The sequence below is a fragment of the Phyllobates terribilis genome, unplaced genomic scaffold (genome assembly GCF_046119375.1).
Source record: "Phyllobates terribilis strain yellow unplaced genomic scaffold, ASM4611937v1 Scaffold_175__1_contigs__length_3988992, whole genome shotgun sequence".
In the NCBI taxonomy this organism is placed as follows: domain Eukaryota; kingdom Metazoa; phylum Chordata; class Amphibia; order Anura; family Dendrobatidae; genus Phyllobates; species Phyllobates terribilis.
Genome location: NW_027362935.1, coordinates 2,763,662 through 2,835,750, shown reverse-complemented (window position 1 = coordinate 2,835,750; position 72,089 = coordinate 2,763,662).

Genomic DNA, 72,089 nt, shown 5'->3' with positions numbered 1-72,089 from the left:
CATTTAGTATTAAAATAAAGGATTTATTATTAAAAAAATTGGCGTGGGGTTCCCCTTAATTTTAGGCTCTATCGGAGGTTAAGCTGACGGCTGGGGCAGATGTTTGAAGCCTGGGAAGGGGGTAATACCCACGGAGCTTCCCAGGCTACTAATATCAGCCCACAGCTGAATACATAGCCTTTACTAGCTATTAAAATGGGGGACCCCCCAAAAAAATGACGTGGGGTCCCCCCTAATTTAATAGCTAGCAAAGGCTAGGCAGACAGCTGGGGGCTGATATTAATAGCCCAGGAAGGGTGCCATGAATATTGGCCCCCTCCCAGGCTACAAACACCAGCCGTCAGCCGCCCCAGAAATGGCGCATTCATAGGATGCGCCAATTCTGGCACTTAGCCTCGCTCTTCCACGCTGCCCTGGTGCGGTGGCAGGGGGTAATAGGGCTGGGGTTGATGTCAGCTTATAATGCCAGCTGACATCAAGCCCAGGTTAGTAATGGAGAGGCGTCTATAAGACACCCCCATTACTAACCCCATAGTCAAAGTTAAAAAAAACACAAACACCCAGAATAAAGTCCTTTAATTGAAATAAAGACACAATTCTTTATTGTTCTAAATTAAACCATACTTACCGTCACGCCCATTCCAGCTGAAGCCAACGATCTCCTGTAATAAAAATAAAATAATAAAGCAACCTCATCCTTACCTTTCCATGGTTCCCACGACAGCTTCAGCTCTGCTACATCGAGATGACAGGCTGGACCGCAGCAGAACGCTGCCATCCAGCCTGTCATCCCGCAGACACTGAGAAGAGCAGGCTTGCTTGCGCTCCACATTGTCTCTCTGTGACGGCATCCAGATGAGCCGAGTTAATGTCCAATGAACTCGGCTCACCTCATGCACGTCACTTACAGCGTGGGAGAATTCTCACGCTGAAGCGCTGAGTGCAGGAGAATTTTCCCACGCTGTCAGTGAGGTGCATGAGGTGAGCTGAGTTCATTGGACATGAGCTCACCTCATGCACGTCACTGACAGCGTGGGAGAATTCTCCTGCACTCAGCACTTCAGCGTGAGAATTTTCCCACGCTGTCAGTGACGTGCATGAGGTGAGCCGAGTTCATTGGACATGACCTTGGCTCATCTGGATGCCGTCACAGCCAGACACTGAGGAGCGCAAGCATGCCTGCGCTTCTCAGTGTCTGCGGGATGACAGGCTGGATGGCGGCGTTCTGCTGCGGTCCAGCCTGTCATCTCGATGTAGCAGAGCTGAAGCTGTCGTGGGAACCATGGAAAGGTAAGGATCAGGTTGGTTTATTATTTTTCTTTTATTGCAGGAGATCGTTGGCTTCAGCTGGAATGGGTGTGATGGTAAGTATGGTTTAATTTAGAACAATAAAGAATTGTATGTTTATTTCAATTAAAGGACTTTATTCTGGGTGTTGTGTTTTTTTTAAATACTTTACTAGAAATTCATGGCGGTCATGTCTAATACTGGCGTGACCCCATGAATTTTGGGCTTGGGGCCAGCTGATAATACCAAGCTAGCCCTAACCCCTTTATTACCCAGTGAGCCACCGCACCAGGGCCCTGGATGAGTTGGGTACAGCGCCAGAAGATGGCGCTTCTATGAACGCGCCATTTTCCGGGGTGGCTGCGGACTGCAATTTGCAGCGGGGGGGGGCCCAGAAAGCTGGGGTCTCCCTGCGCTGCAGATTCCAGCCCCCAGCTGCCTAGTTGTACCTGGCTGGACACAAAAATAGGGCGAAGCCCCACGTATTTTTTTTTTAATTATTTCATGAAATTCATGAAATAATTAAGAAAAAAAGGCCTTCCCTATATTGTTGTGTCCGGCCAGGTACAAATAGTCAGCTGGTGGTTGGGGGCAGCCCGTTCCTGCCTGCTGTACCTGGCTGGACACAAATATAGTGCGAAGCCCCACTTCAATTTTTTTAAATTATTTCAGGAAATTCATGAAATAATTAAAAAAAAATTGACGTGGGGCTTCGCACTATATTTGTGTCCAGCCAGGTACAGCAGGCAGGAACGGGCTGCCCCCAACCACCAGCTGACTATTTGTACCTGGCCGGACACAACAATATAGGGAAGGCCTTTTTTTCTTAATTATTTCATGAAATAATTTAAAGAAAATTGACGTGGGACTTCGCCCTGTTTTTGTGTCCAGCCAGGTACAACTAGGCAGCTGGGGGCTGGAATCTGCAGCGCAGGGAGGCCCAAGCTTTCTGGGCCACCCCCGCTGCAAATTGCAGTCTGCAGCCACCCCGGAAAATGGCGCGTTCATAGAAGCGCCATCTTCTGGCGCTGTACCCAACTCATCCAGGGCCCTGATGCGGTGGCTCACTGGGTAATAAAGGGGTTAGGGCCAGCTTGGCATTATCAGCTGGCCCTAAGCCCAAAATTCATGGGGTCACGCCAATATTAGACATGACCACCATGAATTTCTTGTAAAGTATTTAAAAAAAACACAACACCCAGAAAAAAGTCCTTTAATTGAAATAAACACACAATTCTTTATTGTTCTAAATTAAACCATACTTACCATCACGCCCATTCCAGCTGAAGCCAACGATCTCCTGAAATAAAAGAAAAATAATAAAGCAACATCATCCTTACCTTTCCATGGTTCCCATGACAGCTTCAGCTCTGCTACATCGAGATGACAGGCTGGACCGCAGCAGAACGCTGCCATCCAGCCTGTCATCCCGCAGACACTGAGAAGCGCAGGCTTGCTTGCGCTCCACAGTGTCTCTCTGTGAGGGCATCCAGATGAGCCGAGTTAATGTCCAATGAACTCGGCTCACCTCATGCACGTCACTGACAGCGTGGGAAAATTCTCCTGCACTCAGCGCTTCAGCGTGGGAGAATTCTCACACTGAAGCGCTGAGTGCAGGAGAATTCTCCCACGCTGTCAGTGACGTGCAGGAGGTGAGCTGAGTTCATTGGACATGAGCTCACCTTATGCACATCACTGACAGCGTGGGAAAATTCTCCTGCACTCAGCGCTTCAGCGTGGGAGAATTCTCACGCTGAAGCGCTGAGTGCAGGAGAATTCTCCCACGCTGTCAGTGACGTGCAGGAGGTGAGCTGAGTTCATTGGACATGAGCTCACCTTATGCACGTCACTGACAGCGTGGGAGAATTCTCCTGCACTCAGCGCTTCAGCGTGAGAATTTTCCCACGCTGTCAGTGACGTGCATGAGGTGCGCCGAGTTCATTGGACATGAACTCGTCTCATCTTTATGCCGTCACAGAGAGACAATGTGGAGCGCAAGCATGCCTGCGCTTCTGTGTCTGCGGGATGACAGGCTGGATGGCAGCGTTCTGCTGCGGTCCAGCCTGTCATCTCGATGTAGCAGAGCTGAAGCTGTCGTGGGGACCATGGAAAGGTAAGGATGATGTTGCTTTATTATTTTTCTTTTATTGCAGGAGATCGTTGGCTTCAGCTGGAATGGGCGTGATGGTAAGTATGGTTTAATTTAGAACAATAAAGGATTGTGTCTTTATTTCAATTAAAGGACTTTATTCTGGGTGTTTGTGTTTTCTTTTAACTTTGACTATGGGGTTAGTAATGGGGGTGTCTTATAGACGCCTCTCCATTACTAACCTGGGCTTGATGTCAGCTGGCATTATAAGCTGACATCAACCCCAGCCCTATTACCCTCTGCCACCGCTACAGGGCAGCGTGGAAGAGCGAGGCTAAGTGCCAGAATTGGCGCATCCTATGAATGCGCCATTTCTGGGGCGGCTGACGGCTGCTGTTTCTAGCCTGGGAGGGGGCCAATATTCATGGCTCCCTTCCTGGGCTATTAATATCAGCCCCCAGCTGTCTGCCCAGCCTTTGCTAGCTATTAAATTAGGGGGGACCCCACGTCATTTTTTTGGGAGGGTCCCCCATTTTAATAGCTAGTAAAGGCTATGTATTCAGCTGGGGGCTCATATTAGTAGCCTGGGAAGCTCCGTGGGTATTACCCCCTTCCCAGGCTTCAAACATCTGCCCCAGCTGTCTGCTTAACCTCCGCTAGAGACTAAAATTAAGGGGAACCCCTCGCCAAATTTTTTTAATAATAAATCCTTTATTTTAATACTAAATGACAAGTACAGTAACCAACACTATCACTGTACTTCATATATATGTGACTGACATGTTTCTATCTATCTAATCGATGTGTGAAGCTCTATTCTGTCTGTTATAAATTGTCGGGTACAGATGCTGAATTGCCGGCCGGCTTTTTTAAAGAGACGGTGCATGAAAACACTATTATTTTTTTAAATAAATCCTTTACACTAAATGACAAGTACAGTAAGCAACATTGTCACTGTACTTCATATATATGTGACTGACATGTTTCTATCTATCTAATCTATGTGTGAGGCTCTATTCCTTCTTGTCTAAATTGTCGGGTACCGGTGTATGCCGCTGCTGAATTGCCGGCCGGCTTTTTTAAAGAAAGCGTCTTCTAAGCAGTTTGTCAGCTTTTGGACACCTTTGAAGGTGTTTTCTATGTGTTTCTATGTGTTTTTGTTTGCCTGCCATTGGTTTTAACGGTGTTCGACGGTGTTCTAAGGTGTTCGACGAACCGAACCGAACCCGAACACTACGGGGGTGGCTCAACACTAGTGCAGACACTGATCTAGTGCAGGTTGCAATAGAGGTCTCTACTGGCTCTGACTGCAATGCCTGCTCTTTCAAGAAGTAGCAAAATCACTTCAGTCTGTGATTGTTAGGCTGTGTGCCCACGATGCGTTTTTTAAGAGTTTCCGCACCGGCAAAAATGCTGCAGAAACGCTTAAAAAACGCATGGTAGAAGGCCTGCCATGTTCCCCAATGATAATCCGCATTATTTTGCGGAAGCGCTGCGTTTTCGCCGCCATTGACTTGCATTGGAACGCATGGAATCCGCATCACTGCATCTGTACATGCAGAATCCATGCGTTCCAATGCGCGGATGGTACCCGGGTGTGGAGGACAGGAGACTCTCCTCCGGACCCGGGTACCATAGAACCTGTGAAAAAAAGAATAAAATAAAAAAAAAATGTTATATTTACCTTCTGATGGCCCCCGCTGCGCTCGTCCTCCCATGCCGGCAGATCGCGGTGGACTGAAAGACCTGCGCTGACGTCATAGTCATGTGACGGGTCACGCGATGCTGACGTCGGCAGGTCCTTCAGTGTACCATGATCTGCCGGCAGCCAGGACGGAGCGAAGCAAGACTGCGGGGGCCATCGGAAGTTAAGTATTGATTTATTTTTTTATTTTTAATCATTCTTTGGGGTCACAGTATATAAATCCATGCCGTTTGCATGGATTTATATAGTGTGACCAAGTTGACAAGCACTTTCCAAGTGATGCTAAAATCGCTTGGAAAACGCTTGTCAACCCACATGCGGAAATGCAAGTGAAGACCGCTTTACATCCGCATGTCCCTGGCAGGAAAAACGCATGTACAATCCGCATGTACAATCCGCATGTACAATCCGCATGTACAATCCGCATGTACAATCCGCATGTACAATCTGCATGTACAATCCGCATGTACAATCCGCATGTACAATCCGCATGTACAATCCGCATGCACAATCCGCATGCACAATCCGCATGCACAATCCGCATGCACAATCCGCATGCACAATCTGCATGTACAATCCGCATGAACAATCCACATGTACAATCCGCATGTACAATCCGCATGTACAATCCGCATGCACAATCCGCATGCACAATCCGCATGTACAATCTGCATGTACAATCCGCATGCGTTTTTTCTGCCAGGGAGATGCAGAAACGCTCAGGAAAAATCCGGAGCATTTCTGCATCGTGGGCACACAGCCTTAGCAGCAGGCAAGTGACTAGCAGAGCCCATCATTAGTGAAACATATGATGACGTGCTCTTCTCATCACCTGACCACTGTGGCCAATCACAGGTTGTAGCAGTCCTTCTACTTACGAATGGCGCAAGCATCGTTTTCAGAGCCGGTGCAGACCTCCATAGTGATCTGCACTGGATCTACAGGAACGCTAGAAGCTGAGTATATCACCATCCAAGCCTTTTTCTATATTGGAGAATCAATGCTGCCCTACTGGCTAATTTATAAAACACCTGCAGGCAGCCTAACAATAAGATGGTCAGCAGCAGGGCCATATTTGGCATTCATGCTGCCCTAAGCATGTTAAGTGGTCACGCCCCCTACTAATCAGTCAGACTAAGGCCGGTTTCACACGTCCGGATATTTCTGGTACTGGGAAAACCCATACAGGAGATATCCATGTCCATGTGTGGCACACATGTAGCAGCTGTGTGCCGCATCAGGAGCAAACGTACCGGCGCTTGGAAATCAGTGGTACAGTTAGCGCTGTTACCAAGCGCTGGGTTCTAAACGCTGCCCTCATTATGGTTCCCTGCCGGCGCTGCGATCAGCACCAGCAGGGACCATGATGAGAGTAGTAGTGTCTGCTCCCGCAGTGTCCGACTGTAAGAATAGAATAAAAAATCCTTATTCTCACCTGTCTTAAGTGTCCACCGCTGTAATCCATACGACCGCTCAGGCAGAGGAGCCGGGGAGAATGACTACTGCAGCAAGCTGGCCCCAGAGCTGTGCTCAGTAAGCGGTGTCCTGGCACTCACTGAGTGCAGCGCAGCTCCGCAGCCCACTCACTGCAGCGGCTCATTCTCACCAGCTCCTCTGCTGAGCGGTCACATGGATTACAGCGGTGGACACTTACAGTAGAACAGGTGAGTATAAGGAGTTTTTATTTTATTCTTATTCTGACAGTCGGACACTGGAGGAGCAGACACTACTACTCTCATCATGGTCCCCTACTGGTGCTGATCGCAGCGTTGCCAGGGAATCGTGATGAGGGCAGCATTCAGAACCCGGTGCTTGGAAACAGCGCTAACTGTACTGCTGATTCCCAGGCGCCGGTACGTGTCACACGGATGGCATCTGTGTGCGGTATGTGTTTACACGGACCCATTGACTTGAATGGGTACTTGTGATCCGTGCTGCTGTCATCCAAAAACGGACATGTCAGCATGTTTTGCCCATGGACACACGGTCTGTGGAAACACATTGACATGTGCGCAGACCCATTAATTTGAATGGGTCTATGTGTGTCAGTGTCTCCGGTACGTGTGAAAGAGACTTAAAGGGGTTTTCTCACTAATGAAAGTTGATTTTAATCAATAGATCTTGGAATAATAATAAGTTCCACAATTGGATGTGTTTTAATAAAATGTTCCTGTGCGGAGATAATCTTATAAATGTTCCCCTGTGTAATGGCCGTGTCTGACCGTGTATGGAACATGGTCTGATCATTCCACAGCTCCTGGGCAGGGGAAGAAGGAAAAGAGTATACAGACATTACAGCAGGGAACGCAGCTGATTCATTTTCTGAGGTAAAACATTTCCCTGCCTGTTTTTAAACCATGTTTTACTTCTAAGAAAGAATCAGCTGTGATCCCGTCCTGTAATGTCTGTATACTCTTTTGCTTCCTCCCCTGTCCAGGAGCTGTGGTATGATCAGACCATGTTCCTGCACGGTCAGAAACAGTCATTACACAATACAGAGCAGAGGCACATTTATAAGATTATCTCAGCACAGGAACATTTTATTTAAATACATTCAATTGTGGAAATAATTATTATTACAAGATTCATTGATTAAAATTAACTTTTGCTTGTGGGAAAATCACTTTAAGACACGTCACACTCTACTATATTTGGCCAGCGACGCTGGGGACTATGTGGGGCCCATTACACTGTATGGAGGACTATGTGGGGCCATTTTACTATATAGAGGACTAAGTGGGGCCCATTATACTGTATGGAGGACTAAGTGGGTCCCATTATACTGTATGAAGAACTATGTGGGGCCCATTATACTGTATGAACGACTATGTGAAGCCCACTATACTTTACGGAAGACTATGAGTTGGCCCATTATTCTGTATGGAGGACTATGTGGGCCTATTATTCTGTATGGAGGACTATGTGAGGCCCATTATTCTGTATGGAGGACTATGTGGGCCTATTATTCTGCATGGAGGGCTATGTGGGCCTATTATTCTGTATGGAGGGCTATGTGAGGCCCATTATTCTGTATGGAGGACTATGTGGGCCTATTATTCTGTATGGAGGACTATGTGAGGCCCATTATTCTGTATGGAGGGCTATGTGAGGCCCATTATACTGTATGGAGGGCTTTGTGGGGATCACAGTTGCGGCATCATATTGTGTTGGGGTCACAGAAGGGTCATCATATTGTGTGTGTGGAGGGTTACCATGGAGGAAATCACTGTGATGGTATCATACTGTGTTTGGGAGGCACTTTTTTTGCATCATACTTTATTATCTGTATTATTTATTAAGTCAAAGTTTTTTATCCTTTGTTATTACATATTTAAATTAGGCCATTGGGCCATTTGCTTTTTACTGCTCTTACATAACATTATATTATTCCAGTATGCCCTTTTTGTGATTGTCTTTTATTTTATTCTAAGATCTATTAATTAAAATGTACTTTGTTCGTGGCACAACCCCTTTAAGAAAAGTTTCATCATTATATTTGATAAGGAAAAACGTCTGCAATTCTAGACATTTTTTTAAATATGAACATTAGCCTGCGACTTTGTCTAAGTTTTTAATTTTGGCCATCTGTGTATTTGAGTTTGCCATCCCTGCCATAAATCGTCTGATCGCTGTGTTGTGCGGGTCGTTATAGGTACAGGAACACATATGTCCATGGTATTTGCTGATTTGTGATGTTTATTATCTAAAAAAGCTCAATGAAAATGCCATTATTGTAATTGTTTTTCATTATTTTTTAGTAATGTTATAGGAAAAAAATCTTTTAATTTCCCTCTATAATACAGGGACAAAAAAACACACTGCTATGTATAGATGTATCTCTATGTATCAGTAGCATTTGCCTGTGGGTTCAGATTGTGCAATTATCGAAAATCCTCTGTGATATCAGCAGAGGCTGTTGCTCATAGCTTTAGTTGTTACCGGCAATGATAGCGGTTGTGGGTTTGATTCCCATGGAGACCAGAAAATGGTTTATTTAATTCATGTAAGAACAAAGCAGAGATGCAGACCCCACCCAAAGGAGCATGTGCTGACACCCATTGGACAAAAAGTGTAGTGGGTTTTATTTTAACCCCACCTAGAAGTGAGAATTTCTGATGAGCCCAAAAGGGGGCAGGGTTAGGGATGGAACATAAAAGTCCCCATAAGAAAAAGTGATCCCCAATGATAAGAAGACTGAAAAGCCCTGATCTAAGTGATCAGGAGATTGGATCTTCAAATCCCCTATAGATTAGGAAAAAAAAACATTTTTCTTCGGTCTTGGTGTTGGAGCCATAGCTGTTGCTAGAGACTATAAAGATATCTATCCTTCCCACTTAAAAAAATAAAAATACTTAAAAAATGTATCAATCATTTGTATATATTATAGGTGCTGTTTATGCTGCCAATCAATGGGATATAAGGTCCTGATCCCAGCACCTATTGGTCAAAAGACCACTCTGAAGTGCGCAGCGCCTGCATAAGCTGTGTGGGGGCTCAATGGTAAGTCCTTGTGTCCGTACACCGCTCTCAGAAAAAAATCACATCATGCAGAAATCAATGGGGTCGCTCTGCTCCCATCTGCATCAGTTATTAGACAACCCCTTTCTATTAGGACAGAGCAGATATCCATCACTGCTTACTGTTGGGAAAGAGAGCCTGATGAAGGCATTAACACTGCCCCCTGCTGGATGATGTCTGGGGCGTTTCCTAAAGCAGAGCACATCCATCATAAATAACAAGTTTTACAATAACTGTCGCACTATAAACCGTGTGTCTGCAGCCCGGGCCTATGGCGGCAGGATGAAGACTACAATGAAGCTCTGTGTGGGCAGGGCTGCACTAACTACTGAGCTACTGTGTCAGCCAATCACTGAGCTCCATCAGTGACATATGCAAATGAGCTTCTGGGAAAAGGGACAGAGGCAACGTGTATTCAGGGTAAATCTCCTAAATTTTCGCCTTAGTTGAGCTTTCTATAGCAGGAGGGTGTTCAGCAGGGGCGGCTCATTATATTAGCAGAAAAAAAAGTTTCTCTCCCTAAAGTCAAAGTTTCTCATTTTACGGACTATAAATACAGTATAGGTTGCAGGAGTATATTGGAGGTGAGGGGTAGTCTGCACTAAAGAAAAAAATAAAAAATAAAAAAATAATAAAAAAAAAAATACTAAAAAAAAAAAAAAAAAAAAAAAGATATACATATCGTATATAAAAAAGTGATGTGACGCCTCAGTGATCCACCACGTGCATCTGAATGAAGGTTAATGGACTTGTGCCAATTATCCGTCATGAATCAGATATTTTTTTAGAATTTTTGATTCTAATTTATAGAGATACTACCATTAATACTACACAATATATCAACAGGCCATAACCGCATATCACCAGCACTACAGTAGTGACTATATACTGATCATTGACAAAACTGCTGTACAAAAACCAATATTCCCACCATACGGTGAGCATAAAGTAGTAGATACCAGTCCTACAGGGGCGCTATGTAGAGCACACGTGTCACATTCTGGCCCACGGGCCAAGTCTGGCTCTCAGGGTGATTGAGTTTGGCCTGCGACGCTGGGGACTATATGGGGCCACTATACTGTCTGGAGGACTATGTGGGGCCTATTATCCTGTACGGAGGACTATGTGGGGCCATTATACTGTATGGAGGACTATGTGGGGCCATTATACTGTATGGAGAACTATGTGGGGCCCATTATGCTGTATGGATGACTATGTGAGGCCCATTATACTGTATGGGTGACTATGTGAGGCCCATTTTACTGTAGGGAGGATTGTGAGGGGCCCATTATACTGTATGGAGCACTATGTGGGCCTATTATTCAGAATGGAGGAGTATGTGGGGCCTATTATTCTGTATGGAGGACTATGTGAGGCCCATTATACTGTATGGAGGGCTATGAGGTGGCACATTATATTGTATGGAGGACTATGTGGGGCCATTTTTCTGTATGGAGGACTATGTGGGACCCATTATTCTGTATGGAGGATTATGTGGGGCCAATAATTCTGTATGGAGGACTATGAGGTGGCACATTATTCAATATGGAGGACTATGTGGGGCCTATTTTATTGTAAGAAGGACAATGAGTTGGCCCATTATTCTGTATGGAGGACTATGTGGGGACAATTATACTGTATGGAGGACTATGTGGGGCCCATGATTCTGTATGAATGACTGTGTGAGGCCCATTATACTGTATGGAGGACTATGAGGTGGTACATTATATTGTATGGAGGACTATTTGGGGCCATTATTCTGTATGGAGGACTATGAGGGGCCTATTATTCTGGGTGGATGACTATGTGGGGCCCATTATACTGTAAGAAGGACAAAAAGTTGGCCCATTATTCTGTATGGTGGACTATGTGGTGCTCATTATTCTGAACGGAGGACTATGTGGGGCCCATTATTCTGTATGGAAGAAGATGTGGGGCCCATTATTCTGTATGGAGGACTATGTGGGCCCATTATACTGTATGGATGACTATGTGAGGCCCATTATACTGTGTGGAGGACTATGTGTGGCCCATTATACTGTATGGGTGACTATGTGAGGCCCATTATACTGTATGGAGAATTATGAGGGGCCCATTATACTGTATGGAGGATTATGAGGGGCTCATAATACTGTATGGAGCACTATGTGGGACCATTATTCAGTATGGAGGACTATGTGGGGCTTATTATTCTGTATGGAGGACTATGTGGGGCACATTATACTGTATCGAGGAAGATGTGGGACCCATTATTCTGTATGGAGGACTATGTGGGGCCCATTATTCTGTATGGGGAGGACTATGTGGGGCCCATTATTCTACATGGAGGACTATGTGAGGCCCATTATACTGTATGGAGGACTATGAGGTGGCACATTATACTGTATCGAGGAAGATGTGGGACCCATTATTCTGTATGGAGGACTATGTGGGGCCCATTATTCTGTATGGAGGACTATGTGGGGCCCATTATTCTACATGGAGGACTATGTGAGGCCCATTATACTGTATGGAGGACTATGAGGTGGCACATTATATTGTATGGAGGACTATGTGGGGCCATTATTCTGTATGGAGGACTATGTGGGGCCCATTATATTGTATCGAGGACTATTTGGGGCCATAATTCTGTATGGAGGACTATGAGGGGCCCATTATTCTGGGTGGATGACTATGTGGGGCCCATTATACTGTAAGAAGGACAAAAAGTTGGCCCATTATTCTGTATGGTGGACTATGTGGTGCTCATTATTCTGTACGGAGGACTATGTGGGGCCCATTATTGTGTATGGAAGAAGATGTGGGGCCCATTATTCTGTATGGAGGACTATGTGGGCCCATTATACTGTATGGATGACTATGTGAGGCCCATTATACTGTGTGGAGGACTATGTGTGGCCCATTATACTGTATGGGTGACTATGTGAGGCCCATTATACTGTATGGAGGATTATGAGGGGCCCATTATACTGTATGGAGGATTATGAGGGGCTCATTATACTGTATGGAGCACTATGTGGGACCATTATTCAGTATGGAGGACTATGTGGGGCCTATTATTCTGTATGGAGGACTATGTGGGGCACCTTATACTGTATCGAGGAAGATGTGGGACCCATTATTCTGTATGGAGGACTATGTGGGGCCCATTATTCTGTATGGAGGACTATGTGGGGCCCATTATTCTACATGGAGGACTATGTGAGGCCCATTATACTGTATGGAGGACTATGAGGTGGCACATTATACTGTATCGAGGAAGATGTGGGACCCATTATTCTGTATGGAGGACTATGTGGGGCCCATTATTCTGTATGGAGGACTATGTGGGGCCCATTATTCTACATGGAGGACTATGTGAGGCCCATTATGCTGTATGGAGGACTATGAGGTGGCACATTATATTGTATGGAGGACTATGTGGGGCCATTATTCTGTATGGAGGACTATGTGGGGCCCATTATATTGAATCGAGGACTATTTGGGGCCATTATTCTGTATGGAGGACTATGAGGGGCCCATTATTCTGGGTGGATGACTATGTGGGGCCCATTATACCGTATGAAGGACAATAAGTTGGCCCATTATTCTGTATGGTGGACTGCGTGGTGCCCATTATTCTGTACGGAGGACTATGTGAGGCCCATTATACTGTATGGAGGACTATGTGGGGCACATTATTCTGTATGGATGACTATGTGAGGCCCATTGTACTGTATGGAGGACTATGAGGTGGCACATTATATTGTATGGAGGATTATGAGGGGCCCATTATACTGTATGGAGCACTATGTGGGCCCATTGTTCAGTATGGAGGACTATATGGAGCCTATTATTCTGTATCTAGGACTATGTGGGGCCAATTTTACTGTATGGAGGACTATGAGGTGGCACATTATACTGTATGGAACACTACGTGGGCCCATTATTCCGTATGGAGGACTATGTGGTGCCCATTATTCTGTATGGAGGACTATGTGGGGCCCATTATTCTGTATGGATGACTATGAGGCCCATTGTACTGTATGGAGGACTATGAGTTGGCACATTACATTGTACGGATAACTATGTGGGGCCATTATTCTGTATGGAATACGATGTGGGGACATTATTCTGTATTGAGGACTATGTCGGACACATTATTCTGTATGGAGGAGTATGTGGGACCCATTATTCTGTATGGAGGACTATGTGGGGCCATTATTCTGTATGGAGGACTATTTAGGGCCCATTATTTTGTATGGAGGAATATGTGGGGGCCATTATTCTGTATGGAGGACTATCTAGGGCCCATTATTTTGTATGGAGGAATATGTGGGGGCCATTATTCTGTATGGAGGACAATTAGTTGGCCTATTTTTCTGTATGGAGGACTATGTGGGGCACATTATACTGTATGGAGCAGTATGTGGGCCCATTATTGAATATGGAGGACTATGTGGGGCCTATTATTCTGTATGGAGAAGTATGTGGAGCCCATTATACTGTATGGATGACTATGTGAGGCCCATTATGCTGTGTGGAGTACTATGTGGGGCCCATTATACTGTATGGGTGACTATGTGAGACCCCTTATACTGTATGGAGGATTATGAGGGGCCCATTATACTGTATGGAGGATTATGAGGGGCTCATTATACTGTATGGATCACTATGTGGGGCCATTATTCTGTATGGAGGACTATGTGGGGCCTATTATTCTGTATGGAGGACTATGTGGGGCCCATTATACTGTATGGAGGACTATGAGGTGACACATTAAACTGTATGGAGCACTATGTGGGCCCATTATTCAGTATTGAGGACTATGTGGGGCCTATTATTCTGTATGGAGGGCTATGTGGGGCCCATTATACTGTATGGAGAGCTTTGTGGGGATCACAGTTGCGGCATCATATTGTGTTGGGGTCACAGTAGGGTCATCATACCGTGTGTGTGGAGGGTTACCATGGAGGAAATCACTGTGATGGTATCATACTGTGTTTGGGAGGCACTTTTTTTGCATCATACTTTATTATCTGTATTATTTATTAAGTCAAAGTTTTTTATCTTTTGTTATTACATATTTAAATTAGGCCATTGGGCCATTTGCTTTTTACTGCTCTTACATAACATTATATTATTCCAGTATGCCCTTTTTGTGATTGTCTTTTATTTTATTCTAAGATCTATTAATTAAAATGTACTTTGTTCGTGGCACAACCCCTTTAAGAAAAGTTTCATCATCATTTTTGATAGGGAAAAACGTCTGCAATTCTAGACATTTTTTTAAATATGAACATTAGCCTGCGACTTTGTCTAAGTTTTTAATTTTGGCCATCTGTGTATTTGAGTTTGACATCCCTGCCATAAATCATCTGATCACTGTGTTGTGCGGGTCGTTATAGGTACAGGAACACATATGTCCATGGTATTTGCTGATTTGTGATGTTTATTATCTTAAAAAGCTCAATGAAAATGCCATTATTGTAATTGTTTTTCATTATTTTTTAGTAATGTTATAGGAAAAAAATCTTTTAATTTCCCTCTATAATACAGGGACAAAAAAATACACTGCTATGTATAGATGTATCTCTATGTATCAGTAGCATTTGCCTGTGGGTTCAGATTGTGCAAATATCGAAAATCCTCCGTGATATCAGCAGAGGCTGTTGCTCATAGCTTTAGTTGTTACCGGCAATGATAGCGGTTGTGGGTTTGATTCCCATGGAGACCAGAAAATGGTTTATTTAATTCATGTAAGAACAAAGCAGAGATGCAGACCCCACCCAAAGGAGCATGTGCTGACACCCATTGGACAAAAAGTGTAGTGGGTTTTATTTTAACCCCACCTAGAAGTGAGAATTTCTGATGAGCCCAAAAGGGGGCAGGGTTAGGGATGGAACATAAAAGTCCCCATAAGAAAAAGTGAGCCCCAATGATAAGAAGACTGAAAAGCCCTGATCTAAGTGATCAGGAGATTGGATCTTCAAATCCCCTATAGATTAGGAAAAAAAAACATTTTTCTTCGGTCTTGGTGTTGGAGCCATAGCTGTTGCTAGAGACTATAAAGATATCTATCCTTCCCACTTAAAAAAATAAAAATACTTAAAAAATGTATCAATCATTTGTATATATTATAGGTGCTGTTTATGCTGCCAATCAATGGGATATAAGGTCCTGATCCCAGCACCTATTGGTCAAAAGACCACTCTGAAGTGCGCAGCGCCTGCATAAGCTGTGTGGGGGCTCAATGGTAAGTCCTTGTGTCCGTACACCGCTCTCAGAAAAAAATCACATCATGCAGAAATCAATGGGGTCGCTCTGCTCCCATCTGCATCAGTTATTAGACAACCCCTTTCTATTAGGACAGAGCAGATATCCATCACTGCTTACTGTTGGGAAAGAGAGCCTGATGAAGGCATTAACACTGCCCCCTGCTGGATGATGTCTGGGGCGTTTCCTAGAGCAGAGCACATCCATCATGAATAACAAGTTTTACAATAACTGTCGCACTATAAGCCGTTTGTCTGCAGCCCGGGCCTATGGCGGCAGGATGAAGACTACAATGAAGCTCTGTGTGGGCAGGGCTGCACTAACTACTGAGCTACTGTGTCAGCCAATCACTGAGCTCCATCAGTGACATATGCAAATGAGCTTCTGGGAAAAGGGACAGAGGCAACGTGTATTCAGGGTAAATCTCCTAAATTTTCGCCGTAGTTGAGCTTTCTATAGCAGGAGGGTGTTCAGCAGGGGCGGCTCATTATATTAGCAGAAAAAAAAGTTTCTCTCCCTAAAGTCAAAGTTTCTCATTTTACGGACTATAAATACAGTATAGGTCGCAGGAGTATATTGGAGGTGAGGGGTAGTCTGCACTAAAAAAAAAAAAAAAAAAAAAAAAAAAAAAAAAGAGATATACATATCGTATATAAAAAAGTGATGTGACGCCTCAGTGATCCACCACGTGCATCTGAATGAAGGTTAATGGACTTGTGCCAATTATCCGTCATGAATCAGATATTTTTTTAGAATTTTTAATTTTAATTTATAGAGATACTACCATTAATACTACACAATATATCAACAGGCCATAACCGCATATCACCAGCACTACAGTAGTGACTATATACTGATCATTGACAAAACTGCTGTACAAAAACCAATATTCCCACCATACGGTGAGCATAAAGTAGTAGATACCAGTCCTACAGGGGCGCTATGTAGAGCACACGTGTCACATTCTGGCCCACGGGCCAAGTCTGGCTCTCAGGGTGATTGTGTTTGGCCTGCGACGCTGGGGACTATATGGGGCCACTATACTGTCTGGAGGACTATGTGGGGCCATTATACTGTCTGGAGGACTATGTGGGGCCTATTATCCTGTAAGGAGGACTATGTGAGGCCATTATACTGTATGGAGGACTATGTGGGGCCATTATACTGTATGGAGGACTATGTGAGGCCATTATACTATATGAAGGACTATGTGGGGCCAATATTATGTATGGAGGACTATGTGGGGCACATTATTCTGTATGGAGGACTATCTAGGGCCCATTATTCTGTATAGAGGAATATGTGGGGCCCATTATTCTGTATGAAGGACAATAAGATGGCCCATTATTCTGTATGGAGGACTATCTGGGGCACATTATAATGTATGGAGCCTTATGTGGGCCCATTATTCAGAATGGAGGACTATGTGGGGCCTATTATTCTGCATGGAGGAAGATATGGGGCCCAGTATACTGTATGGATGACTATGTGAGGCCCATTATACTGTGTGGAGGACTATGTGGGGCCCAATATACTGTATGGGTGACTATGTGAGGCCCATTATACTGTAAGGAGGATTATGAGGGGCCCATTATACTGTATGGAGGATTATGAGGGGCCCATTATACTGTATTAAGCACTATGTGGGCCAATTATTCAGTATGGAGGACTATGTGGGGCCTATTATTCTGTATGGAGGACTATTTTGGGCCCATTATACTGTATGGAGGACTATGAGGTGGCACATTATACTGTATGGAGCACTATGTGGGCCCATTATTCAGTATAGGCGACTATGTGGGGCCTATTATTCGGTATGGATGACTATGTGGGCCCATTATTCTTTATGGAGGACTATGTTGGGCCCATTATTCTTTATGGAGGACTATGTGGGGCCCATTATTCTGTTTGTAGGACTATCTAGGGCCCATTATTCTGTATGGAGGAATATGTGGGGCCCATTATTCTTTATGGATTACAATGAGTTGGCCCATTATTCTGTATGGAGGACTATGTGGGGCACATTTTACTGTATGGTGCACTATGTGGGCCCATTATTCAGTATGGAGGACTATGTGGGGCCTATTATTCTGTATGGAGGAAGATGTGTGGCCCATTATTCTATATGGAGGACTATGTGGGGCCCATTATAATGTATGAAGGACTATGTGGGGCCCATTATTCTGTATGGATGACTATGTGAGGCCCATTATACTGTATGGAGGACTATGAGGTGGCACATTATATTGTATGGAGGATTATGAGGGGCCCATTATACTGTATGGAGCACTATGTGGGGCCATTATTCAGTATGGAGGACTATGTGGGGCCTATTATTCTGTATCTAAGACTATGCTGGGCCCATTATACTGTATGGAGGACTATGTGGTGGCACATTATATTGTATGGATAACTATGTGCTGCCATTTTTCTGTATGGAGGACGATGTGGGGCCATTATTCTGTCTGGAGGAATATGTGGGGCCCATTATTCTGTATGGAGGACTATCTAGGGCCCATTATTCTGTATGGAGGAATATGTGAGGGCCATTATTCTGTATGGAGGACTATGTGGGGCACATTATACTGTATGGAGCACTATGTGGGGCCCATTATTCAGTATGGAGGACTATGTGGGCCTATTATTCTGTATGGAGGGCTATGTGAGGCCCATTATTCTGTATGGAGGACTATGTGGGACCATTATTCAGTATGGAGGACTATGTGGGGCCTATTATTCTGTATGGAGGACTATGTGGGGCCCATTATACAGTATGGATGACTATGTGAGGCCCATTATTCTGTATGGAGGACTCTATGGGGCCCATTATACTGTATGGAGGACTATGTGGGGCCCATTATACTGTATGGATGACTATGTGAGGCCCATTATACTGTGTGGAGGACTATGTGGGACCCATTATACTGTATGGGTGACTATGTGAGGCCCATTATACTGTATGGAGGATTATGAGGGGCCCATTATACTGTATGGAGGATTATGAGGGGCCCATTATACTGTATGGAGCACTACGTGGGCCCATTATTCAGTATGGAGGACTATGTGGGGACTATTATTCTGTATGGAGGACTATGTGGGGCCCTTTATACTGTATGGAGGACTATGAGGTGACACATTAAACTGTATGGAGAACTATGTGGGCCCATTATTCAGTATTGAGGACTATGTGGGGCCTATTATTCTGTATGGAGGGCTATGTGAGGCCCATTATTCTGTATGGAGGACTCAATGGGGCCCATTATACTGTATGGAGGGCTTTGTGGGGATCACAGTTGCGGCATCATATTGTGTTGGGGTCACAGTAGGGTCATCATATGGTGTGTGTGGAGGGTTACCATGGAGGAAATCACTGTGATGGTATCATACTGTGTTTGGGAGGCACTTTTTTTGCATCATACTTTATTATCTGTATTATTTATTAAGTCAAAGTTTTTTATCCTTTGTTATTACATATTTAAATTAGGCCATTGGGCCATTTGCTTTTTACTGCTCTTACATAACATTATATTATTCCAGTATGCCCTTTTTGTGATTGTGTTTTATTCTAAGATCTATTAATTAAATGTACTTTGTTCGTGGCACAACCCCTTTAAGAAAAGTTTCATCATTATATTTGATAAGGAAAAACGTCTGCAATTCTAGACATTTTTTTAAATATGAACATTAGCCTGCGACTTTGTCTAAGTTTTTAATTTTGGCCATCTGTGTATTTGAGTTTGCCATCCCTGCCATAAATCGTCTGATCGCTGTGTTGTTCGGGTCGTTATAGGTACAGGAACACATATGTCCATGGTATTTGCTGATTTGTGATGTTTATTATCTTAAAAAGCTCAATGAAAATGGCATTATTGTAATTGTTTTTCATTATTTTTTAGTAATGTTATAGGAAAAAAATCTTTTAATTTCCCTCTATAATACAGGGACAAAAAAATACACTGCTATGTATAGATGTATCTCTATGTATCAGTAGCATTTGCCTGTGGGTTCAGAGTGTGCAAATATCGAAAATCCTCCGTGATATCAGCAGAGGCTGTTGCTCATAGCTTTAGTTGTTACCGGCAATGATAGCGGTTGTTGGTTTGATTCCCATGGAGACCAGAAAATGGTTTATTTAATTCATGTAAGAACAAAGCAGAGATGCAGACCCCACCCAAAGGAGCATGTGCTGACACCCATTGGACAAAAAGTGTAGTGGGTTTTATTTTAACCCCACCTAGAAGTGAGAATTTCTGATGAGGCAAGAAGAGGCAGGGTTAGGGACGGAACATAAAAGTTCCCATAAGAAAAAGTGATCCCCAATGATAAGAAGACTGAAAAGCCCTGATCTAAGTGATCAGGAGATTGGATCTTCAAATCCCCTATAGATTAGGAAAAAAAAACATTTTTCTTCGGTCTTGGTGTTGGAGCCATAGCTGTTGCTAGAGACTATAAAGATATCTATCCTTCCCACTTAAAAAAATAAAAATACTTAAAAAATGTATCAATCATTTGTATATATTATAGGTGCTGTTTATGCTGCCAATCAATGGGATATAAGGTCCTGATCCCAGCACCTATTGGTCAAAAGACCACTCTGAAGTGCGCAGCGCCTGCATAAGCTGTGTGGGGGCTCAATGGTAAGTCCTTGTGTCCGTACACCGCTCTCAGAAAAAAATCACATCATGCAGAAATCAATGGGGTCGCTCTGCTCCCATCTGCATCAGTTATTAGACAACCCCTTTCTATTAGGACAGAGCAGATATCCATCACTGCTTACTGTTGGGAAAGAGAGCCTGATGAAGGCATTAACACTGCCCCCTGCTGGATGATGTCTGGGGCGTTTCCTAGAGCAGAGCACATCCATCATGAATAACAAGTTTTACAATAACTGTCGCACTATAAGCTGTTTGTCTGCAGCCCGGGCCTATGGCGGCAGGATGAAGACTACAATGAAGCTCTGTGTGGGCAGGGCTGCACTAACTACTGAGCTACTGTGTCAGCCAATCACTGAGCTCCATCAGTGACATATGCAAATGAGCTTCTGGGAAAAGGGACAGAGGCAACGTGTATTCAGGGTAAATCTCCTAAATTTTCGCCGTAGTTGAGCTTTCTATAGCAGGAGGGTGTTCAGCAGGGGCGGCTCATTATATTAGCAGAAAAAAAAGTTTCTCTCCCTAAAGTCAAAGTTTCTCATTTTACGGACTATAAATACAGTATAGGTCGCAGGAGTATATTGGAGGTGAGGGGTAGTCTGCACTAAAGAAAAAAAAAAAGAAAAAAAAAAGATATACATATCGTATATAAAAAAGTGATGTGACGCCTCAGTGTCTGCACTAAAAAAAAAAAAAATAAAAAAAAGATATATACATATCGTATATAAAAAAGTGATGTGACGCCTCAGTGTCTGCACTAAAGAAAAAAAAAATAAAAAAAAATAAAAAAAGAGATATACATATCGTATATAAAAAAGTGATGTGACGCCTCAGTGATCCACCACGTGCATCTGAATGAAGGTTAATGGACTTGTGCCAATTATCCGTCATGAATCAGATATTTTTTTAGAATTTTTAATTTTAATTTATAGAGATACTACCATTAATACTACACAATATATCAACAGGCCATAACCGCATATCACCAGCACTACAGTAGTGACTATATACTGATCATTGACAAAACTGCTGTACAAAAACCAATATTCCCACCATACGGTGAGCATAAAGTAGTAGATACCAGTCCTACAGGTGCGCTATGTAGAGCACACGTGTCACATTCTGGCCCACGGGCCAAGTCTGGCTCTCAGGGTGATTGTGTTTGGCCTGCGACGCTGGGGACTATATGGGGCCACTATACTGTCTGGAGGACTATGTGGGGCCATTATACTGTCTGGAGGACTATGTGGGGCCTATTATCCTGTAAGGAGGACTATGTGAGGCCATTATACTGTATGGAGGACTATGTGGGGCCATTATACTGTATGGAGGACTATGTGAGGCCATTATACTATATGAAGGACTATGTGGGGCCAATATTATGTATGGAGGACTATGTGGGGCACATTATTCTGTATGGAGGACTATCTAGGGCCCATTATTCTGTATAGAGGAATATGTGGGGCCCATTATTCTGTATGAAGGACAATAAGATGGCCCATTATTCTGTATGGAGGACTATCTGGGCACATTATAATGTATGGAGCCTTATGTGGGCCCATTATTCAGAATGGAGGACTATGTGGGGCCTATTATTCTGCATGGAGGAAGATATGGGGCCCAGTATACTGTATGGATGACTATGTGAGGCCCATTATACTGTGTGGAGGACTATGTGGGGCCCAATATACTGTATGGGTGACTATGTGAGGCCCATTATACTGTAAGGAGGATTATGAGGGGCCCATTATACTGTATGGAGGATTATGAGGGGCCCATTATACTGTATTAAGCACTATGTGGGCCAATTATTCAGTATGGAGGACTATGTGGGGCCTATTATTCTGTATGGAGGACTATTTTGGGCCCATTATACTGTATGGAGGACTATGAGGTGGCACATTATACTGTATGGAGCACTATGTGGGCCCATTATTCAGTATAGGCGACTATGTGGGGCCTATTATTCGGTATGGATGACTATGTGGGCCCATTATTCTTTATGGAGGACTATGTTGGGCCCATTATTCTTTATGGAGGACTATGTGGGGCCCATTATTCTGTTTGTAGGACTATCTAGGGCCCATTATTCTGTATGGAGGAATATGTGGGGCCCATTATTCTTTATGGATTACAATGAGTTGGCCCATTATTCTGTATGGAGGACTATGTGGGGCACATTTTACTGTATGGTGCACTATGTGGGCCCATTATTCAGTATGGAGGACTATGTGGGGCCTATTATTCTGTATGGAGGAAGATGTGTGGCCCATTATTCTATATGGAGGACTATGTGGGGCCCATTATAATGTATGAAGGACTATGTGGGGCCCATTATTCTGTATGGATGACTATGTGAGGCCCATTATACTGTATGGAGGACTATGAGGTGGCACATTATATTGTATGGAGGATTATGAGGGGCCCATTATACTGTATGGAGCACTATGTGGGGCCATTATTCAGTATGGAGGACTATGTGGGGCCTATTATTCTGTATCTAAGACTATGCTGGGCCCATTATACTGTATGGAGGACTATGTGGTGGCACATTATATTGTATGGATAACTATGTGCTGCCATTTTTCTGTATGGAGGACGATGTGGGGCCATTATTCTGTCTGGAGGAATATGTGGGGCCCATTATTCTGTATGGAGGACTATCTAGGGCCCATTATTCTGTATGGAGGAATATGTGAGGGCCATTATTCTGTATGGAGGACTATGTGGGGCACATTATACTGTATGGAGCACTATGTGGGGCCCATTATTCAGTATGGAGGACTATGTGGGCCTATTATTCTGTATGGAGGGCTATGTGAGGCCCATTATTCTGTATGGAGGACTATGTGGGACCATTATTCAGTATGGAGGACTATGTGGGGCCTATTATTCTGAATGGATGATTATGTGAGGCCCATTATACTGTGTGGAGAACCATGTGGCGCCCATTATACTGTATGGGTGACTATATGAGGCCCATTATACTGTATGGAGGATTATGAGAGGCCCATTATACTGTATGGAGGATTATGAGGGGCTCATTATACTGTATGGAGCACTATGTGGGCCCACTATTCAGTATGGAGGACTATGTGGGGCCTATTATTCTGTATGGAGGAAGATGTGGGGCCTATTATTCTGTATGGACTACTATGTGGGGCCCATTATACTGTATGGATGACTATGTGAGGCCCATTATACTCTATGGAGGACTATGAGGTGGCACATTATATTGTATGGAGGACTATGTGGGGCCAATATTCTGTATGGAGGACTATGTGGGGCCCATTATATTGTATTGAGGACTATTTGGGGCCATTATTCTGTATGGAGACTATGAGGGGCCCATTATTCTGGGTGGATGACTATGTGGGGCCCATTATAATGTATGAAGGACAAGAAGTTGGCCCATTATTCTGTATGGAGGACTATGTGGTGCCCATTATACTGTATGGAGGACTATGTGGGGCCCATTATTCTGTATGGATGACTATCTGAGGGCCGTTATACTGTATGGAGGACTATGAGGTGGCACATTATATTGTATGGAGGATTATGAGGGGCCCATTATACTGTATGGAGCACTATTTGGGCCCATTATTCAGTATGGAGGACTATGTGGGGCCCATTATACTGTATGGAGGACTATGAGGTGGCACGTTATTCTGTATGGAGCACTATGTGGGCCTATTATTCTGTATGCAGGAATATGTGGTGCCCATTATTCTGTATGGAGGACTATGTGGGGCCCATTATACTGTATGGATGACTGTGAGGCCAATTATACTGTATGGAGGACTATGAGGTGTCACATTATATTGTATGGAAAACTATGTGGGGCCATTATTGTGTATGGAGGACGATGTGGGGCCATTATTCTGTATGGAGGACTATGTGGCACCCAATATTCTGCATGGAGGACTATGTGGGGCCATTATTCTGTATGGGGGACTATGTGGGGCCATTATTCTGTATGGAGGACTATGTGAGTCCCATTATACTATGTGGAGGACTTTGTGGGGCTCATTATACTGTATGGATGACTATGTGAGGCCCGTTATACTGTATGGAGGACTATGAGGTGACACATTATTTCATATTGAGGACTATGTGGGGCATATTTTTTGTAAGAAGGACAATGAGTTGGTCCATTATTCTGTATGGAGAACAATGTGATGCCCATTATTCTGTATGAAGGACTATGTGGGGCCCATTATACTGTATGGAGGACTATGTGGGGCCCATGATTCTGTATGAATGACTGTGTGAGGCCCATTATACTGTATGGAGGACTATGTGGGGCCTATTATCCTGTACGGAGGACTATGTAGGGCCATTATACTGTATGGAGGACTATGTGGGGCCAATATTCTGTATGGAGGACTATGCGGGGCCCATTATTCTGTATGGAGGACTATCTAGGGACTATTATTCTTTATGGAGGACTATGTTTGGCCCATTATTCTGTATGGAGGACAATGAGTTGGCCCATTATTCTGTATGGAGGACTATGTGGGGCCTATTATTCTGCATGGAGGAAGATATGGGGCCCAGTATACTGTATGGATGACTATGTGAGGCCCATTATACTGTGTGGAGGACTATGTGGGGCCCAATATACTGTATGGGTGACTATGTGAGGCCCATTATACTGTAAGGAGGATTATGAGGGGCCCATTATACTGTATGGAGGATTATGAGGGGCCCATTATACTGTATTAAGCACTATGTGGGCCAATTATTCAGTATGGAGGACTATGTGGGGCCTATTATTCTGTATGGAGGACTATTTTGGGCCCATTATACTGTATGGAGGACTATGAGGTGGCACATTATACTGTATGGAGCACTATGTGGGCCCATTATTCAGTATAGGCGACTATGTGGGGCCTATTATTCGGTATGGATGACTATGTGGGCCCATTATTCTTTATGGAGGACTATGTTGGGCCCATTATTCTTTATGGAGGACTATGTGGGGCCCATTATTCTGTTTGTAGGACTATCTAGGGCCCATTATTCTGTATGGAGGAATATGTGGGGCCCATTATTCTTTATGGATTACAATGAGTTGGCCCATTATTCTGTATGGAGGACTATGTGGGGCACATTTTACTGTATGGTGCACTATGTGGGCCCATTATTCAGTATGGAGGACTATGTGGGGCCTATTATTCTGTATGGAGGAAGATGTGTGGCCCATTATTCTATATGGAGGACTATGTGGGGCCCATTATAATGTATGAAGGACTATGTGGGGCCCATTATTCTGTATGGATGACTATGTGAGGCCCATTATACTGTATGGAGGACTATGAGGTGGCACATTATATTGTATGGAGGATTATGAGGGGCCCATTATACTGTATGGAGCACTATGTGGGGCCATTATTCAGTATGGAGGACTATGTGGGGCCTATTATTCTGTATCTAAGACTATGCTGGGCCCATTATACTGTATGGAGGACTATGTGGTGGCACATTATATTGTATGGATAACTATGTGCTGCCATTTTTCTGTATGGAGGACGATGTGGGGCCATTATTCTGTCTGGAGGAATATGTGGGGCCCATTATTCTGTATGGAGGACTATCTAGGGCCCATTATTCTGTATGGAGGAATATGTGAGGGCCATTATTCTGTATGGAGGACTATGTGGGGCACATTATACTGTATGGAGCACTATGTGGGGCCCATTATTCAGTATGGAGGACTATGTGGGCCTATTATTCTGTATGGAGGGCTATGTGAGGCCCATTATTCTGTATGGAGGACTATGTGGGACCATTATTCAGTATGGAGGACTATGTGGGGCCTATTATTCTGAATGGATGATTATGTGAGGCCCATTATACTGTGTGGAGAACCATGTGGCGCCCATTATACTGTATGGGTGACTATATGAGGCCCATTATACTGTATGGAGGATTATGAGAGGCCCATTATACTGTATGGAGGATTATGAGGGGCTCATTATACTGTATGGAGCACTATGTGGGCCCACTATTCAGTATGGAGGACTATGTGGGGCCTATTATTCTGTATGGAGGAAGATGTGGGGCCTATTATTCTGTATGGACTACTATGTGGGGCCCATTATACTGTATGGATGACTATGTGAGGCCCATTATACTCTATGGAGGACTATGAGGTGGCACATTATATTGTATGGAGGACTATGTGGGGCCAATATTCTGTATGGAGGACTATGTGGGGCCCATTATATTGTATTGAGGACTATTTGGGGCCATTATTCTGTATGGAGACTATGAGGGGCCCATTATTCTGGGTGGATGACTATGTGGGGCCCATTATAATGTATGAAGGACAAGAAGTTGGCCCATTATTCTGTATGGAGGACTATGTGGTGCCCATTATACTGTATGGAGGACTATGTGGGGCCCATTATTCTGTATGGATGACTATCTGAGGGCCGTTATACTGTATGGAGGACTATGAGGTGGCACATTATATTGTATGGAGGATTATGAGGGGCCCATTATACTGTATGGAGCACTATTTGGGCCCATTATTCAGTATGGAGGACTATGTGGGGCCCATTATACTGTATGGAGGACTATGAGGTGGCACGTTATTCTGTATGGAGCACTATGTGGGCCTATTATTCTGTATGCAGGAATATGTGGTGCCCATTATTCTGTATGGAGGACTATGTGGGGCCCATTATACTGTATGGATGACTGTGAGGCCAATTATACTGTATGGAGGACTATGAGGTGTCACATTATATTGTATGGAAAACTATGTGGGGCCATTATTGTGTATGGAGGACGATGTGGGGCCATTATTCTGTATGGAGGACTATGTGGCACCCAATATTCTGCATGGAGGACTATGTGGGGCCATTATTCTGTATGGGGGACTATGTGGGGCCATTATTCTGTATGGAGGACTATGTGAGTCCCATTATACTATGTGGAGGACTTTGTGGGGCTCATTATACTGTATGGATGACTATGTGAGGCCCGTTATACTGTATGGAGGACTATGAGGTGACACATTATTTCATATTGAGGACTATGTGGGGCATATTTTTTGTAAGAAGGACAATGAGTTGGTCCATTATTCTGTATGGAGAACAATGTGATGCCCATTATTCTGTATGAAGGACTATGTGGGGCCCATTATACTGTATGGAGGACTATGTGGGGCCCATGATTCTGTATGAATGACTGTGTGAGGCCCATTATACTGTATGGAGGACTATGTGGGGCCTATTATCCTGTACGGAGGACTATGTAGGGCCATTATACTGTATGGAGGACTATGTGGGGCCAATATTCTGTATGGAGGACTATGCGGGGCCCATTATTCTGTATGGAGGACTATCTAGGGACTATTATTCTTTATGGAGGACTATGTTTGGCCCATTATTCTGTATGGAGGACAATGAGTTGGCCCATTATTCTGTATGGAGGACTATGTGGGGCCTATTATTCTGTATGGAGGACTATGTGGGGCCCATTATTCTGTATGGAGGACTATGTGGGGCCCATTATATTGTATGGAGCACTATGTTGGCCCATTATTCAGTATGGAGGACTATGTGGGGCTCATTATACTGAATGGGTGACTATGTGAGGCCCATTATACTGTAGGGAGGATTATGAGGGGCCCATTATACTGTATGGAGGATTATGAGGGGCCCATTATACTGTATGGAGGATTATGAGGGGCCCATTATACTGCATAGAGCACTATGTGGGCCTATTATTCAGTATGGAGGAGTTTGTGGGGCCTGTTATTCTGTATGGAGGACTATGTGGGGCCCATAATATTGTATGGAGCACTATGAGGTGGCACATTATATTGTATGGAGGACTATGTTAGGCCATTATTCTGTATGGAGGACTATGTGGGGCCATTTTTCTGTCTGGAGGACTATGTGGGACCCATTATTCTGTATGGAGGACTATGTGGGGCCCATTATTCTGTATGGAAAAATATGTGGGGCCAATTATTCTGTATGGAGGACTATGAGGTGGCACATTATTCAATATTGAGGACTATGTGGGGCCTATTTTACTGTAAGAAGGACAATGAGTTGGCCCATTATTCTGTATGGAGGACTATGTGATGCCCATTATTCTGTATGGAGGACTATGTGGGGACAATTATACTGTATGGAGGACTATGTGGGGCCCATGATTCTGTATGAATGACTGTGTGAGGCCCATTATACTGTATGGAGGACTATGAGGTGGCACATTATATTGTTTGGAGGACTATGTGGGGCCATTATTCTGAATGGAGGACTATGTGGGGCCCATTATATTGTATAGAGGATTATTTGGGGCCTATTATTCTGTATGGAGGAAGATGTGGGGCCCATTATTCTGTATGGAGGACTATGTGGGCCCATTATACTGTATGGATGACTATGTGAGGCCCATTATACTGTGTAGAGGACTATGTGGGGCCCATTATACTGTATGGGTGACTATGTGAGGCCCATTATACTGTATGGAGGATTATGAGGGGCCCATTATACTATATGGAGGATTATGAGGGGCTCATTATACTGTATGGAGCACTATGTGGGCCCATTATTCAGTATGGAGGAAGATGTGGGACCCATTATTCTGTATGGAGGACTATGTGAGGCCCATTATACTGTATGGAGGGCTATGAGGTGGCACATTATATTGTATGGAGGACTATGTGGGGCCATTATTCTGTATGGAGGACTATGTGGTGCCCATTATATATTATCGAGGACTATTTGGGGCCATTATTCTGTATGGAGGACTATGAGGGGCCCATTATTCTGGGTGGATGACTATGTGGGGCCCATTATACTGTGTGAAGGACAATAAGTTGGCCCATTATTCTGTATGGTGGACTATGTGGGGCCCGTTATTCTGTATGGAGGAGTATGTGGGGCCATTATTCTGTATGGAGGACTATGTGGGGCCCATTATTCTGTATGGAGGAGTATGTGGGGCCATTATTCTGTATGGAGGACTATCTAGGGCCCATTATTCTGTATGGAGGAATATGTGGGGCCCATTATTCTGTATGGAGGACTATCTAGGGCCCATTATTCTGTATGGACTAGTATGTGGGGCCCATTATACTGTATGGATGACTATGTGAGGCGCATTATACTGTATGGAGGACTATGAGGTGGCACATTATATTGTATGGAGGACTATGTGGGGCCATTATTCTGTATGGAGGACTATGTGGGGCCCATTATATTGTATCGAGGACTATTTGGGGCCATTATTCTGTATGGAGGACTATGAGGGGCCCATTATTCTGGGTGGATGACTATGTGGGGCCCATTATAATGTATGAAGGACAATAAGTTGGCCCATTATTCTGTATGGAGGACTATGTGGTGCCGATTAATCTGTATGGAGGACTATGTGAGCCCCATTATACTGTATGGAGGACTATGTGGGGCCCATTATTCTGTATGGATGACTATGTGAGGCCCGTTATACTGTATGGAGGACTATGAGGTGGCACATTATATTGTATGGAGGATTATGAGGGGCCCATTATACTGTATGGAGCACTATTTGGGCCCATTATTCAGTATGGAGGACTATGTGGGGCCCATTATACTGTATGGAGGACTATGAGGTGGCACGTTATTCTGTATGGAGCACTATGTGGGCCTTTTATTCTGTATGCAGGAATATGTGGTGCCCATTCTGTATGGAGGACTATGTGGGGCCCATTATACTGTATGGATGACTGTGAGGCCAATTATACTGTATGGAGGACTATGAGGTGTCACATTATATTGTATGGAAAACTATGTGGGGCCATTATTGTGTATGGAGGACGGTGTGGGGCCATTATTCTGTATGGAGGACTATGTGGCACCCAATATTCTGCATGGAGGACTATGTGGGGCCATTATTCTGTATGGGGGACTATGTGGGGCCATTATTCTGTATGGAGGACTATGTGAGTCCCATTATACTATGTGGAGGACTATGTGGGGCTCATTATACTGTATGGATGACTATGTGAGGCCCGTTATACTGTATGGAGGACTATGAGGTGACACATTATTTCATATTGAGGACTATGTGGGGCCTATTTTTTGTAAGAAGGACAATGAGTTGGTCCATTATTCTGTATGGAGAACAATGTGATGCCCATTATTCTGTATGGAGGACTATGTGGGGCCCATTATACTGTATGGAGGACTATGTGGGGCCCATGATTCTGTATGAATGACTGTGTGAGGCCCATTATACTGTATGGAGGACTATGTAGGGCCTATTATCCTGTACGGAGGACTATGTAGGGCCATTATACTGTATGGAGGACTATGTGGGGCCAATATTCTGTATGGAGGACTATGCGGGGCCCATTATTCTGTATGGAGGACTATCTAGGGACTATTATTCTTTATGGAGGAATATGTTTGGCCCATTATTCTGTATGGAGAACAATGAGTTGGCCCATTATTCTGTATGGAGGACAATGAGTTGGCTCATTATTCTGTATGGAGGACTATGTGGGGCCTATTATTCTGTATGGAGGACTATGTGGGGCCCATTATTCTGTATGGAGGACTATGTGGGGCCCATTATATTGTATGGAGCACTATGTTGGCCCATTATTCAGTATGGAGGACTATGTGGGGCCTATTATTCTGTATGGAGGAAGATGTGGGGCCCATTATTCTGTATGGAGGACTATGTGGGGCCCATTATTCTGTATGGAAAAATATGTGGGGCCAATTATTCTGTATGGAGGACTATGAGGTGGCACATTATTCAATATTGAGGACTATGTGGGGCCTATTTTACTGTAAGAAGGACAATGAGTTGGCCCATTATTCTGTATGGAGGACTATGTGATGCCCATTATTCTGTATGGAGGACTATGTGGGGACAATTATACTGTATGGAGGACTATGTGGGGCCCGTGATTCTGTATGAATGACTGTGTGAGGCCCATTATACTGTATGGAGGACTATGAGGTGTCACATTATATTGTTTGGAGGACTATGTGGGGCCATTATTCTGAATGGAGGACTATGTGGGGCCCATTATATTGTATAGAGGATTATTTGGGGCCATTATTCTGTATGGAGGACTATGAGGGGCCCATTATTCTGGGTGGATGACTATGTGGGGCCCATTATTCTGTACGGAGGACTATGTGGGGCCCATTATTCTGTATGGAGGACTATGTGGGGCCTATTATTCTGTATGGAGGAAGATGTGGGGCCCATTATTCTGTATGGAGGACTATGTGGGCCCATTATACTGTATGGATGACTATGTGAGGCCCATTATACTGTGTAGAGGACTATGTGGGGCCCATTATACTGTATGGGTGACTATGTGAGGCCCATTATACTGTATGGAGAATTATGAGGGGCCCATTATACTATATGGAGGATTATGAGGGGCTCATTATACTGTATGGAGCACTATGTGGGCCCATTATTCAGTATGGAGGACTATGTGGGGCCTATTATTCTGTATGGAGGGCTATGTGGGGCCAATTATACTGTATGGAGGAAGATGTGGGACCCATTATTCTGTATGGAGGACTATGTGAGGCCCATTATACTGTATGGAGGGCTATGAGGTGGCACATTATATTGTATGGAGGACTATGTGGGGCCATTATTCTGTATGGAGGACTATGTGGTGCCAATTATATATTATCGAGGACTATTTGGGGCCCATTATTCTGGGTGGATGACTATGTGGGGCCCATTATACTGTATGAAGGACAATAAGTTGGCCCATTATTCTGTATGGTGGACTATGTGGGGCCCATTATTCTGTATGGAGGAGTATGTGGGCCCATTATTCTGTATGGAGGACTATGTGGGGCCCATTATTCTGTATGGAGGAGTATGTGGGGCCATTATTCTGTATGGAGGACTATCTAGGGCCTATTATTCTGTATGGAGGAATTTGTGGGGCCCATTATTCTGTATGGAGGACTATCTAGGGCCCATTATTCTGTATGGAGGAAGATGTGGGGGCCATTATTCTGTATGGAGGACAATGAGTTGGCCCATTATTCTGTATGGAGAACTATGTGGGGCACATTATACTGTATGGAGGACTATGTGGGCCCATTATTCAGTAGGGAGGACTATGTGGGGCCTATTATTCTGTATGGAGGAAGATGTGGGGCCCATTATTCTATATGGAGGACTATGTGGGGCCCATTATACTGTATGGATGTCTATGTGAGACCCATTATACTGTGTGTTGGACTATGTGGGGCCCATTATCCTGTACGGAGGACTATGTAGGGCCATTATACTGTATGGAGGACTATGTGGGGCCAATATTCTGTATGGATGACTATGCGGGGCCCATTATTCTGTATGGAGGACTATCTAGGGACTATTATTCTTTATGGAGGAATATGTTTGGCCCATTATTCTGTATGGAGAACAATGAGTTGGCCCATTATTCTGTATGGAGGACAATGAGTTGGCTCATTATTCTGTATGGAGGACTATGTGGGGCCTATTATTCTGTATGGAGGACTATGTGGGGCCCATTATTCTGTATGGAGGACTATGTGGGGCCCATTATATTGTATGGAGCACTATGTTGGCCCATTATTCAGTATGGAGGACTATGTGGGGCCTATTATTCTGTATGGAGGAAGATGTGGGGCCCATTATTCTGTATGGAGGACTATGTGGGGCCCATTATACTGTATGAATGACTGTGTGAGGCCCATTATACTGTATGGAGGACTATGTAGGGCCTATTATCCTGTACGGAGGACTATGTAGGGCCATTATACTGTATGGAGGACTATGTGGGGCCAATATTCTGTATGGAGGACTATGCGGGGCCCATTATTCTGTATGGAGGACTATCTAGGGACTATTATTCTTTATGGAGGAATATGTTTGGCCCATTATTCTGTATGGAGAACAATGAGTTGGCCCATTATTCTGTATGGAGGACAATGAGTTGGCTCATTATTCTGTATGGAGGACTATGTGGGGCCTATTATTCTGTATGGAGGACTATGTGGGGCCCATTATTCTGTATGGAGGACTATGTGGGGCCCATTATATTGTATGGAGCACTATGTTGGCCCATTATTCAGTATGGAGGACTATGTGGGGCCTATTATTCTGTATGGAGGAAGATGTGGGGCCCATTATTCTGTATGGAGGACTATGTGGGGCCCATTATTCTGTATGGAAAAATATGTGGGGCCAATTATTCTGTATGGAGGACTATGAGGTGGCACATTATTCAATATTGAGGACTATGTGGGGCCTATTTTACTGTAAGAAGGACAATGAGTTGGCCCATTATTCTGTATGGAGGACTATGTGATGCCCATTATTCTGTATGGAGGACTATGTGGGGACAATTATACTGTATGGAGGACTATGTGGGGCCCGTGATTCTGTATGAATGACTGTGTGAGGCCCATTATACTGTATGGAGGACTATGAGGTGTCACATTATATTGTTTGGAGGACTATGTGGGGCCATTATTCTGAATGGAGGACTATGTGGGGCCCATTATATTGTATAGAGGATTATTTGGGGCCATTATTCTGTATGGAGGACTATGAGGGGCCCATTATTCTGGGTGGATGACTATGTGGGGCCCATTATTCTGTACGGAGGACTATGTGGGGCCCATTATTCTGTATGGAGGACTATGTGGGGCCTATTATTCTGTATGGAGGAAGATGTGGGGCCCATTATTCTGTATGGAGGACTATGTGGGCCCATTATACTGTATGGATGACTATGTGAGGCCCATTATACTGTGTAGAGGACTATGTGGGGCCCATTATACTGTATGGGTGACTATGTGAGGCCCATTATACTGTATGGAGAATTATGAGGGGCCCATTATACTATATGGAGGATTATGAGGGGCTCATTATACTGTATGGAGCACTATGTGGGCCCATTATTCAGTATGGAGGACTATGTGGGGCCTATTATTCTGTATGGAGGGCTATGTGGGGCCAATTATACTGTATGGAGGAAGATGTGGGACCCATTATTCTGTATGGAGGACTATGTGAGGCCCATTATACTGTATGGAGGGCTATGAGGTGGCACATTATATTGTATGGAGGACTATGTGGGGCCATTATTCTGTATGGAGGACTATGTGGTGCCAATTATATATTATCGAGGACTATTTGGGGCCCATTATTCTGGGTGGATGACTATGTGGGGCCCATTATACTGTATGAAGGACAATAAGTTGGCCCATTATTCTGTATGGTGGACTATGTGGGGCCCATTATTCTGTATGGAGGAGTATGTGGGCCCATTATTCTGTATGGAGGACTATGTGGGGCCCATTATTCTGTATGGAGGAGTATGTGGGGCCATTATTCTGTATGGAGGACTATCTAGGGCCTATTATTCTGTATGGAGGAATTTGTGGGGCCCATTATTCTGTATGGAGGACTATCTAGGGCCCATTATTCTGTATGGAGGAAGATGTGGGGGCCATTATTCTGTATGGAGGACAATGAGTTGGCCCATTATTCTGTATGGAGAACTATGTGGGGCACATTATACTGTATGGAGGACTATGTGGGCCCATTATTCAGTAGGGAGGACTATGTGGGGCCTATTATTCTGTATGGAGGAAGATGTGGGGCCCATTATTCTATATGGAGGACTATGTGGGGCCCATTATACTGTATGGATGTCTATGTGAGACCCATTATACTGTGTGTTGGACTATGTGGGGCCCATTATCCTGTACGGAGGACTATGTAGGGCCATTATACTGTATGGAGGACTATGTGGGGCCAATATTCTGTATGGATGACTATGCGGGGCCCATTATTCTGTATGGAGGACTATCTAGGGACTATTATTCTTTATGGAGGAATATGTTTGGCCCATTATTCTGTATGGAGAACAATGAGTTGGCCCATTATTCTGTATGGAGGACAATGAGTTGGCTCATTATTCTGTATGGAGGACTATGTGGGGCCTATTATTCTGTATGGAGGACTATGTGGGGCCCATTATTCTGTATGGAGGACTATGTGGGGCCCATTATATTGTATGGAGCACTATGTTGGCCCATTATTCAGTATGGAGGACTATGTGGGGCCTATTATTCTGTATGGAGGAAGATGTGGGGCCCATTATTCTGTATGGAGGACTATGTGGGGCCCATTATACTGTATGAATGACTGTGTGAGGCCCATTATACTGTATGGAGGACTATGTAGGGCCTATTATCCTGTACGGAGGACTATGTAGGGCCATTATACTGTATGGAGGACTATGTGGGGCCAATATTCTGTATGGAGGACTATGCGGGGCCCATTATTCTGTATGGAGGACTATCTAGGGACTATTATTCTTTATGGAGGAATATGTTTGGCCCATTATTCTGTATGGAGAACAATGAGTTGGCCCATTATTCTGTATGGAGGACAATGAGTTGGCTCATTATTCTGTATGGAGGACTATGTGGGGCCTATTATTCTGTATGGAGGACTATGTGGGGCCCATTATTCTGTATGGAGGACTATGTGGGGCCCATTATATTGTATGGAGCACTATGTTGGCCCATTATTCAGTATGGAGGACTATGTGGGGCCTATTATTCTGTATGGAGGAAGATGTGGGGCCCATTATTCTGTATGGAGGACTATGTGGGGCCCATTATTCTGTATGGAAAAATATGTGGGGCCAATTATTCTGTATGGAGGACTATGAGGTGGCACATTATTCAATATTGAGGACTATGTGGGGCCTATTTTACTGTAAGAAGGACAATGAGTTGGCCCATTATTCTGTATGGAGGACTATGTGATGCCCATTATTCTGTATGGAGGACTATGTGGGGACAATTATACTGTATGGAGGACTATGTGGGGCCCGTGATTCTGTATGAATGACTGTGTGAGGCCCATTATACTGTATGGAGGACTATGAGGTGTCACATTATATTGTTTGGAGGACTATGTGGGGCCATTATTCTGAATGGAGGACTATGTGGGGCCCATTATATTGTATAGAGGATTATTTGGGGCCATTATTCTGTATGGAGGACTATGAGGGGCCCATTATTCTGGGTGGATGACTATGTGGGGCCCATTATTCTGTACGGAGGACTATGTGGGGCCCATTATTCTGTATGGAGGACTATGTGGGGCCTATTATTCTGTATGGAGGAAGATGTGGGGCCCATTATTCTGTATGGAGGACTATGTGGGCCCATTATACTGTATGGATGACTATGTGAGGCCCATTATACTGTGTAGAGGACTATGTGGGGCCCATTATACTGTATGGGTGACTATGTGAGGCCCATTATACTGTATGGAGAATTATGAGGGGCCCATTATACTATATGGAGGATTATGAGGGGCTCATTATACTGTATGGAGCACTATGTGGGCCCATTATTCAGTATGGAGGACTATGTGGGGCCTATTATTCTGTATGGAGGGCTATGTGGGGCCAATTATACTGTATGGAGGAAGATGTGGGACCCATTATTCTGTATGGAGGACTATGTGAGGCCCATTATACTGTATGGAGGGCTATGAGGTGGCACATTATATTGTATGGAGGACTATGTGGGGCCATTATTCTGTATGGAGGACTATGTGGTGCCAATTATATATTATCGAGGACTATTTGGGGCCCATTATTCTGGGTGGATGACTATGTGGGGCCCATTATACTGTATGAAGGACAATAAGTTGGCCCATTATTCTGTATGGTGGACTATGTGGGGCCCATTATTCTGTATGGAGGAGTATGTGGGCCCATTATTCTGTATGGAGGACTATGTGGGGCCCATTATTCTGTATGGAGGAGTATGTGGGGCCATTATTCTGTATGGAGGACTATCTAGGGCCTATTATTCTGTATGGAGGAATTTGTGGGGCCCATTATTCTGTATGGAGGACTATCTAGGGCCCATTATTCTGTATGGAGGAAGATGTGGGGGCCATTATTCTGTATGGAGGACAATGAGTTGGCCCATTATTCTGTATGGAGAACTATGTGGGGCACATTATACTGTATGGAGGACTATGTGGGCCCATTATTCAGTAGGGAGGACTATGTGGGGCCTATTATTCTGTATGGAGGAAGATGTGGGGCCCATTATTCTATATGGAGGACTATGTGGGGCCCATTATACTGTATGGATGTCTATGTGAGACCCATTATACTGTGTGTTGGACTATGTGGGGCCCATTATACTGTATGGGTGACTATGTGAGGCCCATTATACTTTATGGAGGATTATGAGGGGCCCATTATACTGTATGGAGGATTATGAGGGGCTCATTATACTGTAGGGAGCACTATGTGGGCCCATTATTCAGTATGGGGGACTATGTGGGGCCTATTATACTGTATGGAGGACTATGTGGGGCCCATTATACTGTATGGAGGACTATAAGGTGGCCCATTAAACTGTATGGAGCACTATGTGGGCCCATTATTCAGTATTGAGGACTATGTGGGGCCTATTATTCTGTATGGAGGGCTATGTGAGGCCCATTATTCTGTATGGAGGACTATGTGGGGCCCATTATACTGAATGGGTGACTATGTGAGGCCCATTATACTGTAGGGAGGATTATGAGGGGCCCATTATACTGTATGGAGGATTATGAGGGGCCTATTTTACTGTATGGAGCACTATGTGGGCCTATTATTCAGTATGGAGGAGTATGTGGGGCCTATTATTCTGTATGGAGGACTATGTGGGGCCCATAATACTGTGTGGAGCACTATGACATGGCACATTATATTGTATGGAGGACTATGTTGGGCCACTATTCTGTATGGAGGACTATGTGGGGCCATTTTTCTGTATGGAGGACTATGTGGGTCCCATTATTCTGTATGGAGGACTATGTGGGGACCATTATTCGGGATGGAAAAATATGTGGGGCCAATTATTCTGTATGGAGGGCTATGAGGTGGCACATTATTCAATATTGAGGACTATGTGGGGCCTATTTTACTGTAAGAAGGACAATGAGTTGGCCCATTATTCTGTATGGAGGACTATGTGATGCCCATTATTCTGTATGGAGGACTATGTGGGGACAATTATACTGTATGGAGGACTATGTGGGGCCCATGATTCTGTATGAATGACTGTGTGAGGCCCATTATACTGTATGGAGGACTATAAGGTGGCACATTATATTGTATGGAGGACTATGTGGGGCCATTATTCTGTATGGAGGACTATGTGGGGCCCATTATATTGTATAGAGGACTATTTGGGGCCATTATTTTGTATGGAGGACTATGAGGGGCCCATTATTCTGTGTGGATGACTATCTGGGGCCCATTATTCTGTACAGAGGACTATGTGGGGCCCATTATTCTGTATGGAGGACTATGTGGGGCCTATTATTCTGTATGGAGGAAGATGCGGGGCCAATTATTCTGTATGGAGGACTATGTGGGGCCCATTATACTGTATGGATGACTATGTGAGGCCCATCATACTGTGTAGAGGACTATGTGGGGCCCATTATACTGTACGGGTGACTATGTGAGGACCATTATACTGTATGGCAGATTGTGAGGGGCCCATTATACTGTATGGAGGATTATGAGGGGCTCATTATACTGTATGGAGCACTATGTGGGCCCATTTTTCAGTATGGAGGACTATGTGGGGCCTATTATACTGTATGGAGGAAGTTGTGGGGCCCATTATACTGTATGGAGGAAGTTGTGGGACCCATTATTCTGTATGGAGGACTATGTGAGGCCCATTATACTGTATGGAGGACTATGAGGTGGCACATTATATTGAATGGAGTACTATGTGGGGCCATTATTCTCTATGGAGGACTATGTGGAGCCCATTATATTTTATCGAGGACTATTTGGGGCCATTATTCTGTATGGAGGACTATGAGGGGCTCATTATTCTGGGTGGATGACTATGTGGGGCCCATTATACTGTATGAAGGACAATAAGTTGGCTTGTTATTCTGTATGGTGGACTATGTGGTGCCCATTATTCTGTACGGAGGACCATGTGGTGCCCATTATTCTGTACGGAGGACTATGTGAGGCCCATTATACTGTATGGAGGACTATATGGGGCCCATTATTCTGTATGGATGACTGTGTGAGGCCCATTATACTGCATGGAGGACTATGAGGTGGCACATTAAATTGTATGGAGGATTATGAGGGGCCCATTATACTGTATGGAGCACTATGTGGGCCCATTATTCAGTATGAAGGACTATGTGGAGACTATTATTCTGTATCTAGGACTATGTGGGGCCCATTATACTGTATGGAGGACTATGAGGTGGCATATTATACTGTATGGAACACTATGTGGGCCCATTATTCTGTATGGAGGACCATGTGGTGCCCATTATTCTGGATGGAGGACTATGTGGGGCCCATTATTCTGTATGGATGACTGTGAGGCCCATTATACTGTATGGAGGACTATGAGGTGGCACATTACTTTGTATGGATAACTATGTGGGGCCATTATTCTGTATGGAGGACGATGTGGGGCCATTATTCTGTATGGAGGACTATGTGGGGCCCATTATTCTGTATGGAGGAGTATGTGGGGCCATTATTCTGTATGGAGGACTATCTAGGGCCCATTATTCTGTATGGAGGAATATGTGGGGCCCATTATTCTGTATGGAGGACTATGTGGGGCCCATTATTCTGTATGGATGACTGTGAGGCCCATTATACTGTATGGATGACTATGAGGTGGCACATTACATTGTATGGATAACTATGTGGGGCCATTATTCTGTATGGCGGACGATGTGGGGCCATTATTCTGTATGGAGGACTATGTGGGACCCATTATTCTGTATGGAGGACTTTGTGGGGCCATTATTCTGTATGGAGGACTATCTAGGGCCCATTATTCTGTATGAAAGAATATGTGGTGCCCATTATTCTGTATGGAGGACTATCTAGGGCCCATTATTCTGTATGGAGGAATATGTGGGGGCCATTATTCTGTATGGAGGACAATGAGTTGGCTCATTATTCTGTATGGAGGGCTATGTGGGGCACATTATACTGTATGTAGCACTATGTGGGCCCATTATTCAGTATGGAGGACTATGTGGGGCCTATTATTCTGTATGGAGGAAAATGTGGGGCCCATTATTTTGTATGGAGGACTATGTGGGGCCCATTATACTGTGTGGATGACTATGTGAGGCCCATTATACTGTGTGGAGGACTATGTGGGGCCCATTATACTGTATGGGTGACTATATGAGGCCCAGTATACTGTATGGAGGATTATGAGGGTCCCATTATACTGTATGGAGGATTATGAGGGGCTCATTATACTGTATGGAGCACTATGTGGGCCCATTATTCAGTATGGAGGACTATGTGGGGCCCATTATACTGTATGGAGGACTATGAGGTGGCACATTAAACTGTATGGAGCATTATGTGGGCCCATTATTCAGTATTGAGGACTATGTGAGGCCCATTATTCTGTATGGAGGACTATGAGGTGGCACATTATTCTGTATGGAGGACTCTATGGGGCCCATTATACTGTATGGAGGACTTTGTGCAAATCACAGTTGCGGCATCATATTGTGTTCGCGTCACAGTAGGGTCATCATACCGTGTGTATGGATGATACAGTGGAGGAATTCACTGTGAGGGTATCATACTGTGTTTGGGAGGCACTTTTGTTTGCATCATACTTTATTATCTGTATTATTTATTAAGTCAAAGTTTTTTATCCTTTGTTATTACATATTTAAATTAGGCCATTGGGCCATTTGCTTTTTACTGCTCTTACATAACATTATATTATTCCAGTATGCCCTATTTGTGATTGTGTTTTATTTTATTCTAAGATCTATTAATTAAAATGTACTTTGTTCGTGGCACAACCCCTTTAAGAAAAGTATCATCATTATATTTGATAAGGAAAAACGTCTGCAATTCTAGACATTTTTTTAAATATGAACATTAGCCTGCGACTTTGTCTAAGTTTTTAATTTTGGCCATCTGTGTATTTGAGTTTGACATCCCTGCCATAAATCGTCTGATCGCTGTGTTGTGCGGGTCGTTATAGGTACAGGAACACATATGTCCATGGTATTTGCTGATTTGTGATGTTTATTATCTAAAAAAGCTCAATGAAAATGCCATTATTGTAATTGTTTTTCATTATTTTTTAGTAATGTTATAGGAAAAAAATCTTTTAATTTCCCTCTATAATACAGGGACAAAAAATACACTGCTATGTATAGATGTATCTCTATGTATCAGTAGCATTTGCCTGTGGGTTCAGAGTGTGCAAATATCGAAAATCCTCCGTGATATCAGCAGAGGCTGTTGCTCATAGCTTTAGTTGTTACCGGCAATGATAGCGGTTGTGGGTTTGATTCCCATGGAGACCAGAAAATGGTTTATTTAATTCATTATAGGCATATGGAATTATACTCTATGGTTGGGGCCCAATTATACTTTATCGAGATCTATGGGTTGCATTATATTATATGTACTGTATGTTTGGCTGCATTATACTATAGGGAGGCTGCATTATACTCTATTAAGGACTGAGGAGAAAGCATTATACTATATGAAGAACTATGGGGAGTGCATTATACACTATGAAGGACTATGGAGAGTGCATTATACTATAGGGAGGGCTATGGGGAGTGCATTATACTATAGGGAGGATTATAGGGAGTACATTATACTATATGGAGGACTATGAGGTGCATTCCATTATATGGAGGACTATGGGGAGTATATTATACTATATGGAGGGCTATGGTGAGTGCATTATACTATATGGAGGACAATGAGGTGCATTATACTATATGGAGGACAATGAGGTGCATTATACTATACGGAGGGCTATGGGGAGTGTATTATACTATATGGAGGGCTATGGGGAGTATATTATACTATATGGTGGGCTATGGGGAGTGTATTATACTATATGGAGGACTATGAGGTGCATTATACTATATGGAGGGCTATGGGGAGTGTTTTATACTATATGGAGGGCTATGAGGTGCATTATACTAATATGGAGGGCTATGGGGAGTGCATTACACTATATGGAGGGCTATGAGGTGCATTATACCATATGGAGGGCTATGGGGAGTGTATTATACTATATGGAGGAATATGCGGTGCATTATACTATATGGAGGACTCTGGGTAGTATATTATACTATGTGGAGGGCTATGGGGAGTGTGTTATACTATTTGGAGGAATATGGGCCACATTATACAATATTGAGCGCAGTGGGGCACATTATACAGTATGGAGGACTATGGGGAGTACATTATATTATAGGGAGGGCTATAGGGAGTGCATTATACTATATGGAGGGCTATGGGAAGTGTGTTATACTATATGGAGGACTATGAGGAATGTATTATTCTATATTGAGGAATATGGGTCACATTATACCATTTGGAGTGTTGTGGGGCACATTATACTATATGAAGGACTATTGGGAGTGCATTATACTATATGGAGGACTATGGGGAGTATATTATACTATATGGAGGACTTTGGGGAGTGCATTATACTATTTAGAGGGCTATGGGGAGTGTATTATACTATATGGAGGACTATGAAGTGCATTATACTATATGGAGGGCTATGGAGAGTGTATTATACTATATGGAGGGCTATGGGGAGTGTATTATACTATATGGAGGGCTATGGGGAGTGTATTATAGTATATGGAGGACTATGAGGTGCATTATACTAATATGGAGTGCTATGGGGAGTGCATTGCACTATATGGAGGGCTATGAGGTGCATTATACTATATGGAGGACTATGGGGAGTGTATTATACTATATGGAGTAATATGAGGTGCATTATACTATATGGAGGACTATGGGTAGTATATTATACTATGTGGAGGGCTATGGGGAGTGTATTATACTATTTGGAGGAATATGGGCCACATTATACAATATTGAGCGTTGTGGGGCACATTATACAATATGGAGGACTATGGGGAGTACATTATATTATAGGGAGGGCTATAGGGAGTGCATTATACTATATGGAGGGCTATGGGAAGTGTATTATACTATATGGAGGACTATGGGGAATGTATTATACTATATTGAGGAATATGGGTCACATTATACAATATGGAGGGCTGTGGGGCACATTATACTATATGGAGGACTATTGGGAGTGCATTATACTATTTAGAAGGCTATGGGGAGAGTATTATACTATATGGAGGACTATGAAGTGCATTATACTATATGGAGGGCTATGGGGAGTGCATTATACTATATGGAGGGCTATGGGGAGTGTATTATACTATGTGGAGGGCTACGGGGAGTGTATTATACTATTTGGAGGAATATGGGTCACATTATACAATATGGAGCTCTGTGGGGCACATTATACAATATTGAAGATTTTGGGGAGTGCATTATACTATAGGGAGTGTATTATACTATATGGAGGGCTATGGGGAGTGCATTATACTATATGGAGGGCTATTGGGAGTGTATTATACTATATGGAGGACTATGGGGTGCATTATACTATATGGAGGACTATGAGGAGCTTTATACTATATGGAGAACTATGAGATGCATTATACTATATAGAGAGCTATGGGGAGTGTATTATACTATTTGGAGGAATATGGGCCACATTATACAATATGGAGGGCTGTGGGGCACATTATACAATATGAAAGCCTATGGGGAGTGCATTATACTATATGAAGGACTATGGGGAGTATATTATACTATATGGAGGGCTATGAGGTGACTTATACTATATAGAGGTCTATGAGGTGCATTATACTATATGGAGAACTATGAGGTGCATTATACTATATAGAGAGCTATGGGGAGTGTATTATACTATTTGGAGGAATATGGGCCACATTATACAATATGGAGGGCTGTGGGGCACATTATACAATATGGAGGACTATGGGGAGTATATTATACTATATAGAGGGTTATGGGGAATGCATTATACTATATGGAGGGCTATGAGGTGCGTTATACTATATGGAGGACTATGAGGTGCATTATACTATATGGAGAACTATGAGGTGCATTATACTATATGGAGGGCTATGAGGTGCGTTATACTATATGGAGGACTATGAGGTGCATTATACTATATGGAGGACTATGAGGTGCATTATACTATATGGAGAACTATGAGGTGCATTATACTATATAGAGAGCTATGGGGAGTGCATTATACTATTTGGAGGAATATGGGCCACATTATACAATATGGAGGGCTGTATGGAGGACTATGGGGAGTATATTATACTATATAGAGGGTTATGGGGAGTGCATTATACTATATGGAGGGCTATCGGGAGTGTATTATACTATATGGAGGACTATGGGCCTCATTATACAATATGGGGGGCTGTGGGGCACATTATAAAATATGGAGGACTATGGCATGTATTATACTAAACAAGCAAAATGCTGCCTATTCATCGAGTAATTGGATTGTTTATGCCAGAACAAAAATCCTTGTTCTCAGCAGCACATCGGCCGGTGTAACCTGCAGATGTGCTGCTGATAACATGATGCTGTATGGGGACAGATTGATCTATTAGTGATTGTTCTGTATCCATCATTCTTCCTCAGCTGGTGTAAAGAGGTCGGGAAACAAGCGTCGAACGGCTTCAGTATTGTGGATTGCGCTCGTTTAGCGGCCTGATCTCAGCGCATGTAAATACAAGCTAAATGTTTGTGTGGTGCTGTATGTCAGCATTTGGGACCCCACTTTAAACTTTTCCCCAGGGCCCCACTTTATCTAAAATCGGCCCTGCATCCATTTAAATGGTTCCCGTCCGCTGCACAGACTGGGAGAGAGAGGGGAGACTATTTGTGGCTTATGTAGTGGCGCTCAGTTTTGTGGACATCGGAGGGAAAGTTTTCTTTTAATTTATGAAATTCAATTCATGTCCTAAATTTACAAAAATATTAGTAACAATTCAACTTTATTTTAATCCTTAGGTTATGGGTGAGGATCTTTTGGCAGAAAGAACAGAGGAAGGACAAATGGACACAAAAACCACTCAGACATTGGCCTCTTACATAATGGCGTCTGACGCCGAGTTCAGAGTCAAATGGTTTCAGAAAGCGAGCACTTTCCTAATGAGCAGCGAGTAAAGATGATCAGCTCTCCGCCATCACTGACTGTCTGCCAACTGGAGCTTGTCCATCTCTAATCATTCCTGCTCAATGGGGGCCACAATATTTTTACTTCACAGTAATCACTGACATCTTTTCGGAGTATATTGTATACATAGTGATCTTTATACGGCTGGAGCACTTACAGTAGCCAATCAGATGGCATGCAGGTAGCGTTGTGCGAGATCCAGTATGCCGTCCTGCTTCTATCATTAGAGGGTCCTGCTAGAGAACAGCGGCCACACTATTATACTGTGTCCAGAGTTACAGGAGTCGGTCAGATGTGGACTGCTACGTTGCAAAAAATGCTTAATGAGTTATTTTTTTTCAAACTGGATTGATATGCAAAATATTTTTAATAAAATCATTTTCTTATACTTGCAGGGTTTCTGTTTATTCAGTAATGTTGTAGCTGTTTTCTCTCACGCTGTGGATGATTGTAAATGAATACAGTTTCCTACATAATCATTGCAGCGGATCAGTTAAAAACGGGTGCCGTATGTGTTGTACCCAGGGCCGGCATCACCACCCGGGCAAGTGCCTGGGCCCTGAGCGAGCAGGGGGGCCCACTCACCCTCTGGAACACCAGCGCGCTATGGGGCCCATGAGTCAGCGGGGCCTGATGCCAGCGAAAGGGCACTTGCACTGGGCCTTCCGTAGTGCTTTAAACTGTTTGCAATACTTACCTCTCCCTGTTCCTCTGCTGCTCCTCTGTCTTCTGCGTCTTCTTACTCTGTGACATCTCAGGGCAGAGGGCGCGATGACGTCACTACAGAGCGCCCTCTGCTGAGCAGTCCCAGTGCAGAGAGTCGGAAGACCCTGATGAGACAGGCCTGCTTCCAGCAAGGAGCGGTGAGTATTTGATTTTTTTTTTTTAATGTAATGAGTAATATATGGGGATCATTATCTATTGAACAATATATGGGGCTCATTATGTATGGAGTATTATATGGGGCTTATTATCTACTGAACAATATATGGGGCTCATTATGTATGGAGTAATATATGGGGATCATTATCTATTGGACAATATATGGGGCTCATGTATGGAGTATTATATGGGGCTCATTATCTATGGAACATTATATGGGGCTCATTATGTATGGAGTATTATATGGGGCTCATTATCTATTGAACAATATATGGGGCCCATTATGCATGGAGTATTATATGGGGCTTATTATCTATTGAACAATATATGGGGCTCATTATGTATGGAGTATTATATGGGGCTTATTATCTATTGAACAATATATGGGGCTCATTATGTATGGAGTAATATATGGGGCTCATTATCTATTGAACAATATATGGGGCCCATTATGCATGGAGTATTATATGGGGCTTATTATCTATTGAACAATATATGGGGCTCATTATGTATGGAGTATTATATGGGGCTCATTATCTATTGAACAATATATGGGGCCCATTATGCATGGAGTATTATATGGGGCTTATTATCTATTGAACAATATATGGGGCTCATTATGTATGGAGTATTATATGGGGCTTATTATCTATTGAACAATATATGGGGCTCATTATGTATGGAGTAATATATGGGGCTCATTATCTATTGAACAATATATGGGGCCCATTATGCATGGAGTATTATATGGGGCTTATTATCTATTGAACAATATATGGGGCTCATTATGTATGGAGTATTATATGGGGCTTATTATCTATTGAACAATATATGGGGCTCATTATGTATGGAGTATTATATGGGGCTCATTATCTATTGAACAATATATGGGGCCCATTATGTATGGAGTAATATATGGGGATCATTATGTATGGAGTAATATATGGGGATCATTATCTATTGAACAATATATGGGGCTCATTATGTATGGAGTATTATATGGGGCTTATTATCTACTGAACAATATATGGGGCTCATTATGTATGGAGTATTATATGGGGCTCATTATCTATTGAACAATATATGGGACTCATTATGTATGGAGAATTATATGGGGCTCATTATCTATTGAACAATATATGGGGCCCATTATGTATGGAGTATTATATAGGGCCCATTATCTATGGAGCATTATATGGGGCCTATTCTTTATGGAGCAATATATTGGGCCCACTATTTATGGAGCAATATATAGGGCCCATACTGTATGGAGCAATATATGGGGCCCATACTGTATGGAGCAATATTTGGGCTCCATTATTCTGTATGGAGCATTATATGGTACCCATTATGTATGGAGCAATATATAGGGCTCATTTTACTTTATGGAGTAATATATGGGGTCCATTATACTGAATGGAGCAATATATGGGGATCATACTGTATGGAGCATTATATGCGGTCCATTATTCTGTATGGAGCAATATATGGTGCCCATAGTACTGGATGCAGGACCATGTGGTGTCCATAATACTGTATGGAGGACCATGTGGTGTCCATAATACTGTATGGAGGACCATGTGGTGCCCATAATACTGTATGGAGGACCATGTGGTGCCCATAATACTGTATAGAGGACCATGTGGTGCCCATAATACTGTATGGAGGACCATGTGGTGCCCATAATACTGTGTGGAGGACCATGTGGTGCCCATAATACTGTATATGGAGGACCATGTGGTGCCCATAATACTGTATATGGAGGACCACGTGGTGCCCATAATACTGTATATGGAGGACCACGTGGTGCCCATAATACTGTATGGAGGACCACGTGGTGCCCATAATACTGTATGGAGGACCACGTGGTGCCCATAATACTGTATAGAGGACCATGTGGTGCCCATAATACTGTATGGAGGACCATGTGGTGCCCATAATACTGTATGGAGGACCATGTGGTGCCCATAATACTGTATATGGAGGACCACGTGGTGCCCATAATACTGTATATGGAGGACCACGTGGTGCCCATAATACTGTATATGGAGGACCACGTGGTGCCCATAATACTGTATATGGAGGACTATGTGGGGCCCATAATACTGTATATGGAGGACCACGTGGGGCCCATAATACTGTATATGGAGGACCACGTGGTGCCCATAATATTGTATATGGAGGACCACGTGGGGCCCATAATACTGTATAGAGGACTATATTGTCTGGTCTGAACTGTGCGCTGGGAGGATTCGCCGGTTTCTGAGCTGTTGTAGACTTTACAATAGATATCACTCATGTAATGTGAGAAGTAAGTGAAATCTTTAGCATTGTACTATACCTATATTTCTGTGCATCATGAATCGTGGTAGGTGTGAAAGGGGCCCACTGAGACTTTTGCCCGGGGCCCATGAAATCCTGGAGCCGGCCCTGGTTGTGGCATCTATTTCTTTTTGTACTGTATGCATGAGTTTTAATGGCGAATTTCTTTCAAAAAACAGTGGGATAAACCGTCATCTGAACTTGTCCCTTAACTTACATTGGTCTGTGAGGTGATCTGAAAGCAGAAAATCCAATGCTGACTTCTAGAACATTTGGGGTAACTTTCCCGCATTGGTCTCTACATAATCTGTGAATTCAGGGAACTGCTAGATCTGCAGCAGATAAAAGAGGGATTATATCAAAATGCCATCATGCAGACCAGCAAGTGACACATCGCTGGCATAAGGTCCTCTGCCCCGACTTGTTGCTTTTAGATTACATAGCAAAAACCTGATGACAGTTTCCCTGTAATAAAATCCCAGAGCTTCTCCCATGGGAAATCCAGCGGGTGGCAGATACTGGCCTGGAATCCTGCAGATACACAGCACTGCCGTCGCCTATACACTGCATTGTGAAAGGATTTGGCCCCCTTGAACTTTTCTACCTTTTGCCACATTTCTGGCTTCAAACATAAAGATATAAAATTCTATTTTTTGGGGAAAGAATCAACAACAAGTGGGACACAATCGTGAAGTGGAATGAAATTTATTTGCTATTTTAAACTTTTTTAACAAATTAAAAACTGAAAAGTGGGGCGTGCAATATTATTCGGCCCCCTTGAGTTAATACTTTGTAGTGCCACCTTTTGCTGCGATTATAGCTGCAATCGCTTGGGGTATGTCTCTATCAGTTTTGCACATCGAGTGGCTGAAATTCTTGCCCATACTTCCTTGCAAAACAGCTCGAGCTCATTGAGGTTGGATGGAGGGCGTTTGTGAACAGCAGTTTTCAGCTCTTTCCACAGATTCTCGATTGGGTTCAGGTCTGGACTTTGACTTGGCCATTCTAACACCTGGATATGTTTATTTTTGAACCATTCCATTGTAGATTTTGCTTTATGTTTGGGATCATTGTCTTGTTGGAAGATAAATCTCCGTCCCAGTCTCAGGTCTTTTGCAGACTCCAACAAGTTTTCTTCCAGAATGGTCCTGTATTTGGCTCCATCCATCTTCCCATCAATTTTAACCATCTTCTCTGTCCCTACTGAAGAAAAGCAGGCCCAAACCATGATGCTGCCACCACCATGTTCGACAGTGAGGATGGTGTTTTGAGGGTGATAAGCTGTGTTGCTTTTACGCCAAACATATCGTTTTGCATTGTGGCCAAAAAGTTCGATTTTGGTTTCATCTGACCAGAGCACCTTATTCCACATGTTTGGTGTGTCTCCCAGATGGCTTGTGGCAAACTTCAAACGAGACTTTTTATGGATATCTTTGAGAAATGGCTTTCTTCTTGCCATTCTTCCGTAAAACCCAGATTTGTGCAGTGTACAACTGATTGTTGTCCTATGGACAGACTAACCCACCTCAGCTCTAGATCTCTGCAGTTCATCCAGAGTGATCATGGGCCTTTTAGCTGCATCTCTGATCAGTCTTCTCCTTGTTGGAGATGAAAGTTTAGAGCAGTGTTTCCCATACTCCAGTCCTCACAGACCCCACAGGTCATGTTTTCAGGATTTACATAGTATTGCACAGGTGAGAGAATTCCTGATGCCTTGATGATACTTCCATCACCTATGCAATACTAATGAAATCCTGAAAACACGACCTGTGGGGGTCCGTGAGGACTGGAGTTTGGGAAACACTGGTTTAGAGGGACGGCCGGGTCTTGGTAGATTTGCAGTGGTCTGATACTCCTTCCATTTCAATATGATCGCTTGCACAGTGCTCCTTGAGATGTTTAAAACTTGGGAAATCTTTTTGTATCCAAATCCGGCTTTGAATTTCGCCACAACAGTATCTCGGACCTGTCTGGTGTGTTCCTTGGTCTTCATGATGCTCTCTGCACTTGAAACAGAACCCTGAGACTATCACAGAGCAGGTGCATTTATACAGAGACTTGATTACACACAGGTGGATTCTAGTTATCGTTACCAGCCATTTAGAACAACATTGGATCAGTGGATTCTATTTATCATTACCAGTCATTTAGGACAACATTGGATCAGTGGATTCTATTTATCATTACCAGTCATTTAGGACAACATTGGATCATTCAGAGATCCTCACTGAACTTCTGGAGTGAGTTTGCTGCACTGAAAGTAAAGGGGCCGAATAATATTGCACGCCCCACTTTTCATTTTTTTTTTTTTTTTTTTAAAGTTTAAAATATCCAATAAATTTCATTCCCACTTGTTGATTTAATTTTATATCTTTATGTTTGAAGCCAGAAATGTGGCAAAAGGTGGAAAAGTTCAAGGGGGCCAAATCCTTTCACAATGCAGTGTATCTACCACTCGCTGACCTCCCTCTGTGAGAAGCTGATGGTTATTAATGATGGAATACAATGTTTTATTATAGCGGTGAGTGCTGCATTCACTTCTTACACTCATTCATGTGGATTTGTCTGATTAGTGACCTGCACCAGCTTATATCATGGGGCTGCTCAAAGTATAAAAATTTACCAAAAAGGTGTGTTCTGTTTATTTTCTTTTGGTTTCCATTTTTTTTTACTTTTTTTTTTTTCTTTACGTGGATCTTTCTATAAAAAATAAAATATAGTCAACCTCTGGTATGCTCTACTACCATGAGATCCCCATAATAAAGGCAGAATTTAATAAAGGGTTACACATTTATCCAAGACATTGAAAGTTATGGTTAAAAAGGTAAAAAGACTTTTCTTTTTTTGCAGCAAAATTGGCTACAATTGCCCAGACAGGTTATATTTGCCCACAGCGTGGGACTGGGGAGACTGGGGCCCACCCTACAGCTAGATGCAGATACCTGTTAGCCTTTATCCCCGTTATAGTGGGACCTCGACTGTAAAACACAGGCGGCTCCTGCACATCTACTGTGTGCACAGCACAACTGGGATGGACAATTACGGTAGTTTGCATTAAAGGGCTTCTTTGGTGAAAACAAGTTATCACCGATCCATGGGCTCCTCAGGATTGGTGATAACTTAATGATCGTTTGGGTCCGACCATTGGAAACTGCACTGAACAGAATTGGGAAGTTTTATCCCTGACAGGACACTTTTATCCCCATTTTAAAATGCAGCGGCAGGTGGGATGTCTGACCGCAGATCCATTCATTCTCTTTGGGGCTTCCAGAAAAAAACAAGAGCAGAGCTCGCAGCCATTGAGGGAATGAATGGATCAGTGGTGAAGTCGCACATGCTGCTCCAGTCTAGTGGGGATAAAAGCTCCACATTCTACCAATCGGTGCGGGTCCCGGCAGTCAGACCCCCACCAATCAATAACTTATCACTTATCCTTTGGAAAGGTGATTACTTGTTTTCACAGTAGAATTCCTGTAAGTGCATCTTGTTCCAAGTATTTAATCACAAATCTAAATAAAGATTATTCTCCTAATTAATATCAGAGAGAACAATTGACTGCTATACACAACACAATCCACTTTTTCAAGACCAATAATACCACATTCAAGGGAGAACTAACGTGACACTGTTACCAGACCACTTATTACCTGCATAAAGCGACCGAATAATCCCATGTAGAAGGGAGAAATACAGCCACACCGTGACCAGACCACATATTACCACCACATAGTGACCCAATAATACCACATATTGTATAAGGGACAAATATCGCCACACCATGACCAGACCAGATTTTAGCAGCATATAGCGACCAAATTATTCCACATAGAAGGGAGAACTACCGTCACACCGTGAGCAGACCACATATGACCACCACATAGTGACCGAACAATACCTCATACTGTAAAAGGGACAAATATCGCTACACCATGACCAAACCAGATATTACCAACATATAGCGACCAAATAATTCCACATACAAGGGAGAACTACCGTCACACCGTGAGCAGACCACATATGACCACCACATAGTGACCGAACAATACCTCAGACTGTAAAAGGGAGAAATATCGCCACACCATGACCAGACCAGATATTACCAACATATAGCGACCAAATAATTCCACATACAAGGGAGAAATACCACCACACCATGTCCACACCACATAGTGACCAAATAATAACACATACAGGGATAAATACCACACCATGACCGGACCAGATATTACAACATAGTGACCGAATATTACAATACTGATCATTAATGAAATGTCCTCGGACGCACATTCAGTTGAAACCAGTGGGCCCCCTCTACGTCCTGCTCAGGGTCCTGCCAAGGACCCTGGCCCACCGGATAATCGTCCAGTGTCCCTATAATAATTATAGTCTATGGACCTTTTCTGATGCTGATGGTTCACAAAAGAAATTTGAGACATGTTTGATTGTAATCTGATTTGCAGATAAAACTGGCCCATTCAAATGATTGGATTGCCAAAAAAAGATCCATTTGCATCCTTGTTCTGTATGTTTTTCACTGACTAATGTTAGAAGTTTGTAAATCTTCATCACTTTTTTTCTCTCATCAATAGGTGGCAGAAAATGTCATTTTTCAACATGAGGAGAGAAAATTTCATCCCATCACTTTACCTGATGGGCCCATGCAGGGTCGGACTGGCCTGGTGTGATAAATTCCCGGGGGGCCCCGATGAGAGAGTGAGAGAATTGGTAGCGGGGGCTCTTAAAAAGTGCGGGCCCTTTAAAAGCGCAGCCGAAGGAAATGTAGCGTCGCGTGCGGCGCTCATACTATTCAGTGGTGACAGCGGGTGACGCGCATAGTCACATGACAGGAGGACGTGATCTTGGTGGGCGGTGACACGCACCGCGCTTTGCTTTCCCGCTGGTGGCTGGCAGTTGTGTGGTGTCAGGTGACACGCTGACGTCACGCTCTCCTCTCCCTGCTCCCCTGCCGGCTTTTGATACGCTGACGCCGCGCTCTGCTCTCCAGTCCCGGCTCCTGCTCCCTTGGAATTGGCCTTGTAACACCGGCTCCCGTCCGGGTATGTAACACCGCACCGCCCTCTTCTCTCCTGCTCTCTTGGCCTTTTAAGCCGGCTCCTGGGCTGAGTATGCGGTGACCTGCACTCTGCTCTCTCACCATCACTCTGGAAACAAGGCTGCCGGCCCCGGCTACAGCTCTCCCTGCTTCAACTTCAAGTCAAGTGCAATATCCACGTTTTTCTGGGTGAGTGTTCCCAGCATTGGTCATCATCCATATATGGAGGGGTCGCAGGCTGGTCACATGGGGACATGGGGCTGAAGGGGGGACTGGCTGGACCCATGGGAACATGGATGGGGACATGGGGCTGAAGGGGGGCCTGGCTGGACCCATGGTGACATGGATGGAGACATGGTGCTGAAGGGGGGGGCTGGCTGGACCCATGGTGACATGGATGGGGACATGGGGCTGAAGGGGGGGGCTGGCTGGACCCATGGGAACATGGATGGGGACATGGGGCTGAAGGGGGGCCTGGCTGGACCCATGGTGACATGGATGGAGACATGGTGCTGAAGGGGGGGCTGGATGGACCCATTGGGACATGGATGGAGACATGGGGCTGAAGGGGGGGCTGGCTGGACCCATGGGGACATGGATGGGGACATGGGGCTGAAGGGGGGGTTGGCTAGACCCATGGGGACATGGATGGGGACATGAAGCTGAAGGGGGGGCTGGCTGGACCCATGGGGACATGGATGGAGACATGGGGCTGAAGGGGGGGCTGGCTGGACCCATGGGGACATGGATGGGGACATGGGGCTGAAGGGGGGGCTGGCTGGACCCATGGGGACATGGATGGGGACATGGGGCTGAAGGGGGGGCTGGATGGACCCATGGGGACATGGATGGGGACATGGGGCAGAAGGGGGGGCTGGCTGGTGACATGGAGGGGGATATGGGGCTGAAGGAGGGACTGGCTGGACCAATGGGGACATGGATGGGGACATGGGGCTGGATGGACCCATGGGGCTGAAGGGGGGACTGGCTGGACCCATGAGAACATGGAGGGGGACATGGGGCTGAAGGGGGGGCTGGATGGACTCATGGGGACATGGAGGGGGACATGGGGCTGAAGGGGGGGCTGGCTGGGGACATGGAGGGGGACATGGGGCTGGAGAGGGGGCTGGCTGGACCCATAGGGACATGGGGCTGAAGGGGGGGCTGGATGGACCCATGGGGACATGGAGTGGGATATGGGGCTGAAGGGGGAGCTGGCTGAACCGAGGGAGACATGGAGGGGGACATGGGGCGGAAGGGGGGGCTGGCTGGACCCATGGGGACATGGAGGGGGACATGGGGTTGAAGAGGGGGCTGGCTGGGGACATGGAGGGGGACATGGGGCTGAAGGGGGGGGCTGGCTGGGGACATGGAGGGAGACATGGGGCTGAAGGGGGGGGCTGGCTGGGGACATGGAGGGGGACATGGGGCTGAAGGGGGGGGCTGGCTGGGGACATGGAGGGGGACATGGGGCTGAAGGGGGGGGCTGGCTGGGGACATGGAGGGGGACATGGGGCTGAAGGGGGGGGCTGGCTGGGGACATGGAGGGGGACATGGGGCTGAAGGGGGGGGCTGGCTGGGGACATGGAGGGGGACATGGGGCTGAAGGGGGGGCTGGCTGGGGACATGGAGGGGGACATGGGGCTGAAGGGGGGGCTGGCTGGGGACATGGAGGGGGACATGGGGCTGAAGGGGGGGCTGGCTGGGGACATGAAGGGGGACATGGAGCTGAAGGGGGGGGCTGGCTGGACCCATGGGGACATGGAGGGGGACATGGGGCTAAAGCGGGGGCTGACTGGACCCATGGGGACAAGGAGGGATACATGGGGCTGAAGGGGGGGACATGGAGGGGGACATGGGGCTGAAGGGGGGGCTGGCTGGACCCATGGGGACATGGAGGGGGACATGGGGCTGAAGGGGGGGCTGGCTGGACCCATGGGGACATGGAGGGGGACATGGGGCTGAAGGGGGGGCTGGCTGGACCCATGGGGACATGGAGGGGGACATGGGGCTGAAGGGGGGGCTGGCTGGACCCATGGGGACATGGAGGGGGACATGGGGCTGAAGGGGGGGCTGGCTGGACCCATGGGGACATGGAGGGGGACATGGGGCTGAAGGGGGGGCTGGCTGGGGACATGGGGCTGGAGAGGGGGCTGGCTGGACCCATAGGGACATGGGGCTGAAGGGGGGGCTGGATGGACCCATGGGGACATGGAGGGGGATATGGGGCTGAAGGGGGGGCTGGATGGACCCATGGGGACATGGAGGGGGATATGGGGCTGAAGGGGGGGCTGGATGGACCCATGGGGACATGGAGGGGGATATGGGGCTGAAGGGGGGGCTGGCTGGACCGAGGGGGACATGGAGGGGGACATGGGGCGGAAGGGGGGGCTGGCTGGACCCATGGGGACATGGAGGGGGACATGGGGTTGAAGAGGGGGCTGGCTGGGGACATGGAGGGGGACATGGGGCTGAAGGGGGGGGCTGGCTGGGGACATGGAGGGGGACATGGGGCTGAAGGGGGGGGCTGGCTGGGGACATGGAGGGGGACATGGGGCTGAAGGGGGGGCTGGCTGAGGACATGGAGGGGGACATGGGGCTGAAGGGGGGGCTGGCTGGGGACATGAAGGGGGACATGGAGCTGAAGGGGGGGGGCTGGCTGGACCCATGGGGACATGGAGGGGGACATGGGGCTAAAGCGGGGGCTTACTGGACCCATGGGGACAAGGAGGGATACATGGGGCTGAAGGGGGGGACATGGAGGGGGACATGGGGCTAAAGCGGGGGCTGACTGGACCCATGGGTACAAGGAGGGATACATGGGGCTGAAGGGGGGGACTTGGAGGGGGACATGGGTCTGAAGGGGGGGCTGGCTGGACCCATGGGGCTGTAGGGGGGGCTGGCTGGACCCATGGGGACATGGAGGGGGACATGGGTCTGAAGGGGGGGCTGGCTGGACCCATGGGGCTGAAGGGGGGGCTGGCTGGACCCATGGGGACATGGAGGGGGACATGGGGCTGAAGGGGGGGCTGGCTGGACCCATGGGGACATGGAGGGGGACATGGGGCTGAAGGGGGGCTGGCTGGACCCATGGGGACATGGATGGGGACATGGGGCGGAAGGGGAGGCTGGCTGGACCCATGGGGACATGGAGGGGGACATGGAGGGGGACATGGGGCGGAAGGGGGGGCTGGATGGACCCATGGGGACATGGGGCTGAAGGGGGGGGCTGGATGGACCCATGGGGACATGGGGCTGAAGGGGGGGCTGGATGGACGCATGGGGGGACATATGGATGGAGGCATGGGGCTGAAGGGGGGGCTGGGTGGACGCATGGGGGGACATATGGATGGAGGCAGGGGGCTGAAGGGGGGGCTGGCTGGATACATGGGGAGACATGGATTGAGGCATGGGGCTGAAGGCGGGGGGCTGGATGGACGCATTATCGGACATTTGGAGGTGAAGGTGGCCAAGTTGGAGACCTGGATGGACACATGGAGGTGAAGGGCGGCAAGTTGGACACATGGGGACCTGGATAGATATATGGGGTGGGGTGGGATGCATATATGAGGGGGGCGGGCTGGACACATGGAGGCCCGGATGGATATATGGGAGGGGCAGGCTGGACACATGGAGACCAGAATGGATATATGGTGGGGGGGGGGGGTCAGGTTGGATAGATGGGTGGCCACGCTGGACAAGGGACTTTATTACTGTTTAGGGGCCAGATTGAGGAACTTTATTTGTTTATGATGGCGAGTGGGGAACATTATTACTTTAGAGTCCAATTAGGGACATTATTACTTCTGTAATATAATTTACTTTTTAGGAAACTGTTTTCCATAAGAGGGGACAAAAGGGGGGTCCTGTTACTGTGCAGGGCGCCACTATGTCGCTTTATTTCTTCAACTGGTGTAGTGTAGAAGCCTGGGGAAAAGTGGGAATGTGCTCTAAAAGAGATCAGTTATTGATAACTGTGTGTTATTTTCTGCAGAGATGATTCCTGGCTGGAAGAAGTGATGGCGGACTGTGCCAGATGAAGAAAAGCGAAGATGAAGAACTTCACCTAGAGACATCACTGGTGAGTCAGTGTATTACTGTACACTTACACTATATAGTATATACAGAGCTCCTGTGTATGTCACTCGTGACCAGTGTATTACCTATACACTATATACAGAGCTCCTGTGTATAATGTCACTCGTGATAACTGTATTACCTGTACACTATATACAGAGCTCCTGTGTATAATGTAACCGGTGATCACTGTATTACCTGTACACTGACACTATATACAGAGCTCATATGTAATATGTATAGTGACAGTGTTGTTAGTATTGTGGTTTGTATTCCTGATCAGTATTGTATTATTTGGTCACTATGTGGTGGTAATATGTGGTCTGGTCATGGTGTGGCGATATTTGTCCCTTTTGTATGTGGTATTATTGGTGTTGTTATAGTGGATTATGTTGTGTATGGCGGTCATTTGTTCTCGCTGAGATTAACTAGGAAAAGATTTTTTTCCATGAGGCCACGGCTTCACTATCAGCATTTGGTCAGTATTTTTTCTCAGTAGTGAGAGGCAAAAGCAGGAGTGGGTGATAAATCCAGAATTGGTGACTTGTTTCTATTCTCCCTTTTCTCTCATTGTTCCTCACCTGGTTTTGGCTCCCACTCCTGAGAATAATCCTGACTGAATACTGATAGTGTGGCTGTGGCCTTAGAGATGGAATACTTGGAGCAGAGCGTCTGAGATGCACTTACAGGGGTTCTCCGGTGAGAACAAGTCATCACCTCTCCACAGGATCAGTGATAACTTATTGATTGGTGGGGGTCTGACTACTGGGACCTGCACCGATCGGCAGAATGTGGAGCTTTTCTCCCCATTAGACTGGAGCTCATGTGCGACTCGACCACTGATCCATTCATTCCCTCAGAGGCTGCGAGCGCTGCTCTTTTTTGGAAGCCCCCAAGAGAACGAATGAGGCTGTGGTCAGACGTCCCACCTGTCGCTGCATTGTAAAATGGGGATAAGTGTCCTGTCAGGGATAAAACTTCCCCATTCTTCCAATCAATAAGTGATCACCTATCCTGTGCAGCCCATGAATCTGTGATCACTTGTTTTAACCACAGAAGCTCTTTCATGCAAACTCCAGAAATTGTCCGTCCCTGTTGTAGTCTGTGCACAGTAGATGTGAGGAGCCGCCGGTCACTGCTCCACTATAACAGGGAGAGCAGAGAAAAGAGATCTGCATATTGCTGTAGGTGGCCCCTAGAGTCACTGTCCCCTGTGGCCCCAGACGCCCCAGTCCGACCCTGCTGACATCTGATTAAGGCCTAAGGCCCCGTTCACATGTCAGGTTTTAATCAGTGTTTTTTTTCTCATTTTCATCTGATTTTGGTCAGTGTGTCAGTTTTTCTCCTCAGTGGGGCATATTTTTTATATGTAAAGTAAAAAGCTAAAGGTTTCCTCGCCTCGCTTGCCCGGCCTATAGACACTGGAAAACAGGCAGTACAGGCAACATGGTTGGTTCTGGCCATTTTTCTGACAGACTCATTGACTTCAATAGATGATCTTTACCTACAAATCAGATGGAAATCGGACCGGTCTCAGTTCTGATTTACAGATCAATTGTCCACAAAAAAATAGAGCTGTAAACCTGTCCCCGGTCTATAACGGAGCATATTCTACCTGTTAGAGAAATAACCAGACGTGAAAAGAGCCGTGTGCTATTCTTACAGGGAAGGGGCCACCATTTTATGTTTTGTATTAATAATTATGTAATCAATTATTTTTAATACAAAATTAAATATCCCACTTTATTAGTTTTTTATGTATTTATTTTTACATTGGCCACTGGGGGCTGCCATTTTTATTTGGGGGGTGTGTAAGAAGCGCTCTTACACGCCTCATTTACAGCAGCCCTGGCCATAAGAGACAGTAGTCTGTCACCGACCCTATCTCTAACATTAGAGGCCGCTCCTCCTGCCTCTAGCTGTGACCTGGGCACGCCCCCTTGGCTGTTCAGGTCGCAGCCGTGGGAGGAGATTGCAGCCATCTTTGTGGAGCCTGCAGTGTAAGCTGTACATTCCCCCTGTCGTCGCACGCACTGCTCAGTCAGAGCGTGCCATGACAGGAGCTGCCGGGGAGGAAATGCCTGGGAGTGGACGTCCCGAGTGAGTATCTGCGGCGGCGCCGTGCGGTGATCTCAGCTTCTCTGCTGTTATCACTGCCGACATCTTCAGGCAACACAGACACAGCGCTGCATGGGAACGTGGAAGGTGAGTAGAAGCGCTTATTGTTTTGTTTGGTTTTTTTCCTTTGCATTGAATATATGGGGGCATATACACACAAGGGTGTAGTTGGAGGCATATACCCACCAGGGTGGAGGGGGGGGGGGGCATATATCCACCAGGATGGATGGAAGGGGCATATACCAACCAGGATGTAGGGAGTGTGCATATACCCACCAATGAAGGGGGGCATTTACCCACCAGGATGGATGAAGGGGGCATATATCCACCAGGATGGATGGAGGGGGGGCATATATCCACAAGGATGAAGGTGGGGCTTATGCCGACAAGGATGGAGGGGGGAATATACCCATCAGGATGGATGGAGGGGGGAATATACCCATCAGGATGGATGGAGGGGGGCATATACCCACCAGGATGGATGGAGGGGGGGCATATACCCACCCACCAGGATGGATGGAGGGGGGGCATATACCCACCAGGATGGATGGAGGGGGGGCATATACCCGCCAGGATGGATGGAGGGAGGCATATACCCACCAGGATGGATGGAGAGGTGGCATATACCCACCAGGATGGAGAGGTGGCATATACTCACCAGAATAGAGGGAGTAGAGGGAGGGGGCATATACACCTACCCAGAATGGATGGATGGAGGGGCATATACACCTACCCAGGATAGATGGATGGAGGGGCATATACACCTACCCAAGATAGATGGATGGAAGGGCATATACACCTTCCCAGGATGGATGGATGGAGGGGCATATACACCTACCCAGGATAGGTGGATGGAAGGGCATATACACCTACCCAGGATGGATGGATGGAGGGGCATATACACCTACCCAGGATGGATGGATGGAGGGGCATATACACCTACCCAGGATGGATGGATGGAGGGGCATATACACCTCCCCAGGATGGATGGATGGAGGGGCATATACACCTCCCCAGGATGGATGGATGGAGGGGCATATACACCTCCCCAGGATGGATGGATGGAGGGGCATATACACCTACCCAGGATGGATGGATGGAGGGGCATATTCTCCTACCAAGGATGGATGGAGGGGCATATACTCCTACCCAGGATGGATGGAGGGGCATATACATCTACCCAGGATGGATGGAGGGGCATATACATCTACCCAGGATGGATGGAGGGGCATATACACCTACCCAGGATGGATGGAGGGGCATATACACCTACCCAGGATGGATGGAGGGGCATCTACACCTAACGAGGATGGATAGATGATGGAGCATATATACTTACCCAGGATGGAGGGAGGGGCATATACACCTACCCAGGATGGATGGAGGGGCATATACATCTACCCAGGATGGATGGAGGGGCATATACACCTACCCAGGATGGATGGAGGGGCATATACACCTACCCAGGATGGATGGAGGGGCATATACACCTACCTAGGATGGATGGAGGGGCATATACACCTACCCAGGATGGATGGAGGGGCATATACACCTACCCAGGATGGATGGAGGGGCATATACACCTACCCAGGATGGATGGAGGGGCATATACACCTACCCAGGATGGATGGAGGGGCATATACACCTACCCAGGATGGATGGAGGGGCATATACACCTACCCAGGATGGATGGAGGGGCATATACACCTACCCAGGATGGATTTATGGATGGAGGGGCATATACACCTACCCAGGATGGATTTATGGATGGAGGGGCATCTACACCTACCCAGGATGGATGGATGGAGGGGCATATACACCTACCCAGGATGGATGGATGGAGATGCATATACACCTACCCAGGATGGATGGTTGGAGGGGCATATACACCTACCCAGGATGGATGGTTGGAGGGGCATATACACCTACCCAGGATGGATGGTTGGAGGGGCATATACACCTACGCAGGGTGGATGGATGGAGGGGCATCTACACCTACCCAGGGTGGATGGATGGATGTATGGAGGGGCATATACAGCTACCAGAATAGACTACCCAGGATGGATGGATGAAGGGGCATATACACCTACCCATGATGGATGGATAGATGGAGGGGCATATACACCTACCCAAGATGGATGGATGGAGGGGCATATACACCTACCCAAGATGGATGGATGGAGGGGCATATACACCTACCCAAGATGGATGGATGGAGGGGCATATACACCTACCCAGGATGGATGGATGGAGGGGGATATACACCTACACTGGATGGATGGATGGAGGGGGATATACACCTACCCAGGATGGATGGATGGAAGGGTATATACACCTACCCAGGATGGATGGATGGAGGGGCATATACACCTGCCCATGATGGATGGATGGAGGGGGATATACACCTACCTAGAATGGATGGAGGGGTATCCACACCCACTATGGATGGATGGAGTGGCAACTACACCTACCAAGGATGGATTGATCGATGGAGGGACATCTACACCTACCCAGAATGGATGAATGGAGGGGTAGCTACACCTACCCAGGATGGATGGATGGAGGGGCATATACACCTACCCAGGATGGATGGATGGAGGGGCATATACACCTACCCAGGATGGATGGATGGAGGGGCATATACACCTACCCAGGATGGATGGATGGAGGCGCATATACACCTACCCAGGATGGATGGATGGAGGCGCATATACACCTACCCAGGATGGATGGATGGAGGCGCATATACACCTACCCAGGATGGATGGATGGAGGGGCATATACACCTACCCAGGATGGATAGATGGAGGGGTATATACACCTACCCAGGATGGATGGATGGAGGGGCATATTCTCCTAACAAGGATGCATGGAGGGGCATATGCTCCTACCCAGCATGGATGGATGGAGGGTCATCTACACCTACCCATGATGGATGGATGGAAGGTCATCTACGCCTACCCAGAATGGATGGATGGAGGGGCATAAACACATACTAGAATAGACTACTCAGGATGGATGGATGGAGGGTCATCTACGCCTACCCAGAATGGATGGATGGAAGGTCATCTACGCCTACCCAGAATGGATGGATGGAGGGGCATATACACCTACCCATGATGGATGGATGGGCCGATACACCTACCCAGGATTGATTGATGGATGGAGGGGCATCTACAACTACCCAGAATTGATGGATGGAGAGGCATATACACCTACCCAGGATGGATGGATGGAGAGGCATATACACCTACCCAGGATGGATGGATGGAGAGGCATATACACCTACCCAGGATGGATGGATGGAGAGGCATATACACCTACCCAGGATGGATGGAGGGGCATATACACCTACCCAGGATGGATGGAGGAAGGGACATATACTGCTACCCAGGATGGATGGATGGAGGGCCATATACACCTACTCAGGATGGATGGACGGGCAAATACACCTACCCAGGATGGATGGAGGGGCCGAAACACCTACCCAGGATGGATTGATGGATGGAGGGGCATCTACAACTACCCAGAATTGATGGATGGAGAGGCATATACACCTACCCAGGATTGATGGATGGAGAGGCATATTTACCTACCCAGTATGGATGGATGGAGGGGCATATACACCTACCCAGGATGGATAGATGGAGGGAGGGACATATACTGCTACCCAGGATGGATGGATGGAGGGGCATTTACACCTACTGAGGAAGGATGGAAGGGTATATACACCTACCCAGGATGGATGGATGGAGGGGCATATACACCTACCCAGGATTGATGGATGGAGAGGCATATTCACCTACCCAGGATGGATGGATGGAGGGGCATATACACCTACCCAGGATGGATGGATGGAGGCGCATATACACCTACCCAGGATGGATGGATGGAGGCGCATATACACCTACCCAGGATGGATGGATGGAGGCGCATATACACCTACCCAGGATGGATGGATGGAGGCGCATATACACCTACCCAGGATGGATGGATGGAGGCGCATATACACCTACCCAGGATGGATGGATGGAGGCGCATATACACCTACCCAGGATGGATAGATGGAGGGGCATATACACCTACCCAGGATGGATGGATGGAGGGGCATATACACCTACCCAGAATGGATGGATGGAGGGGCATATTCTCCTACCAAGGATGGATGGAGGGGCATATACTCCTACCCAGCATGGATGGAGGAAGGGACATATACTGCTACCCAGGATGGATGGAGGGGCATAAACACATACTAGAATAGACTACCCAGCATGGATGGATGGAGGGTCATCTACGCCTACCCAGAATGGATGGATGGAGGGCCATCTACGCCTACCCAGTATGGATGGATGGAGGGGCATAAACACATACTAGAATAGACTACCCAGGATGGATGGATGGAGGGTCATCTACGCCTACCCAGAATGGATGGATGGAGGGTCATCTACACCTACCCATGATGGATGGATGGGCCGAAACACCTACCCAGGATGGATTGATGGATGGAGGGGCATATACACCTACCCAGGATTGATGGATGGAGAGGCATATTCACCTACCCAGGATGGATGGATGGAGAGGCATATTCACCTACCCAGGATGGACGGATGGAGGGGCATATACACCTACCCAGGATGGATGGAGGGGCATATACACCTACCCAGGATGGGGACCATATTCAATATACCAGGATGGGGCATATAGAAGGATGAGGGGCATATACTGTAGGGCGTATATGGTGTCATTACGCTTTGGCTCTTTTGATACCTGTGATACGTCTGACCTCATAGTATGTCCCCCCCCCTTTTTACTCTTTTGAAGGAGGCTGTTTTACACTTGAAGCATATATTTGTTACAATCCATAACTAAATCGTGTATATTTCTTATTTTTCCTCTTTAGTGGTTAACTCTGGAATGAAGCACCGCTTTGTATTCATTTATATGAGATATTTTCATGTGCTGAGTGTCGGATTATTTGTTATCCCTCCTCTTTTTCTCAGATATGATTGTAATTTGATTTATCATGAGACGATGGATTTTCGTTTTTTATACAGTTCTTCCCATTTTTGTATTGTTTTAGATAAACCTTGATAAAGGCTGAGGCCGAAGTGTTGGTCATACATCTGTATCATGAACAATTTATTGTCTGAATAAATACCTTGATTTGCATCAATATCCATTGTGCCTAAAGGTATATATATATATATATAATAAGTATTTTTGCATGTGAGTTTTCTTATAATGTTTTTAAATAGAAGACCGTATTGCGATATCATTGAGATATAAATGTTTCTGTTGCGATCCTCAGCTCTACCTGAGAACACAATCTGCATGGGACTGGGCCGAGTGGGGGGCATCTGGCCAACATATAGCGGCGGGCACTCTGCAGCAACTCAGCACTGTTGACTTTGGAGGTCCTCTTCATTCCCTGGTGGTCAGCGGCTGCATGCATCCCCTAGAACTGGATATGCTAAGATTGTTTGCTGTGGAGCCCTTTAGTTTCTATCAGATAAATGTGGAGGACAACTCAACATATCTGTCATCATAGACAATCTGTGCCGAATCCGCACCCCTCACTGCTGAGCAGCTACCCTGTCTAGGTGGCAGCACACAGTGCTTTGTGTGTGTCCCATTGTGTTACTAGTGATATAGCAGTATACTAGAGATGCACCAACTCCACATTTTTATTAATATTACTCCAGATATGGACGAAACCCTCCAAGATGCAGGCTTTATTATACTACAGAATTTTGGTGCATTCATAATATATGCTCAAGCACTTTAATAGAAACCTGTTCCACCATGTCCATCCTTCACTGCGTTACTGGTATTTATTTGGAAACACAGGGATATTCCAGGAAAACGTGTTTTATGCTTAATAAAAATAAACTGATCACATTTTCAGAGAATTTCCATTCGTGTTTATCTCCTTTTTTGTAATTTACCTGTCTGGTTAATTCACACTTTTCATGTTTTTTCTACAACCAGTTAATGGGGTGGTCTCAGTTTCTTAAAGGGAGTCTGTCACCCCCAATACTCAAATCATTTATGGATTTGTATAGGAATCTTGGCCCCTATAAAAAAAATTATACTTTAGGTACAGATTATATTTTTATGCAAAAACAGCATTTACACCCCACGCTTAATTACCATCCTCTGCCCCTTACAATGATTGACAGCACTGCCTATATTGAATCCTCAGCCCTGCACACACTGACACTGCAGGAGCTGAAAACTCAGTGTCCGAGCTTGCGGGCATCCTCTGATCCCCTTGTCCAGTCTACAGTTGTCTCGCTCAGTGGGCAGAAAAAAGCTTTTACTTAAAAATTGTAAGTCTCGATTTGAGTTTGCCAAAAAACATGTGGGAGACTCCCAAAATATATGGAGGAATGTGCTGTGGGCAGATGAGACCAAAATTGAACTTTTTGGCCACCAAGGTAAATGCTGTGTCTGGCACCAAACCAACAGCTCATCACCCCAAGAACACCATCCCCACAGTGAAACATGGTGGTTGTAGTATCATGCTGTGGGTATGTTTTTCTGCAGCAGCCACCTCCATTATCTGAATGCAAGGAAGATTGTGAACTTGTGCTACTTGTGAAGTAACACTTTGTCATTTCTGCTGCATTCTGTCTTCAAGCACAGGGTTAACAATGCTCTGACTCCATATCCGGCTTCATGGCTTGATCATAGATGCTAGATCCTGATTCCCAAGAAAATCCCACCAACCCAAGATTGTGAAAGAAATGCACAAAACACTTTTAGTGAATGTTAAATAGACCAAATTTTATTACAAATCATATTATTTCATTCAGTGTCTGAAATTTAGAATCAGCCAATTGCTATGAAAAAGACACTGAAAATGGCAAACCTCCGACTCACGAAGAATCATCCGTCAGCACTCAGGAGAGGAAAACCCCCTGTGGAGGAAACCTCTAGGGAACCATGGCTGGAGGACTTGCCCATCCCTCGGGCTTAGAAGGATAGTGCCAACAAGTAACAGCAAATTGTACTAGAATTTGTACATTGTATCATATTTACAGTGAGACATGATATACATCCACTATAGATATGATAGCAGTGAAATCACATAGTCACACAAGTTACACATTACATCATCAGAAAACAGACAGTAATGGAGAAGGTCAAAGTAGGTGCCCTGTGCGAGCACCATATGGAGAAGTCTAATGCAACATCTCCAGGCCGTACACATAAAGGTGAAGGCAACTAGTACCGGACGTGAGGGAGATCTGGCTGCAACATCTGTCACCCCATTGATCGCTAGGGTTAGTTTGATCTGGCTGGCTAGGCGGTATGGCTGATCTGGCTAGCTAGGCGATATGGCTGATCTGGCTGGCTAGGCGGTTTGGCTGATCTGGCTGGCTAGGCGATATGGCTGATCTGGCTGGCTAGGCGGTATGGCTGATCTGGCTGGCTAGGCCGTATCCCCTTCCTCCCTTACAGGTTGTGGAGTGATGAAGCTCCAGGTCTCCAGACACATCAAGTACGGCGCTTCATACGGCTGAATGACCTGTGCTTCCGGAATCATCTTCTATATCATAGATGTATGTGTTTATGACATCAGCACAGTTGCCGTAGTTACCACAGGTGTTTATTACTGGTATTTCACTGGCTAGAAAGTCTCTCTGTGTTCCAAAGAATTAACCCTTGAATGACTGGCATTGTACATTTGTCCAGAATCCTGTAACATAATCTTGTCACTGTGCAGGACCGTTATCAATATTATACTTTAAAATTGCCCTAAACAAAGTCTAATTAGTGAGCGCATCTACAGATTTGATGGGTAACAAGCACAATAATCCCCTTAAGCCCTACTAAATGCATAAATGTCCAATATGAGTACAGAGCAGTCCATACAGAATGGATGATACAGAGGGCAATACAGTTAGATAAAGAAGTAGAAAGCCAAACCAAGTAAATGTCTCCTGAGATCTCGGCTACTGAGGTCTCAATTGCGCATCTGCTGCCTCAGGCGGCCATTTGTGTAACACAAGCGATCGGAAGATCCCAGCTTCTAGTCTGCTAAGGAGACTATTGAAGCATGTAAAAAGTAAAAAAAAATATTTAAAAGTTCAAATCACCCCCCTTTTACCCCATTCAAAATAAAACAATCAAAAATACACGTTTGGTATCGCCGCATTTAGAATCGCCCGATCTATCAATATATAAAAAGAATGACTTCCATCAGTAAACCGTATAACGAGAAAAAAAACAAAACTCCAAAATTAAGTTGTTTTGGTCGCCGCAACATTGCATTAAAATGTAATAACAGGCGATGATAACATCATATCTACACCAAAACGGTATCAATAAAAATATCAGCTCAGTGCGCAAAAAATAACCCCTGACCCGGCTCTAGATCAGGAAATATGGAGACGCTACGGGTCTCGGAAAAATGATTATTTTTTTTTACAAGCTTTGAATTTTGATTTCACCACTTAAATAAAATAGAAGCTCCACATGTTTGGTAACTACGAACTCGTAATGACCTGGAGAATCATAATGGCCGGTCAGTGTTAGCATTTAGTGAACATGGTAAAAAAAAACCTTTTGTGGAATTGCACTTTTTTTGCCATTTCACTGCACTTGGATATTTTTCCCATTTTCCAGTGCACAATATGGTAAAATCAATGGTGGTGTTCAAAAGAATAACTCATCCCACAATAAAACAAGCCCTCACATGGCCATATTGATGGAAAAATAAAAAAGTTATGGCTCTGGGAAGAAGGGGAGCAAAAAATGAAAGCGCAAAAACCTGAGGTGATAAAGGGGTTAACTGGAATTTTCTGCCATGGACTCATTGGCAAATCTGAAATAGATATTTCTCGCTCCCTTATCAGTGTGGAAACATATATCTTTGGCCTCATTCAGACGTCTGTTTTTCATGTTTGTGTCCTCTCCATATTTGTTACGGATAGATCACATACACAATATAATCTGTGGAGTCGTCCACATGTCATTTTTTTTTGGAAAACCGCGTAGTGTCCGTTTTTTATCCTAGTGGTTGATGAAAATTCTCCAGTCAGATCTATGGGTCCATGACATCGCTGACAGCTGGCATTGCCATCCATGTGCTGTCTGTGATAACACTGTTACCATAGTAACATAGTAACATAGTTAGTAAAGCCGAATAAAGACTTGCGTCCATCAAGTTCGACCTGTTAGTTCTGTAATTGGTAAAGTTGATCCAGAGGAGGGCAAAAACCCCAAATGATTTGGCCAATCTTCACCTGAGGAAAAATTCCCTCCCGACTCTGAAACCAGCAGTCAGAATAAATCCCTGTATCAACCTACTATTTTATTTTATTTTTAAGTATATGCTGAAATCTGCCTGGTATCTAGAAATGCATCCAGTCCCCGCTTGAACTGGTGTAGTGAATCCGACATTACCGTCTCCTCAGTGAATTCCATATTCTCACTGCTCTTACCGTAAAGAACCCCTTCCTATGCTGGTGCTGAAACCTTTTCTCTTCCAGTCTTAGTGAGTGCCCTCTTGTTACCGTAATATCCCTCCTTTTGAACAAATCCCGGGCAAGATCTCTATACTGTCCCCTAACATATTTGTACACATTTATTATGTCCCCCCTCAACCTTCTCTTTTCCAGGCTGAATAGTTCTAGTTTTGCCAACCTCTCTGGGTATTGCAGTCCCTCCATTCCCTTTATTAGTTTTGTTGCCCTCCTTTGTACCTTTTCAAGCTCATTTATATCCTTTCTATATATTGGGGCCCATAACTGAGCACAGTATTCCAAGTGTGGTCTGACCAGTGCTTTGTACAGTGGAAGAACAATGTTCTCATCCTTTGCAGCTATACCTCTTCTGATACATCCCATTACCCTGTTTGCCCTTACAGCAGCTGCCTGACTTTGAGCACTCCAATTTAGTTTGCTATCAATCAAGATGCCCAAGTCCTTCTCCATCTCTGAATTCCCCAATGATTTCCCATTCAGTGAGTACTGGTGACTTCCATTTTTCCTTCCCATATGTATGACCTTACATTTCTCCTCGTTAAACCTCATTTGCCATTTAATGCTCCACCTACCCAGCTTATCCAAATCCCTCTGTAGGTCTGCACTGTCCTCATTTGTATTAATTGTTTTACATAACTTTGTGTCATCTGCAAATATTGATATTTTACTATTTATCCCGTTGACTATGTCGTTAATAAAGATATTAAATAACATTGGGCCTAGTACAGACCCCTGTGGTACCCCGCTAGTGACGCTTACCCAATCTGAGTATATTCCATTTATAACCACCCTCTGCCTTCTATCCTTTAGCCAGTTAGCTACCTACTTGCAGACATTTTCCCCCAGCCCCATCATTCTCATTTTGTATACCAACCTATTATGTGGCACGCTATCGAACGCTTTTGAGAAGTCGAGATACACGACATCCACTGGTTCCCCCTGATCTACTCGAGAGCTAACCTCCTCGTAGAAGTCAATCAGGTTTGTTTGGCAGGAGCGATTCCTCATGAATCCATGTTGGTTCGGGGTTAATAGATTATTAGCATCAAGATGCTCCGTAATTGCCTCTTTAATGAAGCTTTCAAAAATTTTGCCCACAACGGACGTCAGACTCACCGGCCGATAGTTTCCGGCGTCACTTTTTGCTCCCTTTTTGAATATTGGCACTACATTCGCCTGTCGCCAATCAAGTGGCACAGACCCAGTCTCAACAGAGTCCTTAAAGATAAGATATAACGGTCTGTCTATCACATTACTTAGTTCCCTTAGTACCCGTGGGTGTATACCATCAGGTCCTGGTGATTTGTTTATTTTAATGTTACTGAGGTGTTTCTGTACCCCAGCTTGGGTTAGATTTGTCATACTTAGTGGAGGATTAAGTTTGTCACTTCTCATTTCTCCTGTTAGTTCGATTTCCTTTGTGAAAGTTGTCGAAAAAAATTTATTTAATAGATTAGCTTTATCCTCATCTTTCTCTATGATTTTGCCTTCATCACTTTTTATCGGTCCAATATTATTCGATTTAATCCTTTTACTATTTATATACGTAAAGAACAGTTTGGGATTTGATCTACTTTCCCTAGCAATACGTCTCTCTGTTTCCTCCTTCGCTATTTTTATTTGTTTTTTGCAGGTTCTCGTTTTTTCCTTGTAACACATTAGTGCCTCCTTACTGTTTTCCTGTTTTAATCTCTTGAATGCCTCTTTTTTGCTATTTAACGCCCCTTTTACGTTCTTGTTCAACCATATTGGTTTCCTCTTATTTCTGGCCCTTTTATTCCCATATGGTATATATCTCTCGCACTGAGTATTCAGAATTCTTTTGAAGGTTTCCCATTTACTATTCGTATTCCTTTGATTAAGAACTTTGTCCCAGTCAATAAGTTGAAGGCTTTCTTTCAGCTGATCAAACTTCGCCCTCCTAAAGTTAAATGTTTTTGTTGTTCCCTTATTGATAACCCTACTGAAGGGCATTTTGAAGTCGATAATATTATGGTCGCTATTACCTAGGTGCCCCCCTATCTGTACCTCAGTTATTCTATCAGGCCTATTAGTCAATATTAAGTCCAACATGGCCTTCCCTCTCGTTGGTTCCTGCACTAGTTGGGAGAGATAATTATCCTTAATATTTGTCAAGAACCTTTTTCCTTTCTGAGATCTACAAGTTTCTGTTTCCCAGTCAATATCCGGGTAGTTGAATTCCCCCATTACAATCACTTCATTATGTTTTGCTACTTTGTCTATTTGTCCTAATAGCAGATTCTCATTTTCCTCTGTTATATTTGGTGGCTTATAGCAGACCCCCAGTAATATTTTATTATTATTTTTGGTTCCCTCTATCTCTACCCACATGGACTCGACCCCCTCTTCTCCCTCTCCTATATCTTCCCTTAGTCTGGGTTTTAGACATGACTTTACATATAAGCAGACTCCTCCGCCTTTCCCCTGTTTCCGGTCCCTTCTAAATAAACTATAAGCTA